This window comes from Emydura macquarii, unplaced genomic scaffold (assembly GCF_026122565.2).
Source record: "Emydura macquarii macquarii isolate MOO-44397 ecotype Brisbane River unplaced genomic scaffold, CSIRO-AGI_Emac_v2 contig_3517, whole genome shotgun sequence".
In the NCBI taxonomy this organism is placed as follows: domain Eukaryota; kingdom Metazoa; phylum Chordata; order Testudines; family Chelidae; genus Emydura; species Emydura macquarii.
Genome location: NW_027133654.1, coordinates 9,371,787 through 9,443,875, shown reverse-complemented (window position 1 = coordinate 9,443,875; position 72,089 = coordinate 9,371,787). Strand labels below are relative to the sequence as shown.

The window sequence follows — 72,089 nt, the reverse complement described above, 5'->3', positions numbered from 1 at the left end:
CACGTCCTGCAGCACGGACCCCAGCCTCAGGGAGACGGCCTTGGCCACGATTTTATAGTCCGTGCAGAGGAGCGAGATGGGACGCCAGTTCCGGAGGTCACGGAGGTCCCCCTTCTTAGGCAGCAGGGCGAGCACAGCCCGCCTGCACGACAAGGGGAGCTCTCCGCTGGCCTCGGACTCGGCCCAGACGATGGAGAGGTCCGGGCCGAGGACGTCCCAAAACACGCGGTAGAACTCCACGGTCAGCCCGTCCATGCTCGGGGATTTGTTGGTGGGCATGAGGCGGAGGGCGTCTGAGAACTCAGCCAGAGTGAGAGGGAGCTCCAGCCAGTCCCGGTCGCCCGTGCCGACCGTGGGAAGTTCGTTCCAGAGCATCCTGCGGGCGGCGGCTTCGGTCGGATCCGGGGAGAAGAGATCGGCGTAGAAGGCCCGGGCCCTGCCACGCATCTCCACCGGATCCGTCAAGGGGGCACCGTCCCCTGCCAGAAGGCAGGTGACGTGCTTCCGGGCCCCCTGTCGTTTCTCCAGGGCGTAGAAGAAGCGGGAGCCGCGGTCCATCTCCCGAAGGAGACGGATGCGGGATCGAACGAAGGCACCCCGAGCCCGAAGGTCTTCGAGGGCACGGAGCTCCTCCCGCTTCTCCCGGCACGCTCCGCAGAGGGACGGATCACAGGGGCTGGCGGCCAGATGCCTCTCAAGCTCTAAAACCTCCCTCTCCAGCTGCTCTATCCCCGCATCCCTCCGCCGGCTGGCCCCCCGAGTGTAGTCGCGGCAGAAGAGCCGGGCGCGCACCTTCCCCACATCCCACCAGCGCCGCGCCGAGGGAAAGGCGCACCTCTGCCCCCGCCAGGCCAGCCAAAACTCCCGGAAGGACGCCACGAAGCCCACATCCTCCAGCAGGCTGTTGTTGAAATGCCAGAAGGCCGGCCCCAGCCTCTCTGCCGTCAGAGAGGCCGTCACGGTCACCGCGTGGTGATCCAAGAACGGGGCCGGCCGTACGCTGGAGGAGTGGGCCCGCGAGAGATGGTGACGAGAAAAATAGATTGGGTCCAACCGGGAGTGGCTCGACCACTCTTCCCCCACCCGGACAAAAGTGAAGGTGACGGTGTCGTCCGGGTGGTGGTCCCGCCAGAAGTCCACCAGGGAGTGGTGGTCTAGAATCTCCCGGAGGACGTCGGCGGCGGCCTGGCACTGCTCGGTCCCCGTGCGGTCCCGCTCCTCGAGGGTGGTGTTAAAGTCCCCACCCAGGACCAGGCACTCGCGAGGATCCAGGGCACCGAGGAAGGCGGCCGCCCGCCGGAAGAACCGCACCCGCTCCGGGCCCGCAGTCAGGGCGTAGACGTTGACGAGATGCAACGTCAGCCCCTCCATGCGGACCCGGAGGTGCAGCAGGTGGCCCGGCACAACCTCGGTGATCCCCAGCACCTCGGGCTGCAGGCTGGGGGAGAACAGGGTGGCCACTCCGCCCTGACGGGCGGAGAGATTACTCAAGTGCACCCCGTCTCCCCACTCCAGCCGCCAGCTGGCCTCGGCGGCTGGGTCCGTGTGGGTCTCCTGCAGGAACGCCACGGAGTACCCCCCCTCCCGAAGGAAGGAGAGCACTTGAGTCCTGCGGAGACCCATCCTGCAGCCCCTGGTATTCAAGGTGGCAAAAGTGACTGGCATTATGAGGAGGGCTGGGGGGGATCCTCGCAGCCAGGAACACCAGCGGGCCTCGCCGGGCTCCGCAGCAGCCCGTGACCAGTCCCGAAGACCAGCAGGGCGTCACGGAAGCTGTGGGCCCGCTGATAGGCCGCGGTGTCCTGCCGCCCGGTCCCTTTCCCTTCCTTCAGCGTGGCCCTCACGGCCTGGAGGACGCGGTGGTAGTCCCCCCAGCGCTGCAGTGCGAGCTGCACCCGATTCCGGGCACCACGAGAGTCCAGGAGGAAGGTGCGCAGCTCCTCACGCAGCGCCTCGGGGGGTTCGTCCTCCGGCTCGGCCCCTACAGCGGCCCTGCTGCCGGATGGAACAGATGGCGGGGGCGGCGGCGGAGGGAAGACAGCAGCCCCTAAAGGGCCGGGAGTGGTGAAAACAAAGGCCGCCTCCTGGGAGCTCTCCATAGGGAAGGAGACAACTCCAGGGGTGGCGGGGACACAGGTAGCGGGGGGAGGGAGGGAGGGCTCGAGGGCGGGAGTAGGGGGAGGGGCAGGACCAAGGAGAAGGTGAGGAAACAAGACAGGGGCAGGGTCGTTGCAGGGAACAGGGGGGGGAACAGGGTCAGGAGTGGGTGCGGGTTCCGCGGCGGCCGGGCCTGCGGGGCGTGGTGCCTCTGGATCGGGGCCGGGAGCCGGAGGGTCAGGCAAGATGGGGGGGACGGCCTCGGTGCCAGACTCGGAAGCTGCAGCATGGGTGGCTCTACACTCCTGGGGAGGGGTGACTGGGTCGACAGGGGGGGGGCATCCCGTGCTGGAGAGTGGAAAGTCCAGCTGCCCGGGGCCCGGGTGTACGGCCTCGGCCATCGCCCCAAGGGTCGCAGCAGAGACGGCACCGTCGACCGGGGAGGGGGAAGGGTCCGGAAGGGTCTCGGGGACAGGAGCAGGGCCAGTGACTGGAGAAGGAAGGGAGGGGAAAGGGGAGGGCGTCTGGGGGCCATCCTCGGCCGAACCCTCCGGACGGGAGGGTTCGTCCACCCCCGGACACGCCGGGGTTAGGCCCAAGGCGTCTATTCCCTCCATCAAGGAGGAGAAGTCTCCCCCCGCCACCACAAGGTCCTCCTCGGCAGGGCCCGAGGAGGGAGCAGCCTCGACACCGGCAGGGGGTGCGAGGGGCGTGGGGGCAGAGGGGCCTCCGGCCGGGGACTCCTCTAGAAGGGACTCTAGGAGGGAGATGGTACCGCCCTCAGCTGCCGCTGCAGTCTCCTCGGCCGGTGCAGGGGGCGCGGCAGAAGGCCCGGGTCCAGCAGCCCCCTTGCGGGACTTACAGGGACGTTCACCCCCCTCGGTGACGAGGGGGAGGGGGCGCTGGGTCCCGCCTTGCGCTTGCCGCGCTTACCCTGCAAGAGCACACAGCCCTCCGAGGTGGAGGGCTGGGCGGTAGGGGCAGGGCCAGGGGGCAAGAGCGCAGGGGATGGGACAAGGGAAGGCGGAGGTGGGGCAGCAGGGGAAGGAAAAACCCCGCCCTGGGGCGATCCCACCCCAGTGCCCGCCCCAGGCGGCCTTGGCTCCCTCTCCCCCGCAGGCCCTGCCAGACTGCTCCGGGCGTCAGCGGGGCCCGCCCGCTCGTCTGGGCACACCGGGGGAGGCACCCCCGGGGCCCGAGCGGAGGTGGCCGTCGATGGGGGAGGGGCAGCCACAGGGACCGCTCGGCTGAGGGGGCGCCGCCGCTGGTCTGGCTGGCACCCCCCTGGGTCCCGGGGGGCCCGGGCTCCCCGCTTTGCCGGGCCAGGGGGCAGTCCCTCCGGATGTGCCCCGTCGCCCGGCAGAGGAAGCACCGGGCCTCGCCCGTGCTGTAATGGACCCTGTACTGGGCCCCTTGATGGGGCACCAGGAACAACCCCTCTAGCGCCTCCCCGCCACGTGCCGCCGCCGGCGGCAGTTGGATTTGCACCTGCCGGTGGAAGGAGAGGACGTGGCGGAGGGCGGGGTTCTTACAGCCGAGGGGAAGCAGGCTGATGGTGGAGATGGGCCTCCCCAGGGCTGAGAGGAAAGGCAGAAGGGCGGCATTGGGGAGGAAGGGCAGGACAGAGGTAAAAACCACCCGTACGCCCAGGTCTTCCAGGGGCTCCACCGGGACGTGGACGCCCCCTACCGCCAGGCCCGTCACCACCGTCTCCTGGGCGGCGGCCTCCGATGCCAGGAAGAAGACCACCTTCCCGTACATCTTGGAGGCCGCCACCACGGCCGTGGGCCCCACCACCTGTGCCAACGCCCACACGTAGGTTTCTACGTGGGGCGAGGCAGGCACCAGGAGGCAGCGGACCCCATGCCTCCTGGTAAGGGTGGGGAAGGGGCCCCGGCCTCCAGGGATGGTGCCGGAGGCGGCGGGTGGGCCAGATGACACGGCGGCGGCAGACGGAGGACCCGCAGTGACCTGGGCGTACACTCCGGGAGCGGCGCCGCCCCCAGAGCTGGTGGAGGGAACAGCGGGGGAAGGGACAGCGGGGGATGGGGGAGCAGGCCCCACCACGGGTGGGGGCACCGCTCGGGCAGGGCCTTTGCCCTTTTTCTTCCCCTGGCCCTTCTTCCTGGCCGAGGGCGCACCCCCCTGAGCCGCAGGGGGGGCGGGAGCTGGAGCAGCGGCAGAGTCCCTAGAGTCCCCTCCTGGGGCGTCCACCGCCGGGGCCCCGGGCCCGACGGCTGGTGGCCTGGTGGAGGTGGTGGGGGTAGACGCCTTGGGCGGGCGGGGGGGCCTCGGGGCAATGGGCAGGAGCGTCCAGGGAGGGGGTCCCGGCCCCAGACACGCACGCCATCCTGGGGAAAGGTAGGAGCGCAGCGGGAAGGGTGGGAGTTAAGGGGGGGCAGCAGAGGAGGCGAGAGGGAGGGGAATTAGAGGGGGAAGGGTGTGGGAGCGAGGTCGGAGGGGCGGGGGGGTAAGGGAGACGGGGTAGGGGAGTGGAGAGGGGAGAGGAGGGGGTGGGGGAGGGGAAAAGTGAACCGCTCCTCCCCACTAGGCTGAAAGCAGGGGAGGAGGGCACCAGGGTAAAGGAGAAGGGGCGGGGGGACGATCCAGGCAGGGATGCAAAGAACACACTCACCAGCCCAGGTGGAAGCACCGGCTCCTCCGGCTGCACAGGGAGCAGGGGATAGTTCAGCTTAGGGGAAGAGGTGCAGTGTGGGGGGGGCAACAAAAAAAAACCAGGGGGGAGTCAGGTAAAGGGGGCCATGAGCACCACAGGGCGGGAATACCGGACCAGGGCAGAGAGGGAAGCTGCAGCGGAAAGGAAAGAGGGGCAGGGTTTTCCAAAGCAGGGCTGAAAAGGCCCTGTCGCAAGCCCACTGAGCCTGGGCGAGGCAAGGAGCAAACCAGGGGCAGGGGCAGGGGCAGACAAACAAACAAACCAGGGGCAGGGGCAGGGCAGACAAACAGGGAGGAGGCTACGGAGAGGGGAGAGCCGCAAAAAAAGCAGGGGGCAGGAACAGGGAAGGGGGGAGGGAGAAGGGAAGGGGCAGGAGTGCCCCAGAGGCTGGGGCCAGGGGAGACAACAGCAGCAGCAGCAGGGGAAGGGTGCTCACGGCGGCAGTAGCAGCAGGGGAAGCAGCAGGCCCCCACAGCCAGCTGGGGGGCAAGCAGGCAGCACCCCCAGGAAGGGGCGGCAGTAGCGGAAGGGGCTCCTCAGGGCAGCAGCAGGCTCCTCCAGCCACTATGAAAGAGTTCTGGAGGAGCTGTAAGTCCAGAGGCTGGGGCAGGGGAGCAACCGCAGCAGAGCAGGGGAAGGCCCACCGCTGGGAGCTGGAACCGACAGGCAGGAGAAGCCAATTCGCAGGCCCCCACCAACCTCCCCTCCCTGGTATTATAGATGGCGAGCCAGGGCCAAGAGGAGGTTGACGAGGAGGTCCCGCGACTTCGTGGGGCCAGCGGGGTGTGCATAGCAAGTGTGGGGAAAAGTGCAGCCAGAACCTCAGCAGCTGGAGGAGCCGGAAGAGGGGCTGCAGCCTGGCGCCTCCACAGGGTCTCCATTTCAACAGGCACCCCAGGAAGGCCGTGGGGTCAAGGTGGAATACAGGCCCACCGGGGGTCCCCGCCCTCTATAGATGGTAAAAGGTCCCGCCAGGTTCGGGGCAGCCTGTAAGGGGGAGCAGCGGAGGAGCAAATCTGCCTCCAGCCGCGGGGCGGTATGAAGAGTGCTGGAGGGCATGGATATTCGCCCCAGGCTCCAGAAAGCCCTCTTCCCTGGGTAACCCAGCTGGGGCTAATTCAAGACAGTTGAGCCAATCAGGCCACCTGGGGCCTATCAAAGAAGCTGCCCCAGCAGATAAAAGCCTCCATTTCAGGCAGGCGAGGAGGGCTGAAGGGAGTTAACAGCCAGAGGAGAGGAGGCACAGAGCGAGGTGAAGCGAAGCAAAGCAGAGCGGAGAAGAGCTGCCCTGCCCTGCTGCAGCGACAGCTGCAGGGCTTGGGGCTATCACCCGCTGTGGCTACTACACGGAGGCGGAGAAGGCTCCAGTCGGGGAAGGCGGAACAACTCCTTACGCCGGTACCAGGGAGCAGGCTACAGGCTGGGGGGGCCACAGACAGGCGACCCAGGGAAGGTAGTCGGTCTCAGGGACTGAGCAGGGTGAGACCACTCCTCACAGGGTCCCTGGGTCGGGGGCCCGGGGCAGAGGGCGGGACCGGGTCTCCCTCCCCCTGCACTCCCCTCCCAACCGCACCACTGGCGTAGCCGGTGAAGCGCAGGAATAAATATTTTTATTACAAAATGTATATTATAGTGATATAGAGTAGCTGTCTACTAAATCGATTGAAAACCAACTAACCAAGACCACCTGAGTTCTACTCTTGACTCTGCTAATGATCCACTCTTAGATAATTGATAACTATCCTGTGCTGTTCCTTTTCCCCATCTCTAAGACTGGAGATAATAGTAAACATCTAACCTAAATGCCTCATGGGGGGTTTGTAAAGGTTGCTTGCCTAATGTTTGTGCAATGGAGTCAAAGCTGTAAAATGCAAAGTATTGTTAAAAGACAGAAAGAACATAGATTAATTTTTCAAAAAGAGATTGGGTTAAAATTGAAGGCCAATTAAAAAATGATCTTTTGTTTTGTTTAAAATAAATGTATTTGATATGGAAGTTATTAAGATGACTCATATGGAACTCTACAATTGTAATTCTGAAGATTCACTTTTGTCTATAACAGTTAAATTTAAAATATAATGACCTCGGGGTGGGAAAAATGAGCGCCTCACACAATGAAATTTCCTGGATAGTAACTTTTCATTTCTCTTTGCTGTCATTGAATTCACCCTTCACATGTTTTTAATAATGCTGCCTTCTAATTTTGTTGAGTATCAAGTGTATTCGTTATTGAACTATTTATATCTGTTATTTTGCAAGATTTTTCTCTCTTACAGCCTAGCTTCTCCTTCTTCCTGATTCTGTAGTGACGGCATAACCCTGTCTTTATGATATCACAGTCTCATGCCATGGAAATGATTGCAAAGTTCCATATTGAGCATTACGCCTTCACTGCAATATCAAGAGGAAGCAATACAAGCAATAAGGTTGAAAAGCTTTGTAAAGTAATAAATGTAATTATTGATAGTTAAGACCAGAACCATAAAAATCACTGATGGAAGAGATCTATTATATCATCAGTTACCTGAGGATTTATTGAAATATATGAAAAATACATACCAAGTTAAATATAAGTTTTTTCCACTACTATTTCAGAAACTTTTACACTTAACTGGTTAAATTAGACCATGATCCTACAGTTGCATCCAGATAGGCAGAGTCCTGTTTCCACACAGAACCCCTAAGATAAGGTTCAGAACACATGCATGGGGTCTGTCCGTGTGGATGGAGTTGCAGGATCCAGGCCTCTATTTGCTGATGCTGTGCACTTTTGAGACAGTAAAGTTTAGAGGGAGTGAGTAATGATTGGTTAAATGGAAAGTTCGTATTCATACAACAGAACTGATCTAACAAAAAAGAAAAGGAATGGGAACGTGTGGGGACTGGCATGTTTGATTATCAGTCAGTCTTAAAGGATCTGAAGCTCTTCCCAACGGGAGGCAGCAAAGTTGAAGCTGCACTTCATCATGGTCTGAGTCAGTGCAATACCTGGCCAATAAGTAGCAGATGCTCATCAATAAATATCACTTTGATCTGAAAAAGTATCTTAAAAATTTCACATCATCCTTGCAGTTCTGGTTTTGCCCAAAATGCTGTATTTGAACTGTACTAAAATACCATCAAACTATATAACATAGCAGAAACCATGAAATACCAGAAACCCTAGGAGCTAGTTCTTGCAAAATTTCCTGACCAAAGGTATTCAGACTACGGTTTGAGCAAATTCTGAACCTAGCTGCCAGACATTTTGAGATTCAGTGTTTATTTAGACAAGAGTAGTGTGAAACTTGGGTTGATTTGGTTTCAGTAGTATACTTTTTTTTAATCTATTATGGTTTTGGCCAATTGAATTTCTTCTGATATGCCACCCACCTACCTCAACGGGTGGGGAAACTTGATCGAGCCAACAGTGAGAGGAGACAGTCCCAGCAGCAAGGGTGGGGACACTGGGGATATCAAGTAGTTCCTCCCACACTGAAGTCTCTGGCACCCATTGGCCAGCTAGGGAGGAAAGGGTGCTAATTGGCCAACATTCCCCAGGTCCCAGGATTTAACCTGTACTGGGGGGTGGGGGTTATGTGGACCCTCTTTGGCTCTGTTCCAGCACAGTTATTCACAGCTTCCCACACTGGACTTTCTTGTCAAGCTGCAAAGGAATTGACCAACTAAAGATTCTGGAGCTCCTCTCTCTGGAGGGGTGGAGGGTCTGCCCGGGTGGGGGGGGCTCCTACCCCAACCCCCCAGCATCGGGGGGTCTGCCCACTATTGGAGTAGGAGTCCTTGTTAGGGAGAGATTCAATGCAGGCTCCCCACCTGCCTTCCCTGCTCAAGTAAGAGGGTGGATGCAGAGGCCACATGGGGAAGCTGCTGGGGCTGCTAGTCCCAAATCAGTGCAGCCCAGGAACCACAGCATCATCCCCACTCACCAGAGGCGGGGGAGGCCACATAACGATGCCATGGTGGCTGGCAGGGGCTCTGTGTCCCTGGGTGGCCCTGCCAGGGCCAGGTGTGCGCCAGCTGCTGCCCACCCTTTCCTCTGCTCACTTGGGCAGGAAAGCTGGGGGTGGGGGTAACATGGCGCTGCTATGAGAACAGGGAGGAACACTGGGTCCCTCAGTGACCCTGCCAAAACTGAGCTTGTCGCCACTGCCTCACCCGCACCATTCACCAGGGAGGAGGGAGGGGGTCACATGGTGCCATTACAGCAACTGGAGGGGGCCCTGTGACCCCAAGTGGCCTTGTCAGAGCCAGGTGTGTTGCCTCAGCCCCCACCCTGCATGCAAGGGGAGAGGCTGGGCCGTGCTATGGCTGCCACGGGAGAGCACTGTGCCTTGTGTCCTGCTACATCCCCCCACACACACTTCTGGCTTCCATAGAGGGGGGGAAAAGGCCTCATGGGGCTTCGTCCAGGTCTACTGCCAGTGGCCTGCAGGTGCCTGTTGCAGGAGTCACTCAGTGGGTGCCAAGCTGAACCCCCAGTCCCTTTCCCTCATCCCCCTTTGGGGCGAGGTGGCCAGTGGTAATAAGGGGGATCCAGCCCAGCCCTAATAGAGGAACTGAGAGTGTTCCGGGTGCCTTCGGGCAGCTCTGCTGGGGAATTTTGGGCTTGAGTTTGCAGCTCCATGGGAAAGGATGTGCTCAGGCTTCTCTGGAAGGGAGATCAGGGGAGCACCAATGGTCTGCAACCGACACAGAGGGAGAGTCACAAGATGAGGGGAAGAGCTGGGCAGGAGCCGGGACCTCGACAGGGACAGTTCACTTTGTGGATGGTGGTGAATCAGAGGAGTGTGTGCCTCCCTTAGAGGTCCCAAACCCTTTATACAGGAGGTCCATGGGACGGAATCAGGGCTTGAGTATGAAGATAGTGAGGTTCCAATCCCCTGTGAGGAGGATGAAGATGACAAGAAGCCAGTGAGTGGCCATGGGATGGCTTAGATGATCAGATAGGTCTTTTCCATCTCTAACCTCTATAATTTCTATCAGCAATATTATTTAGTGAGTAAATCATCAGTTTCAATGGTGCACCAACATAAAAGAAGATATACTCCAAGTTTCAAGGAGTTTATGTGTTGATGGACTGAATACATAAATGTATCCCTCCTTTTGCCTTTCTATATCATGCTTGAGAGCTTAATTGAGATTCTAATTTGACAGGACACTGGACTAGAAGTCAGGAGACCTGGATTCTATTTTTAGCTGTGTATTGACCTGATATATGAGCATGGGAAAGTCATTTCCCCTCTCTGTTTGCCCCAAGAAAAAAAAAAGCATCCTGGCATTTTAAGGCCAACTAACCTCTGCACTTTGCATGTTTCCAGTCTGGTCCAGTGTCTGGTGAGTTGGAATCACAGATTTCTTTAGCTTGATCAAGAAAAGAAAGCCAAAAGACAAAGGATTGCTTGCTTTAATAAAATCCTTAAAGCTACAAAATATCTGTAATTAGTATAGCGAGATGGTCAGTTCCCCCATTCCTCTTTGCTGCGTGAGTCAGAGCCTGACAACTTTGTCTCTCCCTCCTTCCTTCCTGGGGAAAGTTATTACTTATTAATTACTATTATTATTAATTAGCATTTGTATTCTGATAGCAATATACTGTTAGTGACATCCTAAATACTTCAACCAGAGCCAAGGCCACAGAGTCATTTTTTCACTGCCAGCCTTTCTTGCACGGCTAATTTGGTATCCACTATAAAATGGACCCATACTTTTGCACCCACCTTTTATTATAGGTATCATGCACAACACCTGCACTCTACAAATGATCAGTAACAATAATCATCAGAGAGATGTGCCTGAGTTGAAAAATGTGTATATGTCACTTTTTGACATATTGGGGTATCAAGCTCCAAGATTTCAGCCTGGCCCATTTAGAGAGATGGGGAGAGGGTAACCATAAAAATTCAGTCTGAAGCTGAGTTTGGAGCTATTGGGAGAAAGTAGTAACAAGCTCTCAGGCCAAACTTTCTTCCACCGCAGCCAATAAAAAGTAATTATTGTACATGTCACAACCCTCCAGAGCTCTGTCTGCACACCCTACACATCTAGTGCAACTTCCCCTTTGTTTCCTTGAGAAAATCTCTCCATAGCACCTATCCAACTGCCAAAAATTGGAGTATTAATCAGTGTAGGAGGGAGAGCTGAGGCTATTAAACAAAGTAGTTGCCACCTGTCCATGCTTCTGTCTGTGGCAAGTTATTGAAAGCAGCACATCAGAGGAGCCAACTGTAGCATTCATTAACAGCAGGAGGCCAGAGGAACAAGGAATTGACAAAACTCTCTTCACAATGCCCTAAGACCAACTCAGCTGCCTGAAGTGAGGAGGCAATGCCTTCCAGTGTCCTCCTATAGCAGCAGGCCTCTGTTCTGTGGCTGAGCCCATGGAATTTTAAAGGTTTTAAAATACATGAGTACCCCTTCTTTGTTTCCAGTGAGATGATCACATAAAGAAAAACATTCGCCCCACCCCTGCCAAAAAAAAGCAGGAAAATGAGAACTGTTTTTATAAAAGCTTGCTCCAATGTCTGCTCTTAAGTAATTCATGGATATGTGTGGAGCCCTTTCAGCCAGATATTAATGCCCCTGAACAAATGAAACAGGAGCTTGGTCTTCTGATTTTATCATCTAATTTAAGAAGAGGCAATAAAAATTAAAGCCTAACAGCTAGAATCTGATGCATGGACCAGAAGCCCTGTGAAGGACTGCACCAGCCATCGTAGGTGGTTCTAATCATGGTTGATGATCTCTGCATAAAATTAGTTTGCTAGGTTTTAGCAAAGAATGAGCCTTGGCATGAACTTTGAGCAAGATTTTTTTGCAGGGAGGAGGTGGTGGCTAGTCAACTCCTACAAATTTTTGCGTTATTTCATTGCTATGATTTGGTTTGTTTTTTAATACAGTAGTTCCGCTAGTTATGTTACATGACTCCATGGGATAGATTTCTGCCTGGCTTTCCAGTAGCTCTAGCAAAATAATGCTAACATTGATATTTTCTAGTCTATATTTCACAACAAAAGGTGAATGGCCTTCAGAGTTGTAGCCCATGACAGACTATCAGCCATGTATTGCAGATGGACTAATGTGTTGTGTATTGAGTTTTTGTCCAGAACTTTTGAATAAAATGAAATGTCAGAGGCTGCATTCTTCTTACTGAGACAATGCAGCAAGGATTTTTTTTTTGGCAATTTTTTTTAATGTTTTGTGAATGGAATTGAGCTGGGGAGGTCAAAATCATATTCAAATACCCAAAAGAAAGCAATATTAACAAAACAGGAAAAAGGATGGGCAATTGAGGCACTGCGAAGGGAGTTTGCCTTCTGTAAGTTCACTGAGGAAAAGGCTAGGTCGATACAAAACATCACTATGTCAAAGTGATGACCTTTTTTGTTAATTTTTTTTGCCATTTAATTTAGGGTGAATTTAGTACACCCCCAAAAATGTCACTTTTTGTGATATTTAGCACAGTTGGCCTTTCCTCACCAGAAAAATTACCACAATATTAATTTTCATATTTTTACTATTAATTCCCCTTTGTTAAAAACTAGTCCCACACATAAAACAAAGCACAATGTTCCTTTATCATAAAAATAGGAGAAATGTTGTATTACATATGCAGGGGATTTTTACCCAGAGTAAGGTGATTGGTGTATCATAGGTAGATATTAAAAAAAAAAAAATCAAAATAGATTGGATGACATATACACTTGTTATTTATAGTTTTAGGTTATTAAACTTTAGATGATAAAACCTTTGTCCTCAGAAAATTTAGATGGCAAACATTTGATCTTCAAATTGTAGACAACTGTGACAGCTACTGTGCAGTACTGTGGGACTCAGGGCCGCCCCCTAACCTCCGGCCCCACACCAGCCCCCTCACTATTGCCAGTAGAGACTGGTGTCACACTAGATAGCCACAGGTTCTTCTTATAGATCCTACTATCTCCAAAGTTCTATGGCTTTAGTCTCGTGCTCCCTGGAACTCTATGAGGTTGGCAGACCTAACCCCATTCCATCACAGCACCTCTGTGGATCCCTCTCCCTGAAAATTGTGTAAGGTAAAGTTTGAAGAGTTTTCTGCTTCTCCTGCTGGTTTATCTATGGGAGAGAATGAGCTGGACCTAAAAGACTGCAGACTGGATCTTCAGCTGTACAGGGAGCCTCTCAACATGCCAAGGCCCGATTGTGGCATATAATGTGTGACAAAGACCTAAAGTGGCAGAGCAAAATAAATAACATAAATAAATAAACTCATGAGTACAGGAAGTTTAGAATGCTGTGGGATTCTTTTCTGTAGTATAAATACCCCTTCCACAGCCTCACTTTGGTCATTCTTCATCTCTAATGTAAATAATTTTCAGCACTAGAAGTTATGGGGATGGTAAGCTTGTGTGGAACGTAGGTAATTTTTGCACTAAAAGGAGTGATGTCCCGCAAAACAAGCGATATTTGAGTGCTGTGCATGGAAATCAGCATAGCCTCACTGAAGTCAGTTTAGCCACACATTTTTCCCAGGTGAGGTGTGACCCTATGATGTTATGATCTAACAATGGATTTAAAAAGGTATCTCAAATAACTGCTATTCTTACCTAGCAATTCATTTATAAATCATCATACAATTATATTTTACAAGCTACCTTTTGAAAATACATCTTTAGTTCTTGCAAAGGCCTAGTTCCACTTTTTGGATTGTTTAATCGACACGACCCAATGATGTCCCAAACAATCTTTCATTGTTAAAACAGTTCTAGAATATTGCAAATAAAGGAGACAGAAGTGTGTATTGATAAAATCTTTTCCATGCCCATGTGGAAGTGTCAACATTTTAATAATTAATGGTAAAACTTGAATGAAAAGTGGGGAAAAAAGGAAATTTCCTGTTTATAAGAAAACCATATGTGTAAATGGAACTGTTGTTTCATTTGAAGCTATGCAAAGAAAATGTGGTATTTCTCCAAAGGATCTTGTATTTCTCAAAATAAGACATTACTAAAAACTATTATGAATCACTGTGTTTTCAAAATTAGACAGGTCCAAAAACACTAATAAAAAATTAGCAAAATGTCTTATTTATAATTTATCCAAAGAAGAAGATGTTTCGCATGAAGTTAAGTACAAATAAAGAAGAAATGATCTGCAAACTTGACACATTCAAACTGGGTTTAAACAGATACTTGGAGTGGCTATCTCACTACGGAAGGTAAATTACTTTGCTCACCCATTCTTACCTCCTACTCAATGGTCGTCATTAGGTCTTAAGTACCGGACTCCACCTCCCCCATTGTTCTCAATGCACCTGGATATCTATAAGATGCCTCTGTGTTACCTATTTTCTGTATTACTGCATCTGAAGAAGAGAGCTGAAGTCTCTCGAAAGCTTATGCCTACAAATATTAAATTTGTTAGTCTTTAAAGTGCCACAGAACTCTCGTTGTTTTTGCTCTATACAGACTAACACGGCTACCCCTCTGGAACTCTGAAGACAGACGCTTTTATAAATAACAGTCCTCAGTTCAGGGAAATATTTCATTTTGTTTTCTTTGAATATTTGAAAAAGACAGTTGGTCAAAATATCCATGTCAGGAACTGATTTGACTGCTGATTTCTCCCTCCCACACAAGCCCCACCCTACTTTTTCTTTCATATGATTTAAAGGGCGGAAAATGACTCACAAGAGGAATGCTGGGAATATATGTATTAGAAGTTACTCAGTGAGTGCATAATCTAAATGACTATGAACAATTTCCAAGACACACTGTTACAGCCATTACTAAGATTTAAAATGTGATTTGTAGAATGTACATCGCCAGTATCCTATGCTGACACTGATGGGTTCAGCAAGGATGGAGAAAGCACAAGAATATTCCACAGATGTTTGAAAGGGGTTAACTTGCTTCTAAAGAAAAGATAATAATCTCTTTGTTTATAGAAAGACTACAGTGATATAAACAAGTAGATAGATAGATAATGATTGTGCTAATTGGTTGGCTAAAAAGGGAAAGTGAAATACAAGAATGTATTTCCAACTGTCTCCATCTGCTGTAAGTTTCACAGCTTTTATTTATTTAATTCAAACTGCCAACCTACCCAACAGCAAGGGAAAAGCTGTACAACTGTTTAGTTTTACACCTCATTTAAGCTAACCTGTGTCGTCACCCACATTTAGGGGTTTGGCTGTGTAGAACTAGTCATAGCCTTGATGGAGGGGGAAAAAGGGGAGTGGGGGAGAGTTAATAACTGCATTTCTTCTGGCATGATTTGGTAAAGGATTGTAGGGAAGGGTGCACATACATTACTCCATCTTCCTCGGATAATCCAACTTGCTCTGCACTGTGCATGGCAGGCATGCTGTAGGCCAGGACAAGGACAGGACAGGAGTGGACCATGGTCCTGCCTCCTCTCTTTTCCCTTCCCCTATCTTTAAAGGGCCATCCAAAGAAAGGCATGATGGGGGAAAAAATTCTTGTAAACAGGAAACTGCACTAAGGAGGGTTAACAGAGACCATGCAAATGCAAAGGAAAGTGTTCCTGGGAATGGGTTGTTTCTGCCTGTTATGTATCACCAGTATGTCACAGGGAAACTGCAGCATTCATCTTTTTTCTATTTATCACTTTCTAGTTGTCCCTTTCTTTTTCTTAGGTAGCTTTCCCTGAAATACTTTTGGCTTCATGCAGAGAAGAGCTAGACAGGTGCAACTAAAGAATCTCAATCTATGAATAAGAAGATGGTATAGGAGGGAGGGATGCAAATTTATGAGGCACTGGGGAATCCTTTGAAGAAGATTCTTTGAACAAAGGATGGGCTCCATCTTAAACAAAGTGGAGCCAGATTGCTGGCACAAAAAATTAAGAAGATTTGGGGGATTATTTAAACTAGGTGGTAAGGGAAAGGCTTACAAGTTCTGAGGAACATTTAGGTCAGACAAAGACATCTGCTATGGATGTCAGTAACACAAGACAAACGATGCATCTGGCAGCAGAGGAAAGAATTACAACAACACTGAAGGAAGCAAAGGTTGAAGTCATTGAGATACAATCCAACAGGATAACAACAGTGCAGATAAGAGTGTTATATTAAGAAAGTACATGCAGGAAAAGGCCTTCAGATGTCTATGTCCTAATACAAGAAGATTAAAGGCAAAAATAGCTGAGCTTGAATTCCCAGCAGTAGAACACGACCTATCTGGAACAGATATTTCCAAGGGTAAAGTAAGAGAATCTAGTGTCCTATGCATACGGTGACATAGGGCCCCATGTGACTTTGGCCCCACCCCTGCATTAGGACCCCACTCCTACATGCAATGCACATTTGGAAAGATACATTTGTATTACTCATGCACCTTCTAGGGTTCTAAATTAACTGTATCAACTCAGGAAAGGGTATACTTGTGCATGGCTGAATGAAGACATCTGTTCAATGTGCAGCTGCAGTCTAGAAAGCAAACAAGAAGTTAGGATGTAGAAGGGAAGGGATGGAAAATAACATGGTAAATATTATAATACCGTTATATAAATCAATAACATTGACTCATCTAGAATATTATGTGCTCCAAACACCCACAGGAATATTGCAGAAATAGAGTGGGTTCAGCTAAGGGTGATGAAAATGATTAGGGGGCATAAAAAAGTTCTTGTCAGAAGAAATGAGAAAAATAAGTGGGGACATGATAAAAGTATACAATATACTGAATGATCTAGCCAAAGCTGGAACCTTCTGTTCTTTGTGTCTCTCAATACAAAAATGAAGGAGCAGTCAATTAAATTAAAAGGTAGTAAATTCAAACCTGATAAAAGGAGATATTTTTTCCACACTATGTATAATCAGACTGTTGAATTCATTACTACAAAATGTCATAGAGGCCAAAAATTTAGCAAGACTCAAGGGACTGGGCATTTATATAGATAGGAAGAATGGCTAGTGCTGGTATAGTTAAGGCCAATGAACTATGGAAGGGATAGTAAACCGCATGCTTCAGGGTTTAAACCAATCTCTACCAATTAGAAATTAGGAGTAGACAAAGTTGGTGGCAGATTAGCCCAGAACTGGCTAAGCCGAGATATTTCTTGCACCTTCCTCTGAAACATCTGGTACGGACCATTGTCAGAGCCAGGATATTGAATTAGATAGCCTATAGGTCAGTTCCAGTGTGACAATTCCTATGTTGTCATACACAAAAAGCAAAACAAGTATTCTTCAGTCTAGATGGTTTATTTCAGATTAAGAAAAACAACAAACTAAAAGAACAACTATAAAGTCTCCATGTCAGAGAGAGAGAGCAGAGGGAGTGTCTGCATCGGCACTGAAATGTGAAATGGCAGCTATCTTAAAGGTTTCCCTCATCAGAAGGCAGGGTGACTGCCCTGAAGACACAAACACACACACACACAGAATGACAGCACCTCCTTTCAGTTACATAACTTTATAACGAGCAAATTGGTTTGACGTGGAAACAAATGATATGACAGAGGTTTATATTCTTTACCTTTTCTCATAAGGCAAGAAGAAAAGGGCCATCCAATAAAATGAAAAGAGAAAATATATATTTTATGTCATGCACAGTCAACCTGTATGTCTCACTGTTAGATTTTACTGAGGCCAAGAAGTGGCATTCAAAAAAATTAGACATGAATAGGAATAATAAGCATACCTGCAATTATATTAGCTTGCTAAAGTAAACAACACTCATGCTCCAGGACATAAACCAACCACTAGTCGTGAGTGCAGGGGGCTAGGAAGAATATTTCCCCCCACAGCCATTTTAATGTATAATTTTTAATTACATGGGTTTTATCCTTCCTCTGAAACATTTGGTTTTGGCCACTGTCAAGAGACAGGATATTGAATCAGAGGGACCTTTGGTTTGAGTGGTTCTGTGTTCCTTTTGTTTCAAAGTCTCCCTTCCTGCTCTACAGGGGTGGTCTTCTCCATGTTGTGAACAAATCTCTGCCAAGTTATTACATAATTATTTATTTTTCAAATGGCTTTATAGAGCATATGTTCCCATGTGAGCATTAGCTCTTTCTTTACTGACTTTTGCTGTGCAAACTGAACACTGAACATAATCCAGATCCCATTGAAGTCAATGGGCAAAACTCCCACTGAGTTCACCAAGATCAGGATTTGGCCAACTGACTTATATTCTGTTCAACTCCTGTCCAAGAGTGAAATTAGCAAGCAGTAGACACAGATATTAACATTAATTATGCTAGTTTTCAGGCTAACATAAGAGTTCACAGGTATAACCCTTGCTTTTGTCTTCCTCATTGATGAAAACCCTTGTAGATATTTTAACATGGTAAAGGACAAGCCTTTAAAGATTCAGAAGTTCAGTTCAGATAAACACTCTAAAATTCAGAGGCCTAGCTGAGGCTTATCTAAAATAGCTAAACTGCTGCAAAATTGGGCTGGAAATCTAGTCAGAACTTGCATTCATGGGATTTTCAGTATTGCTGCTTGTGATTGGTCCAGAAATAATAATATATGGCACTTATATAGCACTTTTCACCAACAGATCTCAAAGCACTTTGCAATGGGGGGAAAATTTAATCATTCCTATTTTATCCATGGGGAAACTGAGGCCCAGAGACCTTAAGTGATGTGAGACATTGGACAAAACAAATCAGTGGCAGAACTGGAACCAAAGTCTATTCATGGTCCACCGCTCCCCACACTAAAAAAATAGCATGCTTTTTGGTCTATCTAAACACTTCACTTTCCATTTCCATCTTGAAAACAGACATGTAGCGGCTGCAAACCTTTCATTGTCTTTTCAAATATTAACTAAATGTTTCTGTACTTCAAAACCCTCAGTTCTGATTTAGTTAGAAATATGAACAAAGTTTAGAGTATGTTAAACTCATAGTAGTACCTTCTTTTCAGGCATTTTCTTTCCTATTGTCTTCAGAGACCTTGTGTTTGTGCCATGCTGTTGTTAGACTTTTCCTTGTCATGAGGCTGTCTGCCACAGTATAACAGAACAGTCTTTGCCTCTGCAGCCCAAGTTAGGCAGTCAAAGTTAGCGATGGGTAACTTTCAACAAGCCTGGAGTTTGGAATCAGTTCAGATATGCTTTTGAAAGATTCTGGATTCTTATCAGAAGATTATATGGTTTTCTTGTGTGATGTTTCTGGTACTTCAAATCATGTTTGGAAGTGTCACCAGAACAGCCTTTTGTTTCCAGTCCCCATTGGAACACCAAAACAGAAAGGCACATGAAAATTAAAGTTGGGGGTGTGCGAGCTTATTCAGAAATGTAAAGAAATGTTTGGTCCAAGTTCATTTCTCAGAGTGGGCAAAATTCTGGCATGATGGGCATTCTTGTTGTTTCTAAACCAATTCACCCACCCCATCTCCAAATAATTGCAGCTCATATTCTGGCAAAGCTTTGTCATGTTTTGAGTATATTTTTGTCATTTCTTATCCTACATGAATCATCACTAGAGGGCTTGAAACCCTTGAGTGTGTGTGTAATCCTTATTGACATCCCAGGACTTGTGGGAGTCAGGATTACAGGATCAGACCATACATCCATTCAATTACACTGGCCAAGATCCAGGGCAGAAACCTGTGCATTTGTCTGACAATGACAAGAAGCAGGAGTGAATTTTTCAATTATAGTGTCATAAATAAAATAACTTTGGGTGGTTCACCAAGAGATTAAGAGACTCAAGTGGAATTATGACTCTTGTCAATGAGACCAGGAAGCCCACTGTTTCCATCCTTAAAATACATTAAGTGATTTGTAATTAACCAACACATCTGCTTGAGATGAAATGATTTATAACCAAGCAACAGGTTTGTTTCGGTACCAGAGAGTTTCAGGGGATTGTACTTCTTTCTTTTTTTAAGAAACATTTTAACTATAAAAAAGGTAAAGAGATTTTTTTTTTATAAAAACCTTTTTACAGTTTATTTCCTATCATTAATTGTTAAAGTATAAAAAATGATGATCTGACTAAATGAAGCAGGATATTAAATGGTGAATTTTGTCTGTGTAAACAAATAAATAATTATTTACAATCTTTGGCAAAACAAACTGAAGTTTCATTGAGCTCATTCTCTAGCTCTTTCTCTCTCTCGCTCTCTCTCTCTGACACGCACACACACACACACACACTCTTGCAAAGGAAAAAAGAAAAAGGAAAAAGAAAGTCATCATAAATAATTTACATAGAATAGGAAAATTATGGTACAATCTAAATATTAACATCTTCCTTCCCACATTGATGTCTTGCTTTCACAAAACAAAAAACCCTACACGTCCATCACAATTATTACATTTAATGAAGTCTCCCCCCCCTTCTCATTGGGACTTGGGGATACAATTTGAAACACCAAAAGTAGGAATTGCAACAAACTCAAAACCCTCATAAGGAGGATTTAAAAAAAAAAAGTTTGTTAATATGAAGAGACTATAAAATGTGCAATAAAGCCCCAAACTGTGAATTCTTTCTAATGAATATAGCAGTAAAATCTAGTTAAGAGGAAAAAAGAGCTGAGTCAACATTTGGCTCAACATGCCCAATAATAAGGCAAGAGATACTGTATTATTCCCTTAGTAAACCTCATCTGTGATTAAAATTACACCAGCAAGAGATTTTTGTGAACAAAGCTCATACATCGTAAACAAAACAAAAAAATGTTAAATACTTGCATACTACTGTATAACTGAATAACTGCTGTATCTGGTTAGAATAAACACTGGTATCCCTTTGGCATTTTTTTTTTTAAGTTCTATATACAGCAGACAGGTAACAATACAAAATACTAACATTTGGATAACAGTATATATATATTAAGGTTCCAGTTATAAATTCCTCATTATTATTTATTTAATCATGTGCTACTTTAGAGCATGCTAGATTGTAATTACAGAAAACCACATGTTTAAACAAGTGTGCACATTGCTTCAAAGATATCTATATGTTGTGATATGCTTTTTTAACAGCCTGGTCTAGAATTATTTGTTAATAATATATTACTAATGCACTGTATGACATGCTTTAAAAATAAATTATCAGAGAAGGTAGCTGTATGTGTAATCATGATAAATATTAACAAAATATTTCTAACTGGAACCTTAATTTCCAAATTAGGTAATGGTAGCGTTGCTACCTTTTCATAATCCTAGATCAGGATTCAGGATGTCAAAGTGCTTTTTTGCAGCAGAGGTGGGAAAGTGGTTCAGGTTCAACTTATTCCGGATGGTCATGGAATATGTTTAGTACGAGGGAATGCAAAACAAGATGTACACTGGCCAACTGGAAATGATTTGATAAAAGCCATGGTGAGGGCCTTAAGTGCTTAACTGAATTGCTATGTTTTGTTATGTTGAAGTTTAAGTTCTGGTTCAGCTGTATTTGTCTTGATTTAAATCCATACAAATAACATGGATTGGTATTTCTAATTAGACGTTATTAGAAACTAAAAATCTGAAGTTTCAGCAACCTCTAATCTTAAAAGGTATTTCTGAAGAGTTAGTAAAAGCATCCTTATCAGCTGAAAGATTTTTTTTGCATCAAGCCATCTTCATATTATGTGGCCTTCACTTTATTCTCCAATGGCTTCTTCATAATTAGGATACATATTGTTGGTGTGGTCCCTTTGTTGCTTTGCTGAAATTAGGCTCAGAGGTTTTGTGTTACTGAGGTCCAGCCCTGATCGGAGCAAGGGAAGTGTCAACCCTAGGCATAAAAAAGTGGTTTTAACACTTCTTTTCTCACTTAGTTTAAGACAATGGATGATACTCATCCCCTTTTTCTCCATATATATATAAATACATTAAGTAATTACACTTTATATGTAAACGTCATTCCTTTGTAAAAAACAAACAAACAAACAAACATGTCTTGCTAAATTTTCACTCTACAAAAATGTTCTAATGTATCAATCTGCTTTTGCTTCAGTGGTGGGTTGGACGCTCGCATTTAGGTCCCATTAGTCCTAGTTTTCAGAAGGCACTTGAGCGCAGAATTGGCTGAGCCACTCTTGGCAGCAGGGAGGTACAAGGTAAGTTGAACAGAAGGCTGGAGGAGGAGGAGGTACACAGAAAGAGAAGTTGGGAGTACCAGGATGTACTGAGGTGTCTAGGTTGCACAGCATCTACAGTACTTTGCTGGTAATGCAGCAACCATAGCTCAGAAATCTAAAGTAAAAGAGAAATGGATATTAATTGGTGTGGAGGCATATTTGGTTTGGACTACAGTAAAAATGAAACTAGAGCTCGGAAGCAGCCTAAATACTACAAGATTACTTTTTCTGCTCTGAGTTCATTTTCTTATAAAAGTGAAAACATAATACTATTTAAAAACACTGTGGATGGTTTCATTATATTTTTTTTTTAATTTGGAGAATGCATGAATTGCCATCATTAGAGATTTTAAAGAACAGGTTAGACAAACAGCTGTCAGAAATGGTCTAGTTATCGCTTAGTCCTGCCTTGAGTACAGGGGACTGGACTAGATGACCTATTGAGGTCCCTTCCAGTCCTACGCTTTTATAATTCTATGATTCTATATAAAAGATAATTGAAAATATCTATTGAATCCTTAATGCCTCCTTAAAGAAGGGCTACCCATAAATTTGCAATGCATGTGTAATCCACTGTGGAATACATGTTACAAGCCCTGCTCTGATCAACAGAGGACGAGTTGTTACATCTCCCAGCTAGATGGCATTGGCTTTTTAGCTCAAGCTGTAGCAGTTCACGCTTGTAGCTCTAGAGATCCCTGCTTCAACTTTGTGTGTCAGCATTAAGGTGGCCATCATACATGCAACACACACTAATAAGATGGATATACACACACAGTTCCAAATGAACATCTCACAGAATCACAGAATATTAGAGTTGGAAGGGATCTCAGGAGGTCATCCAGACCAACCTCCTGCTCAAAGCAGGACTAACCTCAGCTAAATCATCCCAGCCAGGGCTTTGTCAAGCCACAGCTTAAAAACCTCTAAAGATGGAGAGTCCACCACCTCCCTAGGTAACCCATTCCAGAGCTTCACCGCCCTCCTAGTGAAAAACTTTTTCCTAATGTCCAACCTAGACCTCCCCCACCGCAACTTGAGACCATTGCTCTTTGTTCTGTCATCTACTACCATTGAGAACAGCCTAGCTCCATCCTCCTTGGAAACCCCTTTCAGGTAGTTAAAGGCTGCTATCAAATCCCCCCTCATGTTTCTCTTCTGCAGACTAAACAAGCCTAGTTCCCTCAGTCTCTCCTCATAAGTCTTGTGCTCCAGTCCCCTAATCATTTTTGTTGCCCTCCGCTGGACTCTCTCCAACTTATCCGCATCCTTTTTGTAGTGGGGGGGGGGGGCCCAAAACTGGACACAATACTCCAAATGCGGCCTCACCAATGCCAAATAGATGAGAATAATCACTCCCCTCGATCTGCTGGCAATGCTCCTACTAATGCAGCCCAGTATGTTATTAGCCTTCTTGGCAACTAGGGCACACTGCTGACTCATATCCAGCTTCTTATCCACTGTAACCCCCAGGTCCTTTTCTGCAGAACTGCTGCCTAGCTTGTCGGTCCCCAGTCTGTAGCTGTGCATGGGATTCTTCCGTCCTAAGTGGAGGACTCTGCACTTGTCTTTGTTGAACCTCATCAGATTTCTTTTGTCTCAATCCTCCAATTTGTCTAGGTCACTCTGTATCCTATCCCTACCTTCCAGGGTATCTACCATTCCCCCTACCTTAGTGTCATCTGCAAACTTGCTGAAGGTCCAATCCACCCCATCCTCCAGATCATTAATGAAGATGTTGAACAAAATCAGCCCCAGGACCGACTCCTGGGGCACTGTGCTTGTGACCGGCTGCCAGCTAGACATGGAGCCATTGGTCACTACCCGTTGAGCCCTATGATCTAGCCATACATTTTATAGTCAATTCATCCGACCTATTCTTCTTTAACTTGCTTTATCTCCTTCAGATAATTTTATCTTCTTTTTCAGGCAGATTATATTAAACATCTGTTTTTGGTTATTCAGATTTACATTCAGACTGGTGGGATCCAAACTATTTTAATGAATCAGTGTCTAAATTATGCTGTGGTCCCTTAAGGCTTTGGAACATACCATCTGGCTTTCACTTATTGCTATATGTTGTACAGTCATGCCCTGATTCAGGAAAGCAGTTAAGCACATGCTTAAATACAGTAGTTTCAGGACAGCATGTTGATCAACACAAAATAAACTCCCCCTTGTTTTATTCATACTTAAGAATTGATTAGGTTATTACAGAATGATTGACAGATTTCCATTCAACAACTGGATGATACTTTCTATTTCCATCTTTTCTCCCTAGTGCATACGTTTTACATGCATTGGCTTTTTCCAAATAATTCTGTTTATCTGGGAGATTGAAGTAATCAGGACATAAATAAAACTTTCATACTTTCCTAGTTCACTGAAAAACTAACCTCTGCATTCATATTTGAGGTCCGAGAAGTAGACCATTTCTTGAGAGAAGACAAAAAGACCTAATCGTCCACCAGTGTAGGTCTTATCATAGATTGGCCCAGAGTCTGCCATGACCTGTTTTCCTTCATATACTAAAACTCTGTAAAGAAAAACATATTTAAATTAGTATAGTGAATCAACAGAACATTCCAAGGTTAAGATATGTAATAATGGCTGTCAGGTGATGATATGATGTTGAATTGTAACACCAGGTACCAGGCAGTACAACTTCATTACATGGGTCATTCCTTTGCTATCCCTCCCCTCAGTCTGACTGGTAGCCATGGCACATTCATTGGAAGCTCCAGTGTTGTTCCATGAGTAATTTCATGCACACCTTCTGCAAAGAATTTCCCAATTCCTTGTGTTAGTCAAAGAACCATCGAACTGTAGAAATGGAGAACTGGAAGGGACCTCAGGGGGTCATCTAGTCCAGTCCCCTGCAGTGAGGCACTTCTGGACTGTCAAGAAGGAGTGTATTTACTTAATGTTGGTTAGCCACATGCCTCTTTATGCTCAGAGTTTAGCTTGAGATATAGACACATCATTTCATTGACTCATGGTAAGTCTGTTGCTTCCTCACAAATAAATATACTTTAATGACTATTCAGAACCTAGTACATTTTTCTTTTTGCTATTAGAATTCCCAATAGAATGAAGGAGCACAAGGGCCATCGGACCACCTGCCACATTCGATTAGGGCAATGGGTCCTCTAGTGCAGTATCTTGTCTCTGACAATGGCCAGTACCAGCTGCTTCAGAGGAAAGTGCAAGAAACACCACAGTGAGCACACAATGGTGGAATAACCTGCCCATTACAGAAGTATCTTTCTAACCCTTGTCAGTCAGTGTTTGGCTTATGCTTTAAAACAGGATGGCTTATATCACATAGATAAACTGTTTTTTATTCTTTCTAATGTGTCCCCAAATCCTTTCTTCTCCAAACATCTTGCAGCAAAACAAAAGTGAACTAGTCCTGCTGAGTCATGGGCTATTCAGTTCTAAAGAGACAAGAGATCATTTCCCCAATAAAAATGTAATATACCCTTACAGTATTTACTGCGGGTTAAAAATTATGTGCACTGTCAATCCTCATGTTTAAAAGGCATCAGATAATCAGTTGGGGTCAGGAAAAGATAGCCTTCATAATGTAATACAAGGCAGTGCATTTTTATGTGCATTACAGTGGTGTTTACAGATGCTTCTGGAGTACCTGGACCATGAACTGTTGGCCTGTTCCACTACGGCATTCCTAAGTTCCTAGTTAATTTCATTCATTTAAATTCCATAGGGGAAAAATGTCAGGCTTTAATCCACTTTGAGTATTGTTTTGTAATTATTTTTCTTGGTTACTTTACAAAACAATTATTTAGTAAGAATTCAAGATATTTTTATTTAATAATATTTAGTTTATGTAAATACTGAACAGTCCTGATGAAATTGAATAAATTGGATGAGGTGGTGATGGGAAGGATGGAGAAGTTATTTAAAATCTTATAAAATGTCCCAGAAATAGAGAGATGTGCTGCAATTCACTGGAATTAATAAACAAGCCATTAAAAACACTACATCATTAGAAGCAAAAGCTATATTCCGAGGACATTTTTATGTATTGAAATGCCTCTTACTTTATTAATCCTGTTTTAGGCCTGTGAATCAATTGCCACCTGTAGGCAGTGTAATCTTTCCAGCCAACATTCTTGGGGTCATGCCACAAGGTACGCACCTATGGTAGGAATACAAATGCCTCATTAGAAACAATCTGCACTACAGCAACTGGATATCTGATCACAGCCTATTTTGTTTGCATCAAACTAAAAATCACTTTAAAATTTACTGGTACTGAACTACATTCCTCCCACACTCTGGTCACCTATATTAAGTACCATGAAAATTGCCATCTTCAGTTATACATCAATTACTCTCAAACATGTAGATTAATTCATACTTTCAGGGAGTTTAAGGCCAGAAGGGACCATTAAAGCTTCTAGTCTGACCTTCTATATATCACAGGCCATTAAATTTCACCCAGTTACCTCTGTATTGAGCCCAATAACTTGTGTTTGGCTAAAGAATATATTCCAGAAAGGCATCCAATCTTGATCTGAGGATATTAAGAGATGAAGAATCCACCACTTTCTTTGGTACTTTGTTGCACCCTTACTGTCAAAAAATTATACCTAATTTCTAATTCGAATTGGTCTGGCTTCAACTTCTAGCCATTGGTTATTGATATGCTTTTCTCTACCAGATTAAAGAGTCCTTTTAGTGCCTAGTATTTTCCCCCCATGAAGGTATTTAGACACTGTTATCAAGTCACCTCTTAATCTTCTTTTTGATCAATTAAACACATTGAGCTCCTTAAACCTTTCCCTATGAGGTATTTTATTTAGTGCTCGAATAACTTTTTAGCTCTTTTCTTCTCTCTCTGATTTTTTAGCATCCTTTTTAAAATTTGGACATTAGAACTGGATGCAGCCTTCCAGGACTGGTTTCACCAATGCTGTATACAGATATAACCTCCCTTCTCCTACTATTCCCCCATTTATACATCCAAGGATCACATTAGCCCTTTTTGTCACACCAGCACATTAAGAGCTCATGTTCAGTTGCTTGTTCACTATGACCCCTAAATCCTTTTCAAAGTCACTGCTTTCCAGTTTCCATTCCGTAGGAATGGCCTTCATTTCTTGTTTGAATGGCACAATTTATCAAGCGATCCAAATTGCACTGTATGACTGCAATGTCTTCATCAGATCACACTGTATGGCTGGCATGACTTTATTTACCACTCTGGTAAGCTTTGTGCCATCCAAAATTGTCATCAGCAGTAATTTTATATTTACTTCCAGATCACTGATGAAAATGTTGGAAATTGATGAAAAAGTACAAGGAAGGCAAAAGGCAGTGGAGACCTGGGAATATACCTATGTGGGTAGCTCCACTGAAAGAAATTGGACTAATCACCTGAGTAAGTGCTACCGCAGGACTGGCCCAATATTTATTGTATGTTGTTTCAAATCTCTGTCACAATAAAACTCTCAAGGAAGGCCCAGGCCCTGAAATGAACTGCATGCAGTTAGATTCCTGTTTTTTGTGTGGAACCGCATTGAAATTTTCTTTGGGTCACAAAGTTCATCATGTGAAGTTATTGCAAGACCAGGACCTACATGAGAGTTCTTGGCAAACTTTCTCAACACAGCCATGTTCGGAAATATAAACATCAAATATATGTGATGCCCCAAATGTGGGCATTTAAACTGCCATCTGAAGAGAATAAGGGCCATGAAGGGGTTCTAGAGGTAGTGTAACATCAGTGCTATCTCCAAGCTGAAAGAATCATCTGTACTCCTCATCTTGTGATTTTTCAAGTTCCTTTTAACTACTTTGCACATTCTCTTTTATATATATGTATACTTTCAATTTCTTTGAAACACAGGACAAATAACAACAAAACCATCTAAAAAGACTGGCAATTTTATCCAAAAATTAAAATAACATTAAAATTAAATACTGAGCCCCATTGCCCTTTTTTAATTGGTAATTGATTTTTGTGGCAGCCCCTCTTTACAACATTGGTCATCCCCCATGGCTTGAAGACTTGATTCTCTTACCTGTCCAGGTGTGTTTCCTGTGTGCCACAGAGCATTTCTCAAGTGCTCACCAGTGCCAGTTGTGGAGTTCACTACTTTGAGTGACACCCCTGAATAACCATAAGCCCTGGTGGGCTTGTCCTCCCAGTAGGTCTGGGTGACTTGCTTCCACATCAGGACATAAAATCGACTGCTGGACTGATAGCCAAACACAAAGCCAGCATAATCGTCATCACGGTCTGTATTAACGTAGAATGTGCCACTGAAGTCAACAGCGCTGAACTCGTCAAAACCTGGCAGAGGATGAAAGATGCAAGATATTCAGTTCTTCCACGTGGTGCAAATTCAGAATGCTTGACTGTAGATTGGCCTAGCATATAGCAGCTGACAGTCCAAAATGAAATAAAATAAAGTAGCTCAACAGTCTTTTTTCTCATTTTGATCCTTATTCATATACAACCTCATTACAGAGTGCTTATTTTTCATCAACTGAGCAGAGAGTTGTACCAACAGCAATTGGAAAAAATTCTGACACGTATATACATGCATGCACCCGCAGACACTCAGGATGTATATTCCGATTTCAGTAAATGAACAAATCCATGCTATGTTGAGCTTCTCTATGAAAAGAAATCCAAAGAAAAAACAAGATTATTCAGTTGTTTGATCTGCTCTATAAATGACAACAGAAGTGTGATCTAGTGGCTTGAACTCTCATGTCACCATAAAAACCCCAAGAGTTCTAATCCGAGTTCTGATAGTGACTCTGTGTATCTTAAACTTTGTATCTTAGTTTCCCTATCTGTAAAAGAGGAATAATTATACTTACCTACCTCACAGGGTTGAAGAGAATGTTATAATTAACTTTTGTAAAGTGTTGTAAAGATAAACAGCACTATATCGGTTCCAAGGTCTAGGGCTGTGTATTATTCTGGATGTGTTTCAGCGAGCACTGCTCCAAAGAATCCAGCTAATTCTTTTCTCTTTTGATACTCACCTACAGCTATGCCAGGATCAGAATTGGCAGTCTGCACCAGTTCTTTGCCCTGGTGGCGAATAACCCAGTTGGGGTCAATTTGAGCTGTTCCCTTTGGATCCAGATGGACCATCTGGAACTTTCTGAAGTCAGTTTCACTTATGTCAATATTTTCAGGGCACACATCATAAATATCTGGGATACTGTCATTGTCAAAATCATCTTTGCAGATATCACCTCTGCCGTCACCTACAAACAGAACATATACACAGGCACAAATTGTTAGCATTTTGTACCTCTCTCCTTCTTTATTTATGTAAGTTAACAGCTGTTCACAGAAAAAATAAATGAAACTTTGTAAAGATAATGAAATCTTCATGTTTCTCACTTCCACATTAATTGCTCCAAGCATTTTCATAAGCCTCACTATCTCTTCTAAAAGACTATAGGAAATGCTAGTGGGAAAGGACAGCTGCCATGTTTGACCCTAGAGATGGTTGAATAATCTCTACAAATCCAGGACCAAAATCATTTTTGATGCAACTTGACCATAGTCAATGGAATTACAACAGGGATGAATTTGGCACCCAATTTGTATAGTGCTTTCAAAGCTTTGGGGATGGTTAATAATGATTATATCACATTTTTGGTTTGCTTTAGCACAGCTGTAGATGCAAGTTCACATTAGTCATACCTGAGCTGCAAATGAATTCAAATAACATTGGCCAAGGAAAAGAATTATTAAAATCCTAACCTGCAAGTCCCTGTGTGCTATTAGTCTTATATTTTTTGCTTTTTAAAACTCCATTTTATCAGTGTGTGTCACAAGATGCCTTCAGCAACATTCTGCCATGAGTATTCAAGATTGTGGGCACATATTTTTGTCACATCTGTATGAAATGGAGGTGGGGTAACAGTAAACCATGTAAAAAAGCTATAGGTTACTCATTCTTTTATTTATGGATAGAATAGATTGCACTACCAAAAAAAAAGAAGCAATGTTAGGGTATGTCTATACTGACAGCGGCAAAGTCGCCACTGCCAGATCGATCTTTCTGGATTGATTGAGCTGTCAGCGTAGACCCGCTCAATCGATCAGGAAGTTGACTGAGTAAAACCACCCCCTCAAGTAGCGCAGCGCAGTGAAGACGGCGCACAGAAGGGAAGCACAGCAGTCGACGGGAGTTACACAAGCTACTCTGAATAGTTTGCATAACTCCCGTCGACTGCCGCCGAATCTCCAGGTAAGTGTAGACCAGGGCTAAAGCTAAGGGAAAAACATTACACCTCTAGAACCTTGGAATGTGACTATAATCAGAATGACCAAAATCCAAGGCCTTAATATGGCACCTGTGGCAGATTTAAGAAAATATGCAGGTCAGCTGAGAAAGAGCATGTCATTCACTAGTATTGGGTTTTGGATTTAATGAGATACTTACAATGTGATCTGAAAATTAAGGCAAGATAGAGCAGAAGCATGCTAGAGAACCTAAAAATACAAGTCTGAATAGCTTGGCTACAGAAAGTGGGCGATCTATGGCCCAGTCCCTTTACTGTCCTCCGCATTTTAAAAAATGATAGTAAAAACCTCTCCCTTTTTAACAGTTGTACAATGTTGAAACCAGTAGGTTTGGTTTGGGTTGGACTGGCAGTGTAGTGAAGGGAGGCAACTGGGAAAGACTCATTGTCAACGCTACTCAATGGCTACTGCTGTAAAAGTTGAACAATTAGATCATCTGTTTTGGTTCTTATGCAAGTGAGACTTTTTTATTGTAAATTGTGTGTGAGTGTTGTAGGGACATAGGAATTACCACACTGGAAGAGACCAGTAGTCCATGAGTGTACCATCCTGCCACCAACAATGACTTATATCAGATGCTTCAGAAGCAGATGTAAAATTTCTGAAGTGCACTTGATCACCATTGTATTCTTCAAGCATAGGCTTTCCGAGGAAAAGAAGGAGAATGAACCTTGGGAAACAACCAAAGACTCAGAGACTTTCTGCAATTCAGGTTGGTGGGAAAATGGTTCCACATTCCACTGACTTTCAGTCAGCCAAGTAGAACTCCAAATTCTGACCAGCTGTGCACTCTTGCACTTGTTTATCTTAACACTTAAGATAAAAACTATGCATTTCCAGCTTTATTCCCTTTGCCAATATCAAAGAAGCAATTCTTGAATCCATATGAGGATTTTAATTATTCAGTGCATATGTTGCTGAACTTCCCAGTGGCCCTGACTGCTGACAGAATTGATTTTGTTTCAAACGATATTGAAAGCATTTGAACAACCAGCCATGTCCACAAATTCTATTAATTTAAAATTGTGTGGTTCACATACTTTAAGAGCACCTGGACATCTTTTGATTTTAGTTATAGTCTGGCTTTTGCCAAGTTGAGCAAGATTTCTTCTGCCATTCATGATGATGAAGAGCACATCAACCTGACTACTGATTCTGTGGGATAGTCTTCACGGAAGTGCATTCACACACACACTGGCCTAGATCTCCCTATCCCAGTTGAACTGAGCTTGGTAAATGTCCAGGAGGGGAAAAAGCTTGCTTTGACAGAACTATGCTGCCCAAATCTTCAGGCTAGTCTTGGTCTAAAGTGGTCCTGATAGAAGTTGGAGCAGATTCAGGGCCATTTCAGAGATTGGAAGGGCATAGATTGTTTCAGTCATTCTCTCTTTGCCCTAACCATGCCCCCCTTACAGCAGGAGACTGGGAGGAGAGGTGGTATAGGAACTGCTACTGCTGTTCTATACCACCCAAGGATTTCCTAGTGAAGGTAGAATCCTCAGGGGGCTATAACTATCAGCTATACAATGCACAGTAACCAGAGCAGCGGCCAAGACCTGGTCCACTTAAATGTATCATCTTTGTGAACTTATGAGCTAAATTTTGCTTTCAATTACACCAGCATCAATGTGGAATAACTCCAGCAATTTCACTTACACTTGTGTAACTAAGAAATTGCTCATATTTATTTATTTTGTGGGTTGTTACTCATAGATATGTCAAATGTAGATAGCATTTTTTATCCTAAAGGATCACAAAATGTTTTATATGTTATGTATATTAATAACATTTCATTGACCACTGAACTGCAACCATCTATGGGGTAGACCATTATAGCTGTTTAACAGCGACCAGGAATACAGCACAATTCAGGACAAGAAATGAAGGAAAATACCACATCCATTTATACATATGTACCTAGTACATATGATCAATGCATACCTAAAGCTTTTCCTCTGTGAAACAACTATGAGTAGAGTTGGTTGGAAAATGGTAAGTATTTTCCACATATGCTTACAAACAAATGAGTATTTTTCATTTTTTTAATTTTGTGGAATATTTTGGTTCTTTCAATAAAAAACAAAAGGCGAATACCAAATTTTTCAACTGTGTTGGTTTTCAAAAAACCAAAAAGTTTTTTAAATAAAAAATGTTCTAATTTAATATTTCATAAAAAAAATAGTATTTTAAAAGGGAACAAACATTTTCCCAGAAAATTTGTTTTCTTTAAAAAACAATCAAATTTTTAATCAAAGTTATATATGTTTGACCAGCTCTAGTTTGATTCCTTTAATGCATTAATACAAGTTCAGACATGGCATAAGCAGGGACTACTCCACTAAGGTCAGTGGTGTAAGGCCTGCTACCTATGGGTTCAGTTTGGTCTGGAAAGTCTGGGAAAAAATATCTTCATTATTGGTCTATACATGCAGCAGTTCTTCATATTCTTAGAACTAAATCAAACCCACACTACTTGGTTCTTACCATCAGAGTCCTTCTGGTCAGGGTTGAACATGAGCCGGCAATTGTCCCTGTCATCAGGAACGCCATCGTTGTCATCATCGGAATCACATGCATCCCCTTTGCCATCCTTATCATGGTCAGCCTGGTTAGAATTGGAGATGTAGGGGCAGTTATCTTGGTTGTTCTGGTGACCATCTTCATCTATGTCCTCATTGTTGTCACACTGGTCACCAACCAGGTCATTGTCCATGTCAGTCTACAGAAAAAACAGGCAACAAAATTGGAATCTTTATTGTTACAAAACACCAAATATAGATGACATGTTTCCTTATTCTCTATATTTCTCTTCCAGTAACTTCCTGGAGAGATGCTGTATTGTGGTGACAAATTTCCATGAAACAGAAATGTAATAAAATGTGAATTTTTTTACGCTAATATGAGGAATGTCAATGAATATTTTACTGAAATTCTGGCTAACATTTTCCTACATGTCTCTTAGTTCACATTCATTGGTTGGAACCTACTGGTCCTAAATCACAGGTCTGATACTTCCCCTTTGCACTGCTGGAACTTGGTCATCTCTAGCCCACAGGGAATACCCTTGATGTAAAGGAGTTCTGTTGGCATCATCAGATATGTCTACACTGCAGTTAAAAACCTGTGGCTGGACCGTGCCAGCTGACACAGGCTCATAGGGATTGAGCTAACGGGCTGTTTAACTGCAGTGTAGACGTTCGGGTTCAGGCTGGAGTCCAGGCCCTAGGAACCTCTCACCTCAGAGGGCATGAGCCAGCTGAGGTTTTTAATTGCAGTGTAGACATACCCATAGAGTCTTCACTGTCCTCATCATAAGAGTTGTGCCAGTGGTGTGGCCAGGGCAGGAGGTTTACCTAGAGTGCCACTGCATTCTGGTAATTCTTTGTTGCCCCATAGACCCCTTGTGGCCAAGGAAAACCAAGTGAAGTTCCAAACAGACCTGAGGGTGTTCTAACTTGCAGTGGGAGCCAAATTATTCTCCATATGGTCCAAGAATACAGGGAGTGCAAAGGTGGAGTTAAAGACATCTTTGCCCCAGTTCGCTCAGGCTCTGCACAGAGCAGCACTTGGCCAGATCTGAAAATCAGAGCTGTTGTTTTTCATATATGAGCAAGTTTAATGTCTACTTTGAAGACGGGTTATTTAAAATAAAATTTTAAAGGTCCAAAAGAAGAATGGACAATTCAGATCTAACTCTTCAGTGCTAAAGCCAGCTGTTTGGGGTTTGACTGAAACTGTTGTAATGATTTAAAAATCTGAGATGGACACTAGAGTATTCATTAGATTAATTGCAGGACAAAAATCTGATGTAATAATTTAATAAAACATAGTGCAATGTGGTAAAATTCTTCCCTTGAACATAATTAACATTGCAAGCACAAAATATATGCATATATGATATCATACACTTCAGCTGGCCTGAGACTCCCTCATGAGAATAAATTCCCTCATATTATTAAAGTCTGTGAAAGCTGTGCGACTCTCATATGAACTGTTTTGCCTAGGCAAGGTTCTTAAGGTATGAGTGATTGCTATTGATCTCAGTGAGGTTTAATTATTATAAGCCCTGAGGTGAAGCTACGTGCAATATTTTTGCATAATTATAAATTCCAGAACATTTGCCTGAACCAAGGCAATATTCAGTGTTAGATCATTGAAAACTTGCAAAATTATCTGTAATAACTTTTGCTTTCAGTTCATACCAGAAACTACAATTTACTATGAATATCGTAGAAGAACTGTTCATATATTATGCTGCCAATCAGGGCAGGTTTTTTTTCATGTAAATTGGGTGGATTGCAGGTAGAAGAGAATTAGCATATCATTGGCATTATGGGCCTTTATGTTTCATGTGGTATTGAAAAATGGGCAAAATAAAGTCTTTCCCAAGCATTGATAAGTGTCTTTTGTGAAGGAAAGGGCATGAGTTTCCTACCCAGTTATGAATAACTGTCACTGAAAGCAAGAGCAGTTACTCAATGGCCTGTATTAGGAGAAATGAGCCCCTCCAGTTCAGCCGTAAATTTAGGCAGGATTTTGCACTGGTGGTTTGTGGGATATCAGACTTTTAAAAATCACATCATTCAAATGATTCTGTATCCTGTGATAATAGAAGAGCTTCCTGGCCTTTTACCTTGCCAGTCTGTACTGTATCTCCCACACCAGCACATAGCAAGCAGCTAGCTAAAGATCATAAAGGAAAACAAGGTGTCTAATGGATAGGGCAATGGACTGAGAGTCAGGAGACCTGGACTCTATTTCTAGTTCTTTTGTTGATCTGACGTGTGTCCTTGGGCAAGTCAATTAGCCTCTGTCACTATTTTCCTTCCCACCTCTTGTCTATTTAGGTGATATGGTCTCTGAGGCAGGGACTGTCCTTTATTATGTGTATCTACAGTGCCTCGCTCAATGGGGCCCCAATTTTGGTAGAGGTCTCTATGCATGACTGTAATGCAAATCATAATAATAAATGAGTTTAGTTCCTTAAACATTTTCTCTCTTTCATTCGCTCCTATTTTGAAGTCAGCATTAATACAATTGGTTAGAAGGTTATTTTCAGATTTTCCACATCAACAGCAAATCCCCCCATCCATCCCTCCTCACAAATGTATTTAGTGTTTACCTGGTCAGGATTGTGCACCAATGGACAGTTATCACAATGATCACCTACTCCATCCCCATCTGTATCTCTCTGGTCAGTGTTGTAAACGTAAGGACAGTTATCTCGTTCATTAAAAATATCTGTGAGGGTAAAAAAAAATAATGTGACTGAAGCAGACAAGACACCTAGCATGGCTGGTTCACATACAGTAAGATATGCCATTGCAGAGGCCAGACCCCATTTAAATTCTTCTGAAGCCCTATTTTGAGGACTTAAGTGGCTCTTCAGAGTTTCATAGCCCTATGCTGATCCTCTGTCTGAAGTGAGTTTTATTCATGGCACATTTTATTTCCTGTTCCATTAAAGCTGATTCCATTTTACTGTACTACAACATCACAATAATAAATGAAACAGCCACTGAGGAATGGGTATAATTTCATATTGTGGGCCAAGTCCTGCTTTCCTTACTAATGTAAAAACTCCCATATATATTTCAATGGAAGTTTTGCTTATATAAGGACTGCATGGGCACCGAAGAATTTGGCCTTTTACATTTGTGAGCCTAAAGAAAATGTGTATTGTTAAAAAAGTAGAAACAAATATTTTCATTTTAAATTATGTGGATTTTTATTGCTTAGAGTTGGAACTACCTACTCAGAATTTTTGAGTAATGCTCTGCAATAAATACTATATCACAATGGATTCCTGAGGAATTCTATATAATAGTGTGTTGCATAAGCATATGCTTTAATGCTAAATGAGCTCATCTTATTATAACATGTATATCATTAATTGTTTTACAGTGTTGCCAGATATTCAACAGACACTCTTGCCTCTCATTTGGCAATACAATTGTCCTCTCCCTCCAAAATTATATCATGATGACAAAAAAAAGTTAAGATAATGTTGGCACGAGTGCCTGGAGATGACACTAGGATCTTATCTTCAATTATATGGTTTCTGGAGCTTTATGTAAAATTTGAAATACAATGTCTCAGCCAAAGATTCAGGGTTATGCTTTTTGCTCATTGCATATGCAGAAATCTCATGAGCTCTAATAAGAACCTGATGCTGAGAGTGATGGGAGAACTTTAAAAGGTTCAGAGATTCAATTCAGATAAGCATCCAAAAGTTGCACGATTATTGAAGCAAATCCAAGACCAGACATTTTTTCTACTATTTCTAACACTTCTGGGTTTCAACCATGCTAGAAATGCTTCAAGAACAAGCTGTCTAAGGACATTTCAATGTTTTTGCTTCCATTTCAGGCTAAAACCAGGACCAGAGAGACGCATGTACAAATAAGCAAAATAAAATTATCTAATCTTTTTCAAAACTCAGAAGATGTTTGAGTTTGGATTGGTTTGAGCTTTGTATGACTATCCAGGCCAATTTTGATTTTCTCTGGCCCCAAATAATATCGTCTAGATATTGCTTTAACACTGTTGATATCTTTTTTTTTCTTCTCTAGTATCCAAACAGGAAACAAAAGTATCGTATTGTATCCTGATTATTTTAGAGTCAGAAAGAAATTCTTCTCCTCCTCTGAGGGCATATTTGCAAGGGCCTTAGGATGGGCTGGGAATGTGTGATTTACCTAGAACATTGGACAGGGATTATCTATTACATTCATGTGGGTACATTTCACATTATTTTCACATAAGATTTGAGGATTTCAGTAACACAGCCAGAGGTTATGGGCCTATTACAGAAATCGGTGGGTGAGGTTCTGTGGCCTGCGATGTGCAGGAGGTCAAACTAGATGATCATGATCGTGCCTTCTGGCCTTAAATTTTATGCATCTATAACCAATGTTTTGTGTTCGCTTCAGAGCATAGGGATTGGTGGACCTTGGTCTTCCCTTTCTTTTTCTATATTTCTGACTGTAAAATATAAGATGGAAATAATTTTATATTATGCATGACTGCAACCAGCCCATGCATTAACCATAAGGCAAAGTATTAGGTCTGGAATAGTAACTAATTCTGAACCGATTGCTATGTGGTTTAGCAAACAAGAACATACCATCACCGTCAATATCCACAGCACACGAGTCACCCTCTCCATTATTATCAGTGTCAATCTGAGCAGGGTTGTGCACATAAGGGCAATTATCACAACGGTCACCAACTTCATCCTTGTCATAATCAAACTGACGGGGGTTGAACAGAAGAGGGCAATTGTCCTAGTGAACAGATGCAAAGTATTTAACAATATAAATCACAGCTGGTTTGAGGCATTACTTCATTTTATCAAGAAGTATCTTCTCGCCCTCCCATCCCCCATATTCAATTTAGGCAGAAATGAAAGTGAAAATGAAGTGAAGACATCTAAATTGATGTACAAGTGTGCCTTCCACTGATTATCTTAGCCCTACCCCTTTTGTAGTTACTTGCACCTATGCAAAGTGGGTGCAAACTGCTAAATCAGATTAGTAGGCATATTACACCCATGTTGTAAAACTGAAAATGACTGTCTAATGTGAAAGGCAGTGGAGTATCAGGCCTAATGTATGTGTGTGGAGAGGAGACTAGGTCTCATAAAACCTTAAGAGAAGTGACTGTAGAATACTTTGAACTATTTTATTGTTGTGCAAGCACTCTCTGTTAAGACAAATTATTGTCCTAATGCAACAGCCAGACTTCACTAGTAACATATTTTGGGCGTTGTAGGAAAAGATATAAAGGAAAGGCAAAATATGTTCTATTTTATCAAATATCGTCATATGGTAACAAAACATAAATGTGGCTGAGAGAAGAATACTCACTTCCGTGTCACCTAACTGGACAATTTAACTGATGGCAACAATTTCTGTAACTGCACATGCAAAATAATTTTATTGATCAAATGCTTGTTCAATTTTTTTTGTTAAAATTTCCAAATATGGACCATATGGGTCAGATCCAAAACATGAAGGCACACAACAGACTTTCCCTTTGGTTGTTACTTTCTCCCCAATGCAGACAAAGCAATCAAATGTCATTTTTTTATTTAAAACAGAGGACCACCTTCTGCTGTAGTCAATACACCGAAACCCTAAGATGATGCCACAGAGCACACAGCACAGCACAGGATAGGGTGGAGATTTAAAAGGAGCATCAGATTCCCTTTGCATTCCTGCAATCCTAGTCTGCTCTGCATCAGGCTGCACCCCGCCACACAAAGTAATTGAGAGAAGACAGGGCAGTTCAAAGCTGCTCTAATGCAACTGAGGATCTGAGCCACACAATCCTTATTATTCTTTTCTTTTAAGAGAGCTGCATTAAAATGATAAAATACTTTTTTTTTTAAATCAACCATTAAATAAAACATCTTACTTTGTCATCCTCTACCCCATCGTTGTCATCATCTTCATCACAGGCATCACCTTTGCCATCTTTATCAAAGTCTTCCTGTCCAGAATTAGGCAGATGGGGGCAGTTATCCTGTCCAGAAAATCAGAAAATCAATACATTATTTTTATGTTATGTCACAGGCTTGTAACAATGACTTACATGGGCTTGAAAATTATATAGTCCACAAGAGGCTATAAAACACATAACTGAGAAAATCGGTCACAAGTACTTTTTAAAGACTTTTATTTTTGTTGCCAAAAATATTAGTTCATCCAGTTTTCATGCTGTAAAATACATTAAATGAAGTTACAAATTAATCCATTCCCCTTATTTTCTTATATTAGAAGGAATGTTTTGAGTATATTTTAACTGAGATCATCTGAAAGGGAAAACACACATACACACAGTGTTATCTCTTTATGGCCAACTCATGAAGTAGCTTTGAAGATTACATCATAAAGTGACCAACTTTGGCTGCCTTTAACCAGAAGAATGAAGATGAAAGCTAAAAGGATGATCTTCAGATGTAATCAGTAATACAGAAAGTTAATGCAACAAAGACATAGACGCAGAGCTGTAGTTTTGAGACATATGTGTCCTTTTGCACTGTTAGGCCTGGTCTACACTACAAACTTAGGTCAATGGAAGCCACCTTACATTGATCTAATAATGTATGTGTCTACACTACCAGGTCCCTTCCACCAACCTAACTTGCCTGTAACGTCAACTTAATTATTCAACTTCCATGAGAGGTGTAGAACTTAAATCAATGTTGATGGGTCAACAGAAAGACAGTGTAGACACAATGTTATGTAAGTCAACTGAACTGGCCTTCAGGAAGTGTCCCACAATGCTCTGCTGTGACCACTCTGGAGATAATTTTCAACTACACTACACAGCAGCCAGGTACACAGGAAGCTGCCCCTCCTCTGTGAAAGCCCCAGAAAATTTTGAATTCCCTTTTTCTGCTTGCCAGCACAGCTGATCATGGCAACTCAACACCTCAAACGTGCTCCAGCCTGGAGAACACAAGAGGTGGTGGATCTTATTGGTCTGTCAGGAGAAAAGTCTATGCAGGCACAGCTCTGATCCAACCGAAGAAATATAGACATCTATGAAAAGATCACGTGGGGCATGGCGGAGAAGGGCTACACCAGAGACACGCAGCAGTGCCACATGAAAATCAAAGAACTTTGGCAGGCATACCAGAAGACAAGGGAGGTGAACAGTAGTTCTGGTTTTGCACCACAAGCATGCTGCTTCCAGAATGAGCTGCATGCGATTCTCGGCGATGACCCCACCACTACCCCCCAAATGCAGCATGGATACCTCCCAGGAGTCTGAGTCCAAGGCCACCTCAGACAACAACAGGGAGGAAATTCTGGATGAGGAAGAAGGAGGAGGAGGAGAATGGGAGACAGTCGAGCGGGGGATCCATTCTCCCCGAGAGCTGGGAGCTATTTTTAACCCTGGAGCAGTCCAGCCGCATGTTAGCCAAGTGTGATGCCAGAGAAGGCATCTCTGGTGAGTATGCAAATCCAATAAAACTTCAGGGGTTACATGCTCTTATATTTTATGTGCAATATAAATTAAAAGTGAGGTGCAGTGGGTATCTGCTTCACAGTGGCAGCTCCAGCTATGTAGAGGGTGCCCTCTGGAAAAGATTGTTTATATGCAGAGGGATGGCCCGGGAATCCTCCATGGAAAGGGCCAGGAAACTTTCACGGAGGTACTCTGCAAACCTTTGCAGAAGTTTTCTGGGGAGGGCTGCCTTATTTTTTCCACCATGGTAGGACATGTTCCCATGGCACTCCAGTATTAACTCTGCTGGCATCATTGCAGTACACAGCATAAGCTTCAGGCCTTTACAAAGACGCTTGCAGCATCTGCTCCCTTGCCGCCTGCGTTACCCTCAGGCAACTAATATCAAATAGGGTTATCTAGGGGAGACGGTGGAAGTTTTAATTACAAGTGCTCATACCGCAAACAATAGAGCATGTGATCCCCCATCCAAGGTGATTTCCGAATCCCTCAACCATGATTTCCCTAACATGTCGGTGGTTTAGTTGGCAGAGATCAGCACTGATGTCAGAATCTCCAAGTCCAGGGCGATTACTACCAGAAGTATTAAGGGAAGTGGGGGGTGGGCTGCCTGTGTTTTCTCATGGCCACAAATTCCCCCCAACCCTTTGGAGCCATCTTGGACAAACACTGCAATTTGGTAGCCTTAATGCTGGTCCCTGGTCTCAAAGCAATGTCCATGTTGCTGGGGGAGAGGCAACAGGGGAGAGGATGACATCGTCCACCTGCCCACCTGTGCTCTCAACTCAAGTTTCCCACTAGTTCCAGCACAAGTGCCATCACCCATGCCACTGGGTCATACTCACCATGGTCAGAACAGCAAACCGGTTCACTGAATAGCTAGGAATTCTGATTATGTTCTGGCTTGTACTTGAGTGTAATAAGGGGAGTGTTTTTCAAATAGCAGCCTTGCACTAGACCCGGGGTATGCACTGACAATGGTTGCCTTGTGCTTTGCATGACTTACAGTGGAAAGCTTGGCTTTCAGCACATCCTGCTCACTGATGGAGAGATTTTCACAGATTAGAAGGCAGAAAAAGAGAACATGTGATGACATGTTCACGAGATAATGAATGCCACTGGAACAGCAGACATGGAGCTAAGAGCCTGGAGGGTCCATTGTCTGGAAACTGGACATTGACATGGAAAGCATCCAGGAGTGTGAGCATGCTGTGCAGAATGAAATGCTGTGGATTATGAAGGGCCAATCAGATATGTTGAGGCATCTGGTTGGGCTTCCAAAAACACAGCTTGAGGGTAGAGTCCCTCTGCAGCCCCAGCAGAATGGCCAGCAAGCATTGCCCTGTTCCCAATACTCCCCCAAAAGTTACAGGAGGCCAGGGAGGGAAGATGCAGTATCCCTTCCACTCCACACCAGGGAAAGTCACTAAGAACAAAAGATAGCCATTTGAATACCTTTGATTGGCAAGACTTCTGTGCTTTCACAGACAAGCTGACTTGGTTTCTCCTCTCCCAATTTTATCATCCTGTTTGCCCAAGGTTAAATTATTTTCCTGTTCTTTCAGATTCTGTGTGTTTGTGCAATGATAGTCAATGCTTTGCGAATTAAATACTCTTTATTTATTCCAGCCATGGGAGGGAGGGAAGGTACAGGGAAGCCGATGCAATGGACGGGAAGGTATGGGAAGGCACATCGCAGATAAGCGGCACACATGACTGTGACTCATTACTGAAATGGGGTTTCAAAGCCTCCCGGAGACACAGCGCTCCTTGCTGGGCTCTTCTTATTGCCCTGCTATCTGGCTGCTCAAAATTAGCTGCCTACCTATCCACCTCAATGCCCCACTCTGGTAGAAACTTCTATCCCTTTGCCTTGCAGACATTATGGAGCACGCAGCATGCAGCGATAACAATGAGGATATTGTTTTCACTGAGGTCTAACCTAGTAAGCAAACTGTGCCAGCGACGCTTTAAACATCCAAAGGCACATTCCACCTCCATTCTGCAATTGCTCAGCCTATTGTTGAACTGCTCCTTACTGCTGTCCCAGAGGTGGGTGTATGGCTTCATGACCTATGGGAGTAAGAGGTAGGCTGGGTCTCCCAGAATAATTATTGGCATTTAATCATCATCAATGGTTATTTTGCATTCTGGAAAGAAAGTCCCTGATTGCAGCTTTCTGAACTGACTTTTGTTCCTAAAGATACACACATCACGCACCTTTCCTGACCATCCCACGCTGATGTCAGTGAAAAGCCCCCTGTGATCCACCAGCACTTGAAACACCATTGAAAAGTATCACTTTCAGTTTATGTACTCTTTGGCAAGGTGGCCTGTTACCAAGATAGGGACATGCATGCCATCTATTGCCCCACTGTAGTTAGGGAACCCCATCATGGCAAAATCATCCACTATATCCAGCCCAGAGTCACTACCCTCATTAGCAGAAGTCAATTAATGTCCCTGCATACTTGGATCACAAAAGCTCCCACAGTGGATTTACTGAATTGACTCCCCTCTGATCAGTAGCAGCCTGGCATTGCAAGCTTCCACAGAGAGATCTCCACTCACTTCTCCACTGCCAGAGCAGGTCTCATTTTAGTGTTGCTGCGCTTTAGTGCTAGGGAAAGCTCTGCCCAAAGTTCCTGGAAAGCAGCCTTCCACATTCGAAAGTTCTGCAGCCACTTCTCATCATCCCATAACTACATAACGATGCAATCTCACCAGTCAGTGCTTGTTTCCCGGGACCAGAAACAGCGCTCCACTGTAGTCAGCTGCTGCACGACTGCCAGCAGCAATCAGGAACTGTTTCATTCTATGGCTTGTAGCAGGGCTGCTTGAATGACATCTCAGTGTTCCACATTACAGCTCCTGTCTCAGCTCTGGAAATACTGTAGGATAAGGTGTGAGGTGTAATGCTCACAACCAGAGTGCACAGCTGAGCAGGGTCCATGCTTCTTGGGCTATGGCGTATGCACAGCTAAGACTGGCTTTTGAAAAAAGGCGTAAAAAAGCATGGGTTGTTGGCTGTTGATATCAGGGGAGAGAGGGAGAAAGGAACCTGCACCATGGGAGGCTGAAGACATGATCCCATTCCCCCTGAGACAATGTTTTGGTCCCATGAGGTTTTGCAAGCCCTTTCTAAAAACCCCTGGGGCCAGTTGCACAGTGGGATAACTACCCACAGTGCACTACTCTATCAATTGATGCAAGCACTGCTAGGGAGGACACACTCCACCAACACAATGAGCGTAATGTGGACACGCCCAACTGACTTAATTACCGCGGCAGCTGGATGTCAACTTAAATTACGTCGACTTAACTTTGGAGTGTAGGCATGCTCTTAGATCCCAAGACTTTTGAAAATAAAAGACAAATTTATCCTTTTCTATTTTGTATTGAAGATCAGAATGGAGGAAAGGGTGATTATTCCAAGTGACCATCTTTCTGGAGTAGGCAAAAAAAGAAGTGCAGCATTTTCAAAAACTGCAATTCAGAAAAGCAATTACTCTGATTAACACGTGGAAGCAAATTCTGCTCTCATTTACACTCATAGAATCCTGTTTAATTCTGTGGGGTTGCATGAGTGTACCCCAATGGTATCACAATGGTGCAAAGAAGAGCAAAAACAGGCAACTGAAGGACGCAATTACCTAATATCTCTCATGAATTACTCCACATGGACTTTCTAAATTGGAAATATAAAAGATTGAAACAATGAGCCAACATTTTAACTGCTATTTTCTCTTAAAATAGCATAGTTTATGGAGACATAGATTCCAAGGTCAGAAGGGACCATTTTGATGATCTAGTCTGACCTCCTGTATAGCACAGGCCATAGAACTTCCCCAAAATAATTCTAAGAGCATAGCTTTTAGAAAACATCTAATCTTGATTTAGAAATTGTCAGTGATGGAGAATCTCTCATGATTCTTGATCAATTGTTCCAATGGTTAATTACTCTCACCGTTAAAAATGTATGCCTTACATTGGGTCATAATTCTGCCTTGGCATAAAGAAAGAATGAGAATATAAAAAGCCACTCAAATTGTTGTCTATTTCCTAAATCAAAACATTGTCTGAGATTATAAATTGTTCTCATTGCTATTTTCACTTATTATCACCTTTCCACTTCTGCTTGGAACCAAGATTGGACATGTCAAAACTCTGCAGAAATATTGTTCTGATATTACTTATATTTGTGTCCAGGATCAGAAAAAGAAATGTTGAAATCTCAGGGAAAGATCTATTCTCATGAGATTTCCAGCCCAATTTTTCTAGCTCAAGAGATTCTGTTAATTTAGATAAACTCAGGAAAAAGCATTATAGTTTTGGGGTGATTATCAAAACCAGAACGAACCTTCAAACTGTTAGGACACCTTTTTAATATGTATATGATCCCTGAATGCCTGACCCAATGTTAGCATCAGAAGTATCATATGTAGGATAATGTTTCATTTTTCAGTACAGGAATTCTGGAGGAAAAAAATGTCTATACATGAAAACTTTGAGAGAATTAAAAGTAAATTTAAATTCAAAATATTAATTTTATTTAGACAATGTTATTTTTCTATCACTTTCACATGGTAGGGGAAGGATTTTTTTTTATAAAATTATTTTTTTTAGAAATTTTTTTTAGAATTTTTTTTTAGAAAATTATTAAACTAGAATTTCTAATAAGTGCCATTAACTGAGAATATTTTCTATTTTTAAATAGACCTTTAAAATCAAACATTTGTTTCTATTAAATTAATATATGACTTACAGAAAGACAGGACTGAACCTTTGGGAACAACCTCCTCTAAATGTGTTCAACATGTTATGTTCTTAATAAAAGCGGATCTTTTGTGTTGCATCTTGAGTCAACATGTTGCATGTCCTGATGACAGGAACCAAAAAGAATATATGAACTGCAAATGCTGAATTGGCCAGATCTACAATGAGCAGACAGCAGGCAGCGTGAGAAAGTTCAGCATCTGAGATTAGTGCTCAGTAAGGGTCTATCTAATATTTCCTTTCTGTTGATAAGGCACTGGCCCAAATTCATTCCTGGTGTAATGCCATTGACTTCAATGTGGTTACACCTGGATGACTTTTTGCCCAGTTTAACACTCTTAGCTCAAACTCTGTTAGTCTCTGTGTAGTTATTCATTTGTTTGCCTATTACACTAGTTCAGAACTTGACAAGGTTCTTCTTGGTTTTGTTGCCACTGCCAGGAAATTAGAAGAGGATGCCATTGCTAAGGACAAGTTAGTTACCTTCTCAAATAAATTAAGTGCCTATGATTTTTAATACGGGGTAGAGCCAGATATCTAAGAAGGTCATCTTTAGAACTGAAAAAGAGCTATCAAAAGAAAACAGTGCCATCCGTAGGCCTATGCAACCAATGTAGTTGCATAAAGACTAATTCAGCAAAGTGCTTAAGCGCATACTTAACTGTAAGCATGTCAATAGTGCAGTGACTTCAGTGGGACTGCTCAAGTGCTTAAAGTAGAGTGCATGCTTAAGTACCTTTCTGAGCTGAAGTCAGATTCACCCAGGATCCCAAACACACCTATCCTAACCCCCATCTAACCTTTCTCTACTACCTCAACAGTCCTGCTCCATCTGCCATTCAACCAGCAATACCAGAGAATTATAATCCTACAGGCTTCTTTGCTGTTGGGTGATGTGTGCCAGGTCACAAATGGGGATGGTGCCCCACACTTCTGGCATAATACCCCTTAGAACCTGCATTCTATTGTAAACATTATTAATATTTGACTACCAGTACACAAGCTCCTGCTGAATCTTGGTGACTGCATAGTTTCAGTCTTCTTAGACAACTCTTTAGAGAACAGCTTATCAGTCAAGTAATACTTGAGTGATTCTCAAATGATGGTCCATGGAATTCTTTCTAGTGGTCTCCAAGAAGACATCTCAGAACAGAAAAAGATTACTGCTATGAAAGGGAGGGGTCTGACAGTTTTGGGAGAAGAAGTGATCCAGATGAGATCCCTCTTTTTCCTATGAAGTGTCTTACAGAATAGGATAATTGAGAGCCAGTGAAAAACAGGATTCCATTAAGGTATAAGTGTATATACATTCTGTACTATCTCATAGAAAGAGTGGGTACCTTAAAAGTGAAGGCTGCATAGAAACCATCACCAGTTTTATACTGAAAACAAGTATCCTTAGTTATTTTAACAAAAGAAAATTGGTTGTGACATAGTGACTTTTGATTGCTCTTTCTTGCTTACCTTCATGCAGTGGTAAGTAGCATTGGCAGCGCAGACCAGGTTACTATTGGGCCAGCCATCCAGATCAGAATCTTCACCACAGATGAGTCCATCACCAGCATATCCTGTTCTACATTCACACTTATACATAGGGTCACTGAAATGACCCAGGTAGATGCACTCTGCAGATTTGTGGCAGTTGTGTGTCATATCTAAGCATGGATTTTCAGGTTCACACACCTACAAGAACAGATCATAGTCATTCAAACTTAATGACATCAGTAGGAGCACTTTCGAAAATGAGGCCCATTATTTAGATGGCTTAGGCACTTTTTAAAATTTAATTTTGGTCAAAGACTGTAGAAAGAGTAGCTTATTTTACTGACCAGAGTAAGCCATACAGTTGTAGATAATTGATAATAAAAAAGCATAACCACAGGTAAAAATTGGACATTACTCAATAAATAATTTAAACTTTTAATATCCTTTCAGCAAGTTTACTGTCACTTTCCTCTTATTTCTCTTGTTTTTCCTGTAAGTTTTGAGTGGCTTAATTTTAGCTGGTGTTGTACATTTGGATTTCACATGTTGCACTGGCTCAACAAGAACAGACTGATGAAGTCTCATGGCAGCTGTTTTAAAGAGGTTGCCTTAATTTTCTATCAGATAACATTTCACTGTATCACTTCCTCTCCTTTGCGCCCCCCTCTCCCCCCAAACACATACACCTTGACCTACTGGCATTTAGAAAGTGAGATCTTCAGACAGGTGTTTGATGACATGCAGCGCTTACAGTGGTGTATTTATCAAGATAATCATCCTAACTCTCCACTGCATTACAGCTTATGTAGTCTTTTACACTTGTGAAAAGGGAGTGCAAAGTGTGGGTGTAGAAAGTTACCATTCTGTCATGGTAGCATTTTACACTCATTTTGCACAGCTATAAATGACTATGCAAAGTGACGAGCAGTGGCTAATCAGGACCAATGCATCATCACATTAATAGAAAAGTTGAATCCACATTTACGGCCATATTGTTAAAGGTATTTTAGGCACCTAAGAAACAGATTACGTCTACTGTGATTTTCAAAAGTATCTTGGCACCCAACTCCCATTGATTTCAATAAGAGCTAAGCACCTAGGAGCTTGTGAAAATCCCACTAGGTGTCCATCTGTATCTGTTGTTACCTAAATATATTTTAAAATCGGGCTCTTAACTATTTGAAGCTATATTTGTTTGTCACCTAAATTTATGAAATATTCTTTCACAAATTTGTTTTTATTGAGAATGCTTAGATAGGTTCCAGTTTCCATCATATTCCTATTTGCCTCTCATCAACATCACTTACTTGCTTTTCTGTCTTGGCAGCCTCCAGGCCCACCCCAAAAGGCTGACTTCCTTTGTATCGTGGAGGACAGGGCAGACAGTGGAACCCAGGATTTGCGTTCACACAGCGATGGACCTGATTCACCTTAAAGCAAACGTCTGGCACAGCTATACACTACAGAGAAACAAAGCAGCAAAAAAAATAAAGAACCAAGTTAACTTGTGGTATAATCAGACAGTGTTTATAAACAGCCGTAAGGAAATGTTTTATGTTGACTGGCAACTGAAACTACACATACCTCATCAAGGTCCTCACACATTGTTCCATTACCAAGGTAACCAGCCGGACATGGGCCACATGACCAAGACCCATCAGGGTAACTATTGCATTCTGCTCCAGGAAAGCAAGGATTTGACAAACACCCATCTATCAAAACACAAACAAAAGTGTAAATAAGGGTAGTAGTGCAGAAAGTAAAGAACTGTAAACCTTATTAAAGAAATACATTCTCGATTCTTTAAAATGGATCTAGATAAAAATGATGGGATGCAGACAATTAAAAATATTTTAATTTTCAACTGTATATGAAAACATTTCCCTTTTGATTCATGAACTGCTTTAAACAGTTGACTATATTAATAGCATACTGAGACCCTGATGCAGGAAAGCTTCTTATTCTGGAAAAAAAGTAACATTCGGCACATGCATAAAGTTTCCCTGAAGTAAATTAGGCTTAAGCATTTACTTAAGTGCTTTTCTGAAACAGGGTATGGATTAGTGTATTTCATACATGTAGACTCTCCAGTATCAATAAGTGTTGCTATCCATGTGACAGGAGATAAATAACTAGCAATAACAACGTTTGCAAGCTGTTTAGCTCATTGCTGGTCACTCAGTGCATACACACCAATTGGACAATCATTCTTGTTGCATATATCATGTTGCTTGACATCTCCCACGCATTTCTTTCCTCCATACTGTGGCTCTGGGCTGTTACAGAGACGAGACCTCTCACGAATCCCACCTCCACAGGTGACGGTGCAAGTGGACCATGGAGACCAGGGACCCCATCTACCATTAACTGTAACATGCAGGACAAAGGGGAAAATTAGCATGAGCAACATAGCGTAAACAACATTCAGTACCATAAAGGCAACTCGTCCTTTAGATCTCCGACTATAAACAGCTTGTCACTGTACCCAAAGAAAGAAACGAAACTGGACAACTGAAAATTGAGGTTACAATATTTCCATACATTTTTTTAGCCATTTTAGTCATTGTTGACAACTCATAACAGCATGCAACGCCTTTTCACATGGTATATTTCCAATTAAAGTGATCAGAAACTGTTTATGCTGACTGAGGCATCTGGATTTTCAAAGTTCACTGATGAGATTGTTATTAAAACAACTCCTATTATTCTACATTTCAAAAGTGCTGCAAATATGGCATTGGAGGACACCAAGCAATGACCTGCATGCCAACTCTGAGCTCTGTGTCTTTCTTCCATGGTAAAGGAGTCCTTAGTAAGTCATTTTGTTGGTAGCCAATTCTGAACCAGCTGTTTCTAATCAGAATTTACAGCTGAAAAACAAAAAACCTCAGCTTGTACTTGGTGCCAAGCCTCTTTTGTTTACATTTTTATGATGAAGACCTAGCTCAGTGCAATTAACTGCATTTTGGGATCTCCTTCTATAGCCACCAAATGACCTCATTTTTTTCATTCAAATCCCTTCTTACGGTAACTGCTTCTATCAAAACATGCTACATTACATGACATTTTTATAACAAAGTGACATCTACACCACCTGCAGATTTCCCTCTTGTTTGGTTCCAAACTGCATTGCCTATCTAACTCTACTGATTTCAGTATAGTTATTCCTGAATTACATTAGTATAAGAACAGAATCAGGACCTAACTTCCCAGAATAGGGACTGTGTTTTCCCATATGCTTTGTACAGCACCAAGCACACTGATAGCATTCAATAAATAAATAACACCTGGCATGTATATTAATTTGGCCTCATAAGTACAGATGAATAAATTCATTTTGTCTTTTTTTGAATCCACTCAAATATACAGTGGGTTCAGAAGTTCAGCTTTCACTTTAACATACTTGGGTTCACATTCCATGATAGACTGGAGAGACTGTGAACTGAGAAAAGGAGAGAGAAAAACGACAGCTTAAAAAAAAAAAAAAAAAGAAGAAGTGAAATTGAGCAGGAAGTGGGCATATTGAAACACACATCTAAACTGACTCTGAGAAAAGAAAGCAATGGGAAGAAAAAAAAAATATATATATATATATATATATTATGCCAGCCTGGCTTTGGGTGATTCTACTTCTGTTCCTAATACATAGCACAAGCTTCCCTTTAGATAGAAAACATGCTTATCTGTTTCTTATTGTATAGTTGAATTATCCTTGGGAAATATATGTCTTTCAATTACAGGAAGGAAAGGTTCCCAAACTCTAATTTTTTAAACCCAAATAATAATTTAAGAGGTTTGCAAAGTCTCAGACTATACCATTTTCACCAATCACCTGTGAGGTAGATAAGCATGATAATAATTATAGGTAAACCAAGGCACCGATAGGCAACGTGACTTTCAAAAGGTTACATACAGAATCAGTAGCAAGGGCTCAAGTAGAACCCTAAATGTCTGATTTTCCATTCCCCTGATCAACCCACAAGACCACACTGCTTGTTATCATTCTTTTCTGAATCCAATGCCACAATCCCAAAAAATCAAAGCAAAGGAATAGTGCCAAGTGACCACATAACATTGGCTAATTCTAAATCCATCTCCAGGGCTAAAGGTTACATCCTGTGTCACTGACTACCATAATTTAGAGACTGACTTATTGGAAGACCCAATGCAGCTCTATTTGACTTTCATTTTGGGGGTAAGCCCACAAACTTACTTGGACATGGGACTCCCTCACATTCTTTAGTTTCACGGCCATTTCCTTTACAGTTTTTGCCACCCATCTGTGGGATGGGGGAATTGCAGAGACGTATGCGAGTGATGTTGCCTACTCCACAGGTCACAGAACAGGAAGACCAAGGAGACCAGTGACTCCAGCCACCATCTTGACGTACTGACAGAGAGAAAAAAAAAGCATACAACATAAGGAAGTGCTTATCCCATTTTGGAGCATAACAGAGATTCACTTCCGAAGCTAGCCCCGTAATAGAGATTTCCCCATTTCACAATAGGTGTCCCACCCTTTATTACTACAAAGCCCAGAATTTGGATTCAAACATTAGAGAATAACTTACTTATGAAACACAACCACCAACACAGGACTGAAAGGGATGCTAGAATAGCTCAGTTCAGAGGATAGGTAATGTAAAAATAAATGTGTTGATAAGAAAACACTTGTCTTAAACAATTGTTGAGGAATATCATCATGAATAACATCATGACCAGTGTTCCTTTAGTCTAATACTTGTGGATACAATAAATATAAGACCAGTTAGTATTTTACAAGAATTTTCTATAACCACTTCATGCAGGTATTTCTTCCCAATGTCCTAAACACTTCTGAGCTTAAGGACTGTGCTGAAAATCATGGATTGATGGCAGATAAACAATCAGCCAGTACTGCACATATGCTGACGCCTGGCAAGAGGTCCCACTTGTTACTATCTTTCCTTTCACAAAGCAAAAACTAGACTGTCCATTACACGTGCATATTAGATTGACAAAAAGGTGAGGAATATTAGATAGGGAAGTAAAGGAACAAAAATATGTCTTGATAACTAGTGTACTAATGTATAAATTAGTGTTAAAATATATACAGTTCTGACTATTAAAGTGTGCATAGGAAATCCAGGTTAGGAGTCTTTTTGCTTCATGGTTAGAAAGAGAGAAGCAGAGGGAATGTTAATAAGGAGACAAAGGTGTCAGCACTCACTGCGATTGTCACATTTGCCCAGGCTACACGTTCTGGTCTGGATGGACGGGCCTACACAAGTGTTGCTGGTGACATCACATGACCTTCCTCGCTGCTGGGTGCCAGAGCCACATGTCACTGAGCACTCTGTCCACTCAGACCATGGAGACCAGCCATCTTCACTGTCTTTGGCTGCAGATCAGAAGAAGCAAAAACTGCTTAACATTGTCAACTCCTTTTGTCATAAGATTTTTGTTTTCATGTGTCTTCTCATAGAACTTATCCTTTGCTACCTAGATCTCTGGCTCTGATTTTTCTTTTAAAATATAACAGAAAAGTTAGAGAATTTTATTTTTTTTACAAAGAAACATAATTAGAGATTGGCCCAGATCAGATCCCTTGATCTGAACACCCTCACATTTTGTAAATGTAGACCTGGGACTGACCTCTATAATGGGCTGACCCAAACTCTGGTGCCAGACATCCACATACTTTGGGACCCAGAACCAAAATGTGAGGCTTGGACCATATCTGAACACAACATAACCATAAATGTGATCGAGAGCACAATGAAAAAATGTGCTCTATATGATCTGAATAGGCAAGAGAACTGAATATGATTTAATAAATATTACACTTCAGAAAACAAACTATTAAAAATGTATTGCAATTTTTTTCTGTCACAGATCTGTCCATCCCAGAGCAAGATATATTTCCAAAACTATTCTCACTCCAAATTCAAACCACAAACTGCATGCTATCTTGAAAGAATTCTTTTGTTATTCTGTTCCATATATGTGGAGCATTGTAGGGTTCAAAATAACCAAAAGAGAAAAGAATTTGTGAGATTCTTTGCCTTTCCAACAATTATTATATTGATACACAGGAAATTACTATTTGTCTCTAGAATCTAAACACATTCTATAAGGGGAATGGCAGGCACACTAATCTACTCTGATTGCAATCTACTTTAACCAGATAGTAAGGAAAAGAAAGAACAGCAAAAATACACAATGAGAAATTGAAATGTTCATCCAGAAAAAAATGCAGTTAAACCTCATTATCCTGATGCTTAAATAATATGATTTTTCTTTGGCTGGACTGTTTTTTAACTCTTCCTTTCCCACCCCTTAAGTAAAGTAGGTTTTAAAAAATTGCCAAACAGATGGATTTTCCTTTTGTTAAGTACTTACAATGAAAGCAAACAGGACAGCATTCACCTTCAATAAATGATGGACTAGCACAAAACACTGCTGGGCAGGTGATTTGATGGCACACTGTTTTAGAATTCTAAATGCAAAGAAAGCAACGTATTGGCTTGTGCTCATTTTCAAATACCGGCATATATATATATCCAGGGAAAATTCTATACATATGTTGAAGAGATTTTGCTTGTCATCATTTTATAAGACAAAAATATTTTATTTAATGAGGTTGGATCTTTATAAAAGGAAATATTTTAAAACTAAGCAAGTTACCAGTATAAGTCTGCAGGACTGTCTATTAGCCCTGGTCTACACTTACCTGGAGATTCGGCGGCAGTCGATGGGAGTTACGCAAACTACGCAGAGTAGCTTGCGTAACTCCCGTTGATTGCTGTGCTTCCCTTCTGCGCGCCGTCTTCACTGCACTGCGCCGACGGGAACGCAGTTCCCGTTGACTCAGCACTACGCTACTTGAGGGGATGGTTTTAATCAACCGACTTCCTGATCGATTGAGCGGGTCTACACTGACGGCTCAATTGATCCTGAAAGATCGATCTGGCAGCAGCGACTTTGCTGCTGTCAATATAGACATACCCCTAGAAGACAATGTGGAGTCTGTTTATTGATTTCAATGTGCTTTGGATCAGGCCCTGAATAAACACTGGCTGCTGGCACAGGACTGAGTAGCCAGGTTGGATTCAGTCCATTGTCCATTTTGGAAATAGGGGGAATCCTTCAATAGTCTTACCTCGCAGGTACATTTGGTGCAGCTATCCACCACCCAGTTTTCATTATCTGCAAAGGCACGGCCGTCCTGCCAGCAGACCGACTGGTTCTTTAGAGTTTTGTTAGGACCGATCAATTCCCACATAATTTGGTTCTCCTCAGACTGAAAGATTAAACAAATCAATTAGTTAATTAATTAACTAATTAATAGGTGTGTTTTGACTTGTAGTCAAAGTGCCTTAAATCAAAAACTAGAGAAATTATTACTCAATCACTCACTTTAATATCTGATTGAAAAATTACTTTTTATGCATTAATGTACCTTAGCCATGAGGAAAAACACAATTCAGCTACTGTACCACAGAGTACAATTCTTTCAGCTAATATTATGATCGTGATTACATAGTGTTCAATAAAATCTACTGTAAAAGATTTTTTTTTCCAATGTAGTTCATCATCTTCAGAGGGGAAAATAATTCTACTCCTGTGACATGTGTGATGTATCAAGGGCAGAGGGCAGCAGGAGAGTGTGCGAAGGGAGGTATATTAGCCCCAGGATGATCAGGGCTTTATTCCCTGCAGCCTAATGGGAGTCATGAGGGAGCAATTAGGAGCCAGCTGGGGCCAATTAGTGATCAGCCAGGTGCTCCATAAAAGGGCTCTGCCCTCCTTTCCCTCCCCCCCCCCCCCAAACATTCAGTGCACAAGGTGGAGGAAGCAGAGGTGTTGCTGTGCTGTGCTGTGCTGTGCTGTGCTGAGCTGAGCAGCAGAGTAGAGCGAAATAGCAGACCGAAGTAGTGAAGTGTGGGAGAGCGGAGGAACCCTGAAGCGAGGTACTGAGCCCAGCAAGGGGTGGCAAGGACATAGGGCCGGAGAGGCCAGAAAGACTGAGGGGCGAAAGTAGCCCAGGGGAAGAGACTGCAGCTTCAAAGTACAGAGCCAGCAGTATACTGCTGCGGTTCATAGGGCCCCTGGGCTGGGACCCGGAGGAGCGGGTGGGCCCGGGTCCCTACCCCCCTCTCCCCCCAAGGAAGATAGGGTGATGGGCACTTTCCTGGCCCTCCAACAGGCGCGAAGCACGAGATCCACTAGAGGGAAGCCGGCCATCAGCCACACATGCAATAAATTATTAAAACTCATTTTAGAAAGTATGAACATGAGTCATAACTAGGAAGGAGGCAGACTTTAAGCAACTACACACTTCATCATACTGCAGTAGTGAAAGATAAAAAGATAAAACTCACATACATTCATTTAGCCATTAGCTATAAATATGGACATGATAAACATATAAATTATACACACACACACGCATTGATATGCATATATAGACATATGTATATACAGTACACATATGGCCAAATATGAGTAGTGATTTTGGGTGCTCTGATTTATGGTTACCTGATCTGAAATATCTTTAAAAGGCCTGATTTTCAGAAAATGTTGCTCTAGACCTGCCCTCTGAAAACCAAGTAAAGTTTCATAGTCAGGCACCCCAAATCATTTGTAGTCATTTTTGAAAATGTAGGATTCCCCTCCCCCAACAACCTATCCATCTTTATTGATGTTTAAGCAAAGTGACACAGGGAGACAACATGCTGTAACTGACTTTTTATATCTTTTGAGTCTCAAGTCCGGAGATACCTACCACTTTTTGAAGGTTATCAACTAAGTTGTTAACAACAATGCGCAAGCCAGTGAGCTCAGTGAACATAGTTCCCAGCTCTTCACAGGAGCGGTCACAGAACTCCATCTTCTTCTCTGTGTTTTCACCAACATACTCTGTCGTGACAGCAGGGTTAAGGTGAAGGATTTCAGTACTCTCGTTGATGGTGTTCACTTCAGCTAGCAGAGAGAGAGGGAACAAAGAACAGTTGTGTATGCAGCAGTCTTCTGCTGATTATAGCTTACGGCTGGAATTATAGACTGGCACCTGTAGGTAGGGTTTAACTGAAGCTCTTTTGGAAGAGCTTCATGCTAAATTATACCCAAGAATAAAAGAGAGGGGTTGAATGTCAGCTGGTTCCAATTATAGACTTTCCCTTTCAAAATTAGGAGCCCAGCTTCATCTTACATAGTTATCATTTAAAGGCACTATTGGCAATGTAAAACACTCATTTATGAAGAACAGATAATAAAAACATAGAATGCCATAAAAACATACACATTTAGTCCTCTCAAGGTCATGAAAAGTTTTGGCTTTTTCATGAGGCAACAAGGACTATCCTTTCCAGTTGGGTCACAGAGGCAGGACCCTTCTTCCTTCTATTTGCAGGAAAGATAGTCATGAAATCTACTAATAAGGTCACCATTATATAGCATAGCTAAGAGTTTGGTAGAGGCTAAGGTGGCTTCTGAGCCACCTCTGTGCTCCCCCAATTTCTGGGATGGCCAAGGCCAGGTTCAGCCATATGCACATTTTATAGCAGCCTTGTGGCTCTTCTAAATTAAACCAGCTGGTAACAGCTTCTTAGGGTATGTCTACACTGCAATTTAACACCCATTGTTGGCAGTATCAGCTGACTCGGGCTTGCAGGGCTCAGGCTCTAGGACTGTTTAATTGCGATGTAGACGGTCAGGCCTGGGCTAGAACCTGGGCTCTGGGACCCATCCTCCACACGGGGTCCCAGAGTCCGGGCTCCAGCCTGAGCGGGAATGTCTACACTGCAATTAAACAGCCCTGTAGCTCAAGTTCTCCAAACCCGAGTCAGCTGACATGGACTAGCCACAACTGTTTAATTGCAGTGTAGACGGACCCTTAGTGGCACTTCTGTACTTAGGAATCACCAAAGAGCACTGTGGATCAGCCAACCCCCTCTCACCACTGGTACAACCCTCTACACCCAGAAGGGAAGTAGAGCCAGCTGTACCAGCCAGGAATTCATCCCAGCTCCAACGCCAAAGTAATACTAGTTGGATAGTTTCTCTGCTTGGATAACTTTTCCAGCCCCTTTGTGGCACCAGACCTCTATTTATCTATCTAGTAGATACAGTGCAGTCAGTGTTTCTCCCACACTGACCTGCCAATGTTCTTCAGTAATCATCTGGAAGGACATTACTTAAGGCGGAAAAGGTAATTTAATCTCTGCAGTTTATGGACTCCCTGCTGCGACTGAAAACAAAGGTGGAAATTGTGGTATTTGACTATTCGCTGGAAATTAACTCAGACCAACAACCATTCCACACAGGTAACCAGACAGCTGTCAGAATACAGCAGCTTTCATTCACCATCAGCATGACCCTGGTGCAAACCTGTAACTGTGTAACCCACCACAAATCCCTTACAGTTCAACCATGCAGCTCCTTTGGTACAGTGAATGGGCTACCTTTAGCCTGAAATCAATATCCTCTAATATAAACTCTCTTTTCCATGCTCTGTTCTCCTAAGTCACAGACTAGGTAAGAGACTCCAGACACTTGTACTATCACTGGTGGAAGAAGAGACTTTTCACTGCCTTCCCTTAGTTAATGCTGCAGCTCAGGTAGTACCTTAGTGTTTTTTGCAGCTTCATCTTATGGCTGGTTTTAAGGGTGAAACTTTGAATAAACTCCTTATTAGCAAAACAAAGCCTCTCAGGCACACAAATACACATGGCTGTTTCGAAAACATCGATTACAAAGACTATGGAGAAAAATAATTAAGGCCCAACACTGCTGCTGCTGAAGTTAACAGGAGCTTTGTCATTCTCTTCAACAGAAACAGGCAAGGCCCCTTAGAAAACTTCTACACTGTGAAGTTCTGTGGCCTGCGTTGTGCAGGAGGTCAGACTAGATGATCATAATGGTCCCTTCTGACTTTATAGTTTATAAGTCTTCAAAATTTACTTGATGGTGCGTTATACAGAGATAATTGAACAAAGGCTTGGGAAGAGTTCTGAAGTCACAGTTCAAAAGTTCTTCCTATCCATAGCAAATTGCTGGAAATCAGCATGGCAGAAAACAGCACCAATAGTTCTTCGAAACATTTTGAGGCAAGAGGACTCTCTTTCTGCCATAAGGTTTTATTTAATGAAACTAGTTTTTTTTTTTAAACAAACAGTAATGATATTCAATCGTGGCTAAAATCCTTCTCTGCTCCTTTTTAGGTTATTACTCAGTTTCTATTCATTCCTTACACACAGGAGTTTTGACTTCAAAAGGAGCTTTGTGTGAATAACAACTACAAGGTGTGGCCCAATATTGATCTCAGCTACATGAAAAGCTTTACTTCCCTGCCTCTCAGTGAAGATTCATTCATATTTAGTGTCAATATACTGTACCTCAATCTAGTAAAGTGACCCAGAGTCTAATGCAGTTTAAGGAGACCAATTTGACCTCTCAGGCCTTTCTTAAATATTCCAAAGGGGAAATGAGCAGAGTGATTGCAACAGAACATAGCGTATGCTCACAAGTGTATCAGCATCATTCCTCATGCTCAGCTCAATAGCTACAAAAGGTGAAAGGAATTTACAAAATTTGGGGAATGGGGAACTGATTTGATTCTTAGTTACGCCGCGGTGAGTGAATACCCTGTGACACAAAGTCTATATTGAATTGTTTCCAGTTATCAAAGTGTAAAGAACATGGTAACTTAGCTACTAGGACAGAAAGAAACTAGATATGTGGCATGATGGGCCAGAATCATTTGTGATATTACTCCATTTACTTCAGTTGCCTTTTACTCTTTGAAAAGAATGTGGTTTCTTACCACATAGAACATTAGGCTTCCATGATTCCCCATATGATACTTTTCAGATAATTAATTTCATGCTGTCAAGCCAATGTAGATTTTTGACTTGACCTGAGCATTTTAAGAACATTATTACATCTGTAATCTCAGAGAGTTCAGTCCTAACTATGTTAGAAGCATTAAATCCACCCTCCCTACTCCCCCTGGGCAATCAGCGAAAGAAGAAGCCTGGGGATTTGTAGGAAATCAGTTCTACAGGGCTGGCTTCCTGCTCATTTTTTAAGGGCAAGATGACTCGATTTGGAAGTTAAAGGTGCTGAAATTGAAAATGTTTATATAAAGGTAAAAATGTACATCCTTTCACAAGCACAAATCTCATTCTGCTGATGTGGCTGTGGGTGGGATTTTATTACATGTATTTAGTTAGCTTTTTTAAACATGCCTCTCCAAATCTCTATGCACACGTAGAAATCATTTATAAAATACATACAATGCCCACATTATAGTGAGACTCCCCCACCCATCAACCCAATAGCTCCTTCCTGGACCACCTCTCTAGTCAGCCCAAACTCTCAGAAAGGATTTAAAAATATAAAGGCCTGTCACTGTGTGCTGAAAGTCAACAAATTCAGGCCTCTGTCAAAAAAGCAACAGGAGTAATCCCAGAATTGAGGGCATTACAATGATAATGCCTGGCCCCCTGGCACTTCACATTTAAATCTAGAGTCAGCTCATGCACCTCAGCTCTGCTGCCATATAATAAGCAAAGGAGAGAGGAAGGGTGGCCTTGTGTTTCATGCATTATCCTAAAATTTAGGAGATCTGGATTAAAATCCCAGCTCTACCACAAACTTTCTTGGGCAAATCATTTAATTTATCTGTGCCTCAGTTCCCTCCCTGTAAAATGGGGATAATCACATTCCCTTTGTCTATTTTGTATATTTAGACTGTAAACTCTTTGGGGCATGGATTGTCTCTTCCTATGTGCTTGTACAGCACCTAGCATAATAGAGACCTAATCTGGGTTGGATTCCGTAGAAACCATCTTAATACAAATAAAAATAAAAATAGAAGTCTCTAAAGTAGATAGGGCCAAAACTATTAAAGGTTTCATAGATCAAAACTAACTCCTTGAATTGCATCCAGGAATAAGGCGGAAGACATTGTCATATACTCCCAACAAAAAGCTCCTCTTAGTAAGTGGACAACCACATCCTGCGACAGCTGAAGTTCCCTAGTCTATGTCTACACTTGCCGCCAAATTCGGCGGCAGTCGACGGCAGATATGCAAGATACGTAGAGTAGCTTGTGTATCTCCCATCGACTTCTAACTTCTACTTACCGTGGTGTCTTCAGTTCGCAGTGCTGATGGGAAATGCCCTCCCATCGATGAAGCATTATTCCATCTGGCAGAGGTGGATTAGTAGTGTCAATTTCTGGGTCAATTGAGCAGATCTCCACTTCTGCTCAATCGATCTGGATAAATCGATCTGACGGCAGCAAGTTTGCCGCCATCTGTGTAGACATAACCCTAGAGTTCACTAGATAAAGCTTCCAGTAGCGTACATTGCAGTAATCCAATCTGGAGATAACACAGGCATGGATAACTGTGGCAACTCAAGGTGCAAATTCTAAAGAATAGGTTGCAAGTTAATCAAGGGCAGATGAGACAAAGGTTTCTGGGCTACTGCTGATACCTGAACATCCAGAGGCAACTAAGAATCCAAGAAGACCCAGTGCAGATCCATACTTCAGCCACACTTGGTCAATGTTCAGCCAATAGATAGACTTGCATCTGGGGCTTGATCAAGATGTGGGTTGTTAATTTAAATAATTGGTCTTGGCATCAAACCACATTAAGGATTAACTAGTTGTTTTCTTACCTGAAAGGACAACCATTGTCTTAATAGAGAAGAGCTTTATATGAAACCTAATTTAGATTTGTGCTGAAATACCAAGGTCCTGATGTATAATCTGAAAGCTTGTTTCATGATGGATAGAACCCAGAAAGTGTTTTGCAAGAATGTCACAGGTCACAAAGGTTGAGACTATCTTCATGGTAGCTCCACACAAGAAGCAACAAGAACTGCTAATACAGGGCTCCATGGATACACAGAACAGTCCATGGAAGCAGCAGGGCCATTCTGTACTTCTGATTACTCAATATTCCCAGGGACATGTTGGTCCAATATCCTACACCTCCTGCCTCTCTCCAGACTCCAGAAAGACATCCCTCAACAGAGGCAACAAGTGAGGGGGGCATGCTGGGTCACATGCCTCCCCCAGATTTGCTACTTGGCTTGTACTGAGCATGTTCACACTGACTGAGCATGTTCAGTAACATTGCTGAAGCCAGTTGCCCTCACTCTGCTTCCCCCCCACCACCACTATCAGCAGGCATGGATCGTCTCTGTGCTCCAATCTTCCCAATTCCAAACCCTCTGAATTCTCTCAGCTATATTTTAAATAGTTTTCAACTAAAACATTAAATTGTCCCCAAGCAAGCTGTGAACCTGAAAAACTTGACCAAATACTTCTAGTGTCCAGCATCACCACACTTACTTAAAGCCCTAGCCTTGTTCCACCAAACACCTTACACAGACGGGTGAAGTCCAGTCAAGGGAAAGGGCAAGAACACATGTCAACCCAGACAGAAGCAGATCTGAAGAGCTTGCAGGCAGCTCCCTGCACATTGCAGCATCCCAGAGCTGGGCAGAGACAATCTCTTCCTGTCACAAATATGGGGCAAAAGTGCATAGTGGGAAGATGGCCTATGCCCATATATTAATAGGGACAGAACAGTAATATGTACCTAAAATTGAAAGAGACATATACAGGCTTGGCCTGAAAAGCAATCCATTGTTCCTTTCATGTCTTTATTCAGCATCAGATGATTTGAAATACAGAATGTTACACCCCATCACTATGCTGCTATGCATTAAGAAATGCAGCACAGTGTGGTGTGTTACACTTGTTAGTAAAGTGACTAGTATATCACCCATGGCTTTTCAACTGTGGTAATTAAGCTACATAGGCAGCGCCATGAAACTGGAAGCTGCATTCATGTGTGTGGCATGTCTCATGTCACTCACATGCATGCCACGTGCCAAAAAACAATGCGACTCCAGCTCACATGTTTGGATAAGGAATTTCCATTCCATTGTGTTCAATTTAGTGTTGTAAAATAAAATAAGAACATTATTAATTGGTCTGTTGACCCAACTTCTTCCAGAGAGGGTTAAAAAAACAAATATATGTAATGTATTTGATTTGTAGATCTTGTGTTTGTATCCCAGATATAGCTGACAGAGGTAGATGGGGGGGAGGGAGGAAAAGAACACATTTGTAGCAAAACAACTCCCTAGTTGACTATACAACTGCAGTTGCTGAAGTGTGCAAGATACACCAGCTAAGGTTAGTTTCAGCATGCAGCGCTGTCATAATTTTCCTTCTGCTTTCACTTCTGCTTTCTCTTTATAGTATGGTTCCATGCTTTTTGAGGTGATCCAATCTACTTTTGATGAAACTATTTCCCTGCTTGGTACTCTTCCACCACAAATATAGAAGATCTGGAGATCCCCACTGTATTGGCACAACAGCTCATGCCAGTATATCTTCATCTAGGTGGAGAGGGTACTGTCAGTCTCTTAAATACATCAATTACTCTAGATTTCAGAGTTCTGCCTTGTGGATCAGATGGTTTAAATATGACCCTTGTCTATGTGAGCTTGTCATTTACTGGGGAATGAGTGAGATGGTGCCTGAACTTTGGCATCTTGGAAGCCATCCTTCTGTTTTACTCTGAATGCACCATGGCATAGACCAAAACAAGATTTACATTTTCTCACACCTGTCCCTTCACCCACACAAGTCCTTCCACTAACAAGGGAGCCATGAAAAAAAACAGATAAAAAATGTGATCTGCTCTCTACTCAGTATGGAAACAAAAGCTATGAGATGTTTCCCCTCCTACTCCCTATTCCCATGTCCCTTTTGCCATTCAGCAATCCTGCCTAACCTGAGAAAGGAACCTTCTTAAATGAAATGTGCCACAACCATAGACAGGTATATGCCTTGATGCCTATAGTAAGACATTCAACTATCAAGCCTAGGCACATTTAAAACACCAATCACTATAGTATCTAAGAGCTAGATCCACAAATGGACATAGGTGCCTAACTGCCACTTTAGGCACCACTGAGGTCCTTAAAACCCATGCCCAGCCGCCATCTAGCTCTGTAGGAATCAAAAGTCCCTAGACCCCTAAATTTCCACCATTACAATTCCTTTGGTGCTGCCCCTTATTCCCCTTGTTCTTTGCTTTGGCAATGAAGCCATTTGCAATAAATGCGAGGAAATAGCCTCTTGGTAATGGGCATCAAAACGCCTTCTGTATTAGAACACAAAATAACATTGATGCCTCGTTGTATTTGCAGGATCCACAAGCCTCATTAAAAATGATAAAACAATTGATTCTGGAATTTGGACAGGTATCAATCCTGAATTTTAGGAATTAATATTCACAAAAGGATCAAAACAAACTGTTGTCAGCTACATACATTTAAATGGGCAAAGGAATTCTTAAAATATTTAGGAATAAATATTGTGAAAAAACTTTAAAATCTTGTTAAGCCAAATTATCCTCCCTGTGGAATATAGTAATAAAAGACTTGGAGCAACAGAACAAATATTAAATTTCTTTGGCTAAATAGGAAAAGATGAACATCCTCCCAAAGTTACTATTTTTGTTTCAATGCATCCTTGTTGGTATCCCTGACATGACATTAAAAACACGGCAGGATGCACTATTAACATTCGTATGGAAATGTAAAAGACAAAGGGTGAGTTCTATAGTTCTGTGTAAGCCCACAAAGTGGGGTGGACTAGCTTTCCTTAATTTGGTTTATTATCATGATGCATTGCAATAAAAGTTGTGATTGATTGGGTTAGCAATAGACCATCCAAACATGAGTAAAACTCAAACAAGACCAGAGCACAAATATAGCTATTCATAATAATTGTTGGGTTAAAAAGAAATATCATCCTTTCATCGAGACCACCACAGCTTAGCAACAGGATTTTAAAAAATTCACCCAGAGGTCCTCTCCCTTAGCTACTTTCATTAATAATCAGGACTTTATCCCTAGGAAAAATCAAAGTAACTATTTGTTGTGGATAACAGCTAAGATTACTGAATTTGGACACCTGTTTCTGGGTACTGATTTGAATTATACCACCAGATATGTGATGTAAATAATATAGCATGCCAGTATTTATTAGCCAAACATTTTATTGTGAAATCTGGACACAGAAGGGCTCTATCTAGACCTTTAACCACACTTGAGGAGTTGATGCAAGACCAAGCTGGAACAAAAGGTTTAATTTCTAAGATGCATACAATTTTGACTGAAAAAGATGTAGATGAGAAAACAACCCAGAGGAAATATGGGGGAGAGATTTGGACAAAGAAATTGATCTGGATGAGCAGGTGTCTGTAGGAGAGAGGGGATATACATCTTCAATTTGTGTAGTTCATAGAGAACATTTTATAAATTACTCTATAAATGGCATTTTGACTCCAGTTAAGAGTCATCAGATTTTTTATGCTAGGCACTCTGTTGGAGGGGTTAAGAGGGAAAGGGGAACATACTTGCATATATGGTGATTGTGTCCAGGACTTAAAGAATTTAGGGAGGAAATTATTAAAGTGATTCATCTTATGACAAAATGCTGGCTTTCTAGAAAACCCCTAGACTTCTTAATTAATGCTCCAGTAAAGGATCTCTCTTATAAGCCGAAAGAATTTTTTTTTATTATTATTATTAGCAGCAAGACTTGGAATAGCAAATTATCAGAAAAATTTAACTTATCCTGTGGAATTAGTCAAATATGGACTGTTTAGTGGAAAAGTTTCACACCAAGTTCATACACAAGAGAAGTGCCGAAAATAGGATAGGTATTTAGACATTTGGTCACTCTTTTTAGAGTACTCAGAGGAGGAGGATGACTCCCCAGTCAGCAAGCCAGAATCTTTAGCCAGGTTCTTTAGCGTCGGAAAGGAATTTTCCCCCAGGTCAGATTGGAAAAGACCCTGAGGGTTTTTTGCTTTCTTCTGCATCATGGGGCATGGATCACTTGCATGTTTAAAAGAGTGTGAATGGTGGATTCTCTGTTACTTAAAGTCTTTAAATCCTGAGTTTATGGGTCTATTACAGAAGTGTGTGGGTGAGGTTCTGTGGCCTGTAATGTGCAGGTGATCACAGATGATCATGATGAGCCCTCCTGGACTTAAAGTCTGTGAAGGGCTTGTCTACACTTATAGCACTGCAGCGGCACAGCTGTACCAGTTCATCAGTGTCACTGTGATACTTAGTGAGGATGCTACCTACGCTGATGGAACAACTTCTCCCATCAGCATAGGTACTCCACCTCCCCAAAAGGTAGTAGCTATGTTGATGGGAGAAGCCCTCCTTTTGACATAACGCTGTCTACACTGGGATTTTGATCAGTATAACTGCGTCGCTGAAAATCCACACCCCTGAGCAACACAGTCATACCGACAGAAGTTTGTAGTATAGATCAGGGCAGAGTCTATATGTCCTAACGAGTGGGCTAAAGTGTCATTCTCACTCACTCTCTGGCACAATTAATACTTTTTTAAATAGTAACCTACAAAGATTCAGACACAAAGCCCCTTTCAATGATAACTTGAATAGACTTGACACATAACAATTTCACCTCTTTAAAGCTTGAAGACTTGCCTGAGATCACACAGTGAGTCTGTCAAATAGTCAAGATTAGAACCCAAAAGTGTGACTTCCAGGCTATGTCTACATAACAGCAGCTAAGTTGCACCAGTGCAGCTGCACTTCTGTAGCACTTCTGGTGAAGATGCTCTAAGCCGATGGGAAAGAGTTCTCCCGTTGGCTAAATAATTCCTGCCTCCATGAGAAGTGGTAGCTATGTCAGTGGGAGAGCATAGTGCTGTCCACACCGGCGCTTTGGTCAATATATTCACACTCCTGAGTGACATAATTAATACCGAAGTAATATGTAGTGTAGATATATCCCCAATCTCTTGCTCTAATCATCTGAGAACATTCCCGCATGGAAGTACATGGATATTTGCACATATACTAAATTTTCTTTCCAACTTCCAGTAATTTGCTCCTTGATAATTAGCTTTTCCCCAGCCTACACATAAAGACCCAACATTCTAAATCTGAGCAGCAGGGATAAAAGGTCAGATTGTCTGGCAGAAGCAATATTTTTATTATATCTATTCAGAACCTTCACAGCAAAGCTTACAACCATTAGCTTTGTCACTCCCAAACAATGTTGATAAGTAGCTTGCCAGCAATTCCAAACCTTTCAGAGACATGGTCTACCTCTGCCCCATGCACAATTCACACTGGCTTGAATGGGAGCTATGCCATAGTTTGAGGTTAATATATGATCCTTGGGCTTTTTATTTTCAGATTCAGTTGACCAATGATAGTATGAAAAAATATACATACTTGTCTGGCTCCTCTGACATCCTTTGTTATGCAGAACATCCTCTATTGAAGTATCAAATATTAAATGAATATTTTGAATTAAACCCTGTCATTAAAGAAAACAATTTTCAGATCAATTCAGGATAATATTTATATCATCAGGTTTTTTGTATGTACTCTCCTCCACCTATCAACCTCCCCAGTCTATTGGTTGGATTTAATCATAGGTAAATACTCAAAAGTAACCTATGATACAATCCGTGAGAAATATACTAAAAGTTAACATTGATAATTTGATTACATTATTATTTATTATACTAATGAATTGCAAAAAAAAGTGTGGTTTTTTTCAGAATGAGTCGTAATAAAGTAATATTTGACTAGCTGTTTTCATGCCACAGTCTTGTAAGTTTGAATCTATAATTCCATAACATTCAGTTAGAGATCCAGTTATCAGACTGGAGGCCAGATGGCACAGTCAGTTGAAAGGCACTGGCTTTTCAACTCCAGAGACAAGAATTCATGTTTGAGTTCATGTATAATAAAAAGAATTGAGTAGCTCAACCTAGCCCTTAAAAAAATTTGTACAAAATCACTAGAGCAGGGCAGGAAGTCAATTTTTCATTTTGCAGGAAAATCCACAATTTCAGAATATTTCAGAATTCTGAACTGGAATAAAACTTAAAAAATTGAAATTTTGAAACAAAATTCCTTCCCCCCCCCCCCCTCCCTCCACCCCTGCCCCACAGAAACACACACAAAACAATCTTTGGTCAATCAAAATGTTTCGTTCCAATTTTGACTTTTAAATGTTTATTTTATATGAAAGAAAATTTTAAAATAGAAACAAAATCATTTAAAGCCAGAAAATCAAAATGTCCTGTTCTGAAAAGGTTCAAATGGAATGTTGCAACCTTGTCTAAATGTTTTGTAAAATTTGTCTTTTGAAATGAAATTTTATCAAAATCGACACATTTCGTGAAACGTTTCACTTTCGCTGAGCCATTATTTTCAGAAAATGTTCTGTTGAAAAATTTTTGACCAGCTCTAAAATTCACCATAAAATGTAGCATGCTTGACACTCCCTGCTAGAGGAAGGCTCACAAATAGGAAAAAATGTTGATGGATGCTGACCTGTTGCATGGGGAAGCCTACACAGAGATGGAGTGCATTTTGCATGGCCCTAGACTGTGTTGTGTCAATCCTTCACTTTCATGAGTACTAAGATTCAGATAATTCATCCTAAGCAATTAACTAAAAGACACATTGGGCCAAATTCTGTCCTTTCACCCCTGCTTCCCCATTGACTTTGGAGTGCAAAGGAAAATAGAAATGGGCCCATTATCTTCTAATATTAAATGTAGCTAAATTCTTTACCTCACCACAGCCCCTAATTCTTTCATGTTACCTACCCTGAAATGGTTCTCTCGAATGGACCCCTTTGTCACATACATTCTACTGTTCTCTGCTTTCAGCTGTTCATAGAAAGGCTCCTCCAGGATGAAGCTGTCAATAAGGTCACAACCAACATAGAGGTTGTAGTTCTCCCCTGTTACTTGTACTGTGATGTTCTTCCACTGTGAGTCTGCTAAGTCCACATCTTCCAAGGAAATCACATTCTGAGAGCCATCTGCCCAATATATAAGGTCCAGGGTGTTGGCTCGGCCATTGGAAATAATCTCAAACTGTCTCTGAGAGATTCCAGGGCCCTCTAAAGCAATGATAGTACCTCTGGATTGCCTGTCCTGCCTGAAGATGGCTGAAAGAATAAAGCCCTCATTTTGCTGGATGAGTTTCAGAATCTGTTTGAATTTCTCTGGGTTAAAAGGAGGTATGTGGTCAAATCGGATGAAACGATATGCCGGTATGATGGGATTTGGACCCCGAAATAGTTTTGCTCCAATTGTCTTTCGGCTTATGTTACTGATTTGAAATAAGTCAAATGTAGTCTCATCTTCCTTGTTACCATCTGCAAAAGTCAATAGCACATAGCAATGTGATTACAAAAAGGGGCATAAGAGAAAATAAGTGTACATAGTACATCCAATCATTCTAACTATTTGATGGACACTAGCATGCTTGCTACCTGTTTGGCACAATAAACCCATTGCTTCCATCTCCTTGGAAAATAGAAGCATCTTAATCTATTTGGCAACTTTATGTAAAAAAAAAATCCTTAGTGAAAGTGAACAAAATTCCATATACATGCACATGCTTATTTTTACAAGCATAGGTTTTCAAGTTAACTGCTATACTTTAACTCTCAGAGAAGAATCAGATTACGAACACCATGTTAGAACAGGTTAGCTCTCCAAGAAGAGGGAAGAGTTACACCAGATATGAATTTGGACCAGGAGGTCACATGGAAATGAATATCTGTCATTGTGCCATTTTACACCCAGCCTGAATTTGATCCGTAGAGGTTTTCTTCTCTCTAAATTTCAGACAAAGCAGCTCCCGCCCACCCAGTCCATTTAAGTCTCATATTACATACACATTACAGAAGGAAATATTTTAGCAATTAAGAATAGGTAAATTTAGGTCAATGTTCAGTAGGGGAAAACTATTTGTATATATTTCTTTTTTCAGTAATAAGTAAATGTTATCATCTAAATGTACCAGTAGTAATAAGACTTATTTTAAAGATTTTGTCTTATTTTGTTTATTTTAATCCAGCAAATTTTCCTTAGATTATGCTATTACTGTATTGTCTCCAGTGGTTTAGCTATCTCATTTTTAAAGTCAACATTTAGCTTTGCAAATTACTGTAATTTCTGCTTGCTTTCAAATGCCTCGAGCTTCATCTTCATCTTCATTTCAGGACTTACCCTGAGCATTTGAAGAAGCCCACAAAGTTAGCAAGACAATTAGCCACAACAGCCTGCTCCTCTGTAGCATAACTCCTATGAATAAACACAAAAAAAATCAGTTAGGAGAATTCTCCTTTTCAACTGTAAAGACCTTCAGTTGCCTCATGGACTGTACTGAAAAAACACGGTGATCATAAGCAATTCTGTTTATACCCAACAGCACATATTTGCAGTATAGCTCTTCCTGTTTGTTGAGGTTTTTGGTTGGTTCGTTTTAAGATGAAACAGGATATTTGTGAGTAAGAGATCTGCTCTTTATCCCTTACATGTGGTCATTGCTCTTATGTTTCTGACATCACAATTGTGTGCTCTGGACTTGATTTTTGTCATCAAATGCAGAGCATGATTTCAAGTGGATTCTTAAAAATTAAGCTCCTGTGTTCATGCACATTTTCCTAACAATACAAAAAGGAAAGATATACAGAAAATCTATGCTATGTAAGTAGAATTTTCTTCAAGCTTTTCCCATGAGATGTCACCAAGGCTTTAAATGACAGGAGATACAGTATACTAGTTGTTCCAGCTTTTATCTCCATTTTGAATCACAACATATAGCTGAGTTCTTTGCAAGAGAATGGAATTTCATGAGTTCTGTTCAACTTTTTAACATGTTACTATAGAAAGTCACACACACACTTACAATAATATTAATCTCAATGCTGGCTTTTAAGTAGATAGTATTCCCTTTAGGTATTCCTATATGGTTATATAGATGTGTAAGCAGCATATCTGCATTCTCATCTAAACTTGTGTGTGTGTTGGCATGTCTGTTAAATAGAGCAAACCCAGTTTGCCAGGTGTACTGTGTAAACTTATACATTTCAGGATACCAGTATGCTATTTGGATACTCTAAAAAACATCTAACCTATATTTTCAAAAAAAAAAGGTCAGGAAAGTTATCTTTTACTCAAAGTCAACTTTCAATATAAAACTATAATTGTTTGTTGCTTAGTACATTACTACAAAACCATTTATCTGCAAATTTCGGAGGGGGGTAACAAAAAATCCTCATTCAAGTACATTTTGACAGATGCAATACTAGCCATTTACAAATATTTTCTTTTCTATCTAATGTACCTATTATAGTAGATACGATGCAATGAAAATGCAACGAGCAGCAATATAACAAACGTGCCTGTTTACACCCCATTTCTAAATGCTGCTTTGGTAATCATATCATCTCTACCTAACTAACCATCATCAGGAAAGATATAGTATAATCTGTTCGTGCAGAAATAAACCTACACTATACCGTATGTGCACAAATCATGAATACTTGGTAACACGAAGTATTTTGGGGACAAAATGCCCAGCTATTGTCACAGCTGAAAAGATAGCAGTCCAAAAGAAAGATGGATTGAATAACAGAAGCTCTGATGCTGAGATACGCAGACAGACAAATCCATCACCTATGGGCCATAGCTCAGACTACCAGTTGCCTGTCGATTGCTGCATTTGTAAATGTGAAATCTTTAAAAACCTCCCCCCTACCCCGCCTTACCTGGCATAAAAGGAGCTGCTGTTTCTCTTTTAGTGTTAACGCTCCAAATCAAATCCAAAAAGGAAGAGCGCCGAAGCTATTTTAAAAAGCGAAGTGCAAACTCAAAGCTTCCTCAGGGGTGCAGAATCTGCTTGACTCTGGCTGAGATTTCTTTAAGTGGCTTGCGAGGGGGCCGCTCGCCGCTTTTATATACTCTCCTTTGCATGTACTGCTGTCAATCAGCCTCACCAGGAAGCGCTTTTGACTTCAGTCCTCCGCAGGAATGACATAATTCCCCTTTCTGATCTGACAATTTGCTCTCGCCTACCTGGAAGGCGATCCCAACGCCAGCCCCCTCTCCTCCCAGAGCCAGCCCACCCCGCCCCTCTCCTTTTTCCACAAGGGAAGGTCCCAAAGCGGGGCCAGGGAGGAGCAAGACAAAGCAGAAAGGAACGCGTGTCTCTTCCTCTCCCTAGTCTTCTGGCAGGAGAAAGAAGCGCCCGGAGGGCAGGGATGCATACGGAGTGTAGTTGTAGCCGTGATCGCTGGGATGACTAGGAGAAGAGGCCAGAACACAGTTCCCTACCCAAAAGGCAGCTGAGCCTGTTACCTAGCGCCCCTAAACCAGCCGTGCATCCCTCGGATGTGTGAAACCGACTCAGGCCGGGCAGAAATCCGAATTCCTCTGCAGTTCCTCTCCAGTCCCCTGAGTCTCGCCATGCAATAATCACAGTGTCCGTCCCCCGTCCCCCCTAAAATCCCCCCTTTTTTATTACCCGCCAAATTCGTTTTGAAACCCCACCTTTTTGAAGAGGCGGGAGGCACATCGAGAACTGCAAAAGTTGGGTGCCCCGCCAGTCATTTCAAAGGCACGTGAAACTGGGCTGGGGGACGGACCACTTGAAGGCAGACAAGACAGACAGACCTGGCGCGACTCTGAATCAGCTCTCGCCTCCTTGCAAAGGGGGAGGGGAGGCGAAGTGACCCTGGCTGCTTGTACTTCTATTCCCGGCGGCCCTGGGTTTTAGTTCTCTAACACGCCAGGCCCCTCGCACTTGGGAGCCTTTTTTTTTTTTTTTTTTTTCCGGGTCCACCAGAAGATGAATGCTAGGCAGGGCTGGAGCCGTGGGCTGAGATTCCAGGGCTAGCGTATTTCATCTCGTCGCTGACTCTGCTGTGGCTATGCGATGCAGGGATATACACACGCCTGCTCCAGCTGTGCGCGCTGGAGAGTGCGCACGTGCGCTGCCTGGGTTAGCTAGGAGGAGCTTATTAAGAGATTAGCCTGCTATTTCTGGAGCTAGCATCGGGGAAGATTGGGGGTGGAAGGGACCTCAGGAGGCCATCTAGCCCAGCCCCTGCTCAAAGCAGGACCAACAGGGCCATATATATATAGAGTATAGCATGTACCCCAGCATAGCCCATAGGAGATCTCTCTGACACCTCCCCCCCCACACACACACACACAACTGTATGCACTTACAAGAGAAAGAAAGAAAGGGAAAGTCGTGTCTGACGTGAATTTCTTTTCCTTCTTGGAGCTACATTGTCTCCTTGGCAGCCCGACTAGCGGAATAAACCTGGCCCTCATTAGCCGGGTCGGTGGATGGCTGGGGGCCAGCCACCAGCAGCCGCAGCTCTCCAGCTCCGGTGTCAGGCTGCGGCTGGGGGTCGGAGGAGGGGGTAGGTTTCACTCCTGGAAACGCTGGCACGTTCCGGGCAGTTGCCGAGCAATGTGACACCAGCGAGAGACAGAGCTCATGAGCCAGCTCCTCCGAGACCAAGCCAGGGGGAAATACCTCAACGTGCAAACACGGTCGTGCTCCCCAGGCCCTGCGGAGAGCTGCCGGCAGGAAATGCTTCACTTGCGCTCCCCCACTTCCAGTCCGAATTCTTGGGTAGTTTGATGGAGCTGAGTAACGCTCAACAACCTGGCTGAAGAAGTCACTTCTCCTTTTTGCCCTCTTTTACCTTTTATTCAGCTGGTCTCCACAGAGACAGTGTGATACTTTTCAAGACATTGGAGATACAGGAGTCTTTTGCACTGTTGAAGACCACTTATTCAACAGCCTCTTAAGTGATCCAGGGTATGTCTACACGGCAATGTAAGCCC

At 42.6% G+C, this 72,089-nt stretch overlaps 1 protein-coding gene across 1 annotated transcript; it reads right to left on the bottom strand.

Moving 5' to 3' along the window:
- Nucleotides 1-19,688: 19,688 nt before the first annotated feature.
- THBS2 (thrombospondin 2) lies at nucleotides 19,689-68,523 on the bottom strand. The gene is made up of 21 exons (XM_067535984.1): nucleotides 68,454-68,523; nucleotides 67,038-67,594; nucleotides 65,647-65,731; nucleotides 55,109-55,305; nucleotides 53,483-53,623; nucleotides 52,723-52,819; nucleotides 51,551-51,721; nucleotides 50,555-50,731; nucleotides 48,535-48,708; nucleotides 47,926-48,053; nucleotides 47,649-47,801; nucleotides 46,321-46,539; nucleotides 38,521-38,628; nucleotides 37,229-37,388; nucleotides 35,225-35,343; nucleotides 32,587-32,821; nucleotides 28,824-29,051; nucleotides 27,848-28,119; nucleotides 25,862-25,959; nucleotides 24,194-24,333; nucleotides 19,689-21,912 (listed from the first exon to the last, which is right to left on the bottom strand). Exons 1-21 carry the CDS (start codon nucleotides 68,521-68,523, stop codon nucleotides 21,905-21,907), a joined length of 3,537 nt encoding a protein of 1,178 aa, XP_067392085.1. The 3' UTR covers nucleotides 19,689-21,904.
- Between the last annotated feature and the right edge of the window lie 3,566 nt (nucleotides 68,524-72,089).

Coding starts and splice junctions, on each gene's coding strand:
- THBS2 (XM_067535984.1), bottom strand. CDS start 68,523: ATGCTACAGAGGAGCAGGCTGTTGTGGCTAATTGTCTTGCTAACTTTG. Junction 67,595..68,453: donor GGCTTCTTCAAATGCTCAGG/GTAAGTCCTGAA, acceptor TGACTTTTGCAG/ATGGTAACAAGGAAGATGAG. Junction 35,344..37,228: donor TGTGGATATTGACGGTGATG/GTATGTTCTTGT, acceptor TTACCCTCACAG/ATATTTTTAATGAACGAGAT.